General features: G+C 37.0%; 2 protein-coding genes across 2 annotated transcripts; one reads left to right on the top strand and one right to left on the bottom strand.

Annotated features, from left to right (window-relative positions):
- Nucleotides 1-800: 800 nt before the first annotated feature.
- Nucleotides 801-27220, bottom strand: BORA (BORA aurora kinase A activator). Its single transcript, XM_025441080.3, has 12 exons — nt 27047-27220; nt 25409-25576; nt 23626-23732; nt 20587-20632; nt 17563-17644; nt 13257-13322; nt 12341-12397; nt 11631-11857; nt 10940-11072; nt 8178-8791; nt 2148-2264; nt 801-1111 (listed from the first exon to the last, which is right to left on the bottom strand). The coding sequence occupies exons 1-12, from the start codon at nt 27182-27184 to the stop codon at nt 1085-1087; spliced, it is 1782 nt and encodes a 593-aa protein (XP_025296865.1). The 5' UTR covers nt 27185-27220; the 3' UTR covers nt 801-1084.
- Nucleotides 27221-27290: 70 nt separating this feature from the next.
- On the top strand, nt 27291-44664 carry MZT1 (mitotic spindle organizing protein 1; the record flags this gene model as incomplete). Its single annotated transcript, XM_025441010.3, has 3 exons — nt 27291-27714; nt 35410-35555; nt 42900-44664. Coding segments are annotated over 3 exons (594 nt in total), but the record flags the coding sequence as incomplete, so codon positions are not given.
- Between the last annotated feature and the right edge of the window lie 16284 nt (nt 44665-60948).

Raw genomic sequence — 60948 nt, 5'->3', positions numbered from 1 at the left:
TCTCACTGGTTTCAGAGGTAGAAGTCAACTCATCAGTCTTATATAATACCCAGCCCTCCTTAATGCCCATCACCCAGTTACCCCATTTCCACAGACCTCTCCCCTCCAGTGATCCTCAATTTGTTTCCCATGATTAAGGGTCTCTTATGGTTTGTCTCCCCCTCTGATTTCATATTATTTCTCCCTCTCTCCCCCTATGATCCTGTTTTGTTTCTTAAATTCCACATTATGAAGTGGGCTTAGCATTTACATTTTTAAAAGTAGTGAACAGTAATGATTGGAACCAAGAATTTCTACACAGAAATAAACAAATCAAGAATGAAAAATTCTGGAAACCTGCTTAAATCTCCTTCCTACCTCTTTTTTTTTTTTTTTTTTTTTTTAATTTTTATTTATTTATGATAGTCACACAGAGAGAGAGAGAGAGGCAGAGACACAGGCAGAGGGAGAAGCAGGCTCCATGCACCGAGAGCCCGATGTGGGATTCGATCCTGGGTCTCCAGGATCGCGCCCTGGGCCAAAGGCAGGCGCCAAACCGCTGCGCCACCCAGGGATCCCTCCTTCCTACCTCTTTAAGTTTTATAGCGAATTCAGATTGATTTTTCACAAAGGTTATATATGTAAATTCATCTGTATATTCATGTATCTTTACATAAAATAGTATGCTTAATATTCACATGTTCTTAAGACTACTGCTAAATTCAGTGCTGTTGGTAAGGTTTACTAATAAGCAGGTCACTGACCCTCTGGGACAGGAGCAAAGTCCTTGCTCTCAAACTTTTTATTGTTAAACACATCAATCAAGGTAAGTACAAAAATATTTATTAATGAAAAATACAGTTGTACTTCAATGAGTTGAAAGTTCCAGGAGCTTTTCTGTTGTTCCCATGTCATTAAATTAAGCCCTTGATTTTTCACATTAAGGGGGGAAAGAAAGCTAATAAGCATGTTGGTTGAAGCAACTTTCTCCCAATCACGATCATATTATTGATCCTGTGTGTAAAAAATATGTGAGGAGCCACTGAGCGATGGTCTTTGGTTCGGAGAGGTATGGGCTTCTGCCTTGAGGATTGGCTGTTTTCATTCAACACCTCTGTGTTACATGTTCTTCCTGTGGGGGGAAAAATATTTGCTGCTTGAACAGGACCATTCAAGGGTACAACTACTATGTTTTAAACCTGAATGCAAATTTCCTTATGAATTCTAATAGGACAGTGAAAATAGGGCTTTCTGTGATCAATATTCTGACCAAAAAGTCCTTTTCCTGGACCCTAATGCTTGCTTGCTTTGAAATGAACAGCTGTAATTCCCCGGCAAAATGGAGGAGAGGGAAATTAAGGTGGCCTCCATATTCTGTCTTAAAATTCACTTGGAGAGAGCTATGTTCATTTGCACACTTGCTGGTATTTATTGTGTTTATGAATAAATGGCATATCAAAATCAAAGATTCTCCTGATTAGTTTCTAAAATTATGATGGGTTTTCAATATGCATACATAGTTATAATCATTCTATCTAAAAGGTTCAATAAATGCCCTAATCAAAAGTACGCTCAGTTAGTAAGGTCTATGTTATTCATAGTCTTGAAGGCTTATGGATTTTAAGAAAAGAGCCCTTACACCTTTGAGAGTTGTTATTTGGATGTGTAGTCTCTCACTTGTACCATTTTCCTAATCAAAACTCTTCTTTATGTTTAACTTTGAAACAATGTTAGAGGCAAAAAAATGTCTTCCCTCTCTATTCCCTGTTTTAAGGAAAGGAGTTCAGTTACCAATTCCAAAGTAGGACTGGCTCTCCCTCTCCAACCTCTTCTCATAACCTCTCCCATAGCTAGAGTTACGTAGGAAAATGAAGTGTTTTGATTTAAAAACTACCTTCTGCTGTTAGATGAACTGAAAACAGGCATAAACATGGTAACAAAATTTTAAGCAAAATGGGTGGAAAAATACTAAATGTCACATCTATATAATTTTTAAGATTTTAGTAATCTTTACACCCAAGGTGGGGCTCAAACTCACAACCCCAAGATGAAAAGTCACAGGCTCCACCAACTGAGCCAGCTAGGTGCCCCTGAAAAAATTCATGTTTAGTAAATACTTATAACCTAACTTATAACCATATCATGTCGTCTCCTTGTTTTTTCCATACCTTTGTATTAAAAACTTGAGATTTACTCTCAACCTCTAAGGTTTGTGCATCACTATCTGCTCCAACTGTATCCATAATATTGCTTCCACAATTCTGTGTATTATAGCCACTATCCATCTGATGGGAAAAAGGAAAAGAGAAAAACAAGGATATAACACTGCATACTAGATTAATTCACTTATCCATAAAATTTGAGGAACTTGTATGTTTAAATAAGTTAGAAATATTTATATAAAATATATTTCTAAAATATAAGATACAATTTATATAATTATAAATATAAAATACTTAAGTGAATCACTATATACTACCATTCACAGGTGAACAATACATGTATTATTTAATACCACACTGAATGAAATTTAAAATATAGAAACATAAAAGGTAGTTAGTTCTACATAGAACTGGTTGTTCTTCAAAGTTGTCACTGTACTGCAGCATTCCCTTTGGTAAAATACATCTTGTAGTTTCCTTAGAATCTGAGAACAAGCCACTATGACCTTGCTTTCCTGTTTGTGATCACACCCAGAAGATAAAAGTGAGGATTACAATCAACTTCACCTTCCAGTTCGAGCTTTACCAAGCTTGTCTCCAAATACCTTGGTTTTATCTCTAAATAGGATTTACCTAAAAGGCATGCTATCTTTAAGACTATTCAAAATAATTCACATTTTTTAAAAGGCCAGTTACATTATACACCATTATTGAAATTCAAATCTTAGCTTCATAATAATACTACATATACATAATGGCTCTAGATGTTAGTTCAAATTTTCATTTTAATGAATTGTAGCATTCTCGATGTACTGTTGCAGCCCCAAGTTGAAAAAGGGATTCTAGAAACTTCAGTTTTTGTACATACATGATAAATATTTATTGAATGCCTAAAAAAGTCCCACGGCCTATATGGCACTCTACATAGTACCATTCCTACTTTCTCCTTAAAATAACCCTATAAACCTCACAGATGAAGAAGCTAAGAAAGGTCAACTTTCACAGCATCAGAATGAGGCAATGAAGAGCTGAGTCTCCCAAGCCCCTGTCCACTACACACACTGCATCAATCTTACAGTGCTGAGCACCAAATAACACCAAACCCCATGAGGGGTTCACCCTGTACTTTGAAACTCTTTCTGCAAATTAGAATCAGAGGGAAGGAAAAGACTGTACACTTTTGTCTCCATCACAAAGTGCATTCTAGAAAACAAACAAAAAAACACAACAAAGTGCATTCTACCATAATCTTAAGAAAAACATTTCTAGTTTTCAAGGATGAATGCCTATGTATTCAACTACTGGGAGTCATGTTCTATTTGAACAAAACCCTGTGACACATAAAAAAGAATCTTCCTTTATATTCCAGAGGGAAACACCTGGCTCTACTACCATTTGACAGCTATTTGATCAAAACTGTTAATTATCCTATTGCTTCCAGAGAATCTGCCAATTACTCTTCCTTTTATCACCAGTGCCAAACAACTGGTTTATACAACTCAATAGTAATGCATAACTGAGTATTTCAAGAGAAGAGTTAATACATAAAGAGTAAGACAGACACAGGAAGAGAAGATTGTTTTCCCTAGGAAGAGAAGAATCAATTGGCAGACCCTTAAGATGGCAGCTGACTGCACTGGCTCTCATCTAGACCACTACTAATGGTGATGCCCACCATGGACCAACCAGACAATATACATCATCTCCTAACTCCCCACAGGCATCAAAGCAGGCATCAGCAAAACCAAAACCAAAACCAACCCCCCCCTCCCCCCCACAAAACAACAAAACCAAAACCAGGCATCAGCAACATCTTATAGCTAAGAAGAATAAGGTGCTTAAAAAAAAAAAAAGTCCTACCCTACTCACTGTGAAGTGGACCTTGCCTTAAGATCCACAGCCTATAAATGACAGAACTAATTCAAATTCAGTTCTGAATGCAATGTAGACTTCCAGTTGGACTATGCTGCCTATAAATGATGTTTCTACTGCCAATCAGCCTACACACCATTCCTATACTTTTTTCCCACATAAACCAGATGTGGTATTTCAGAAACATTCCAGATTCAGGTTCGCAACTGGCAAGCAGAGTGGCTTACAGTGCTTTCCCTGCAATTAGGCCTCGGCACTTTCGCCCTTCCCTCACTGCTTTCATCTTCCTTATACTCTGCCCCTTTTGCTTGCTACCTGTCACAGAAGACTTTGTCGCCCATTACCTAAGGGAGTGTCTAGGCACTTTAAGTATACTCACATGAACTCAACTCACGATTCAACTATTATTCTACAATCTTTTTATTGTCCCCATTTTAAATAAGAGGGAACAAGCTCAAAGCTCTCCCTTCCTGAAATTGATAAAACTAACTGAGCTAGGAAATAAACTGAAACCCACCATTTTGCTTTCCCAAATCCAAGCTCCTTAAAGCTATGCTAGCCCCCAGCTACAAATATATGCACCCACGTCCATCCTAGCCCCAACTCCCTGGCCCCCTACGAAAGTGGAAGGGTTACCTGTAGCTAATCCTCCTACCAGAGCTCTAGATTCTATCCCATCTCCGTTCCTTCATGTATAAAACTCATCACTATTTTACAGATTATATTCATTACACCAAGAGGATTAGATTCTAAGTGTAAAACACTTGCCCTGGGTTCTGGTGCTTGAAAAGGATATATAATCAATACCTATTAATAATTGTCCTGCCCAATTTCTAGTTTTCTTTGTTCTTTTTATTCTTCTTCCTCTCCATTTAAATATGCTAGTTTCTCCCATCTAAAGTAAAAACAAAGTTAAAAAGGAAACTTTGAAAAGATCTTAAACTTTAATATTCTTTTCTAGCTGCAATAACCCTTCTGTTCACAATTAAAGTTCTTCAAAGAGTTATCTGCACAGTTTTTTCCACTACTTCACCTCCTTTACCTTCCTTTCATTCACTTTTCACCACTCCACCTGAGCCTGTTCACTCACCAAATTACTTCCATTTTTAATTCAATAGCCACTTTTCAAGCCCTTTGTCCCTTGCTCTTATTTTCACAGTACTAACCATTCTTTCTTTAAGATGTTCCATGACACTATGCTTTCCTCACCTCCCTCTCTCCTCTCTGGCTGGTCCTTCTCAGTTTCCTTTGGGGGCTCTGCTTCCTTTACCAAACCCTCAAAGTTTCATCAGGATTCCAAACATTGATTGGCTCACTGTTCTCACTTTATACAGTCCTGGTTGAACTTACATATACATTCACTCTGTTTTCATTTCACAAATATTTAACAAGTAGCTATTACATGCTCTGGGATAAACCAAAACATACATGATTGCTCGATAAACAGTCTGGAAAGAATGCAAAGTGTACGTGGAATTATGAAAGGATATAATGAGATCTGGCTTGGCTAGTGTGATCAGGGAGGGCTCCTTTGAGGATATGATCATTAAGCTGTGAGCTAAAAAACTAATAGTTAACTAGGTAAAGTGGGAGAGAGAGGAATTCTAAGTAGTATGTGGAAAGGCTCTTTTGACAAGAAGGAACATGGTTACTTAAAACTGGAAAGCTAATGTGACTGAAACAAAGAGAATGAAGGGAAACAAAACAAAGCTGATGAATATAAGGCAAAGGCCAGACCACTGGATACTTTGCCAGCCATGCTACAAATTTTTAAATTAATACCAAAAGCAAAAACAAAACAACCCTCTCAAGCCCCTCAAAACCTTATAAAGATGTGCAAACAAAAAATAATAGAAGGGTTATTGTGTAACGCTGGGAAACTTCCAAAAATTAGAACAAAAAATAAAAAATATCTTGGAAAGATTTTTAAAAATTGGAGAATTAAAAGGAAATTCCAGAAAGAAATGTAAGATAGGAAAAATCTATTATTCAAAAAAAGATCCAAGAATGAAGGACATGAGTTTACAAATTGTAAGGCTCTGCTGAGTGTCCAGTACTATGGATGAAAAGATACCCACACCAAAGAATCACTGAAATTTCTTAACACTGAAAACAAAAGACAAAGAATGTCCAGGTGTAGGTAAAAGAGAGATCAAGTATTAAAATGGTTTTAGATCTCTCACCAGCAAGAATGGAATAAAATCAATGAAACAATGCCTTCAAAGTCTGAAGGACAATTATTTCCAAAATCTCATGTGAGAGAATGAAGGATACATCAGACCTACAGTACCTACAAAATGAACTTTCACAAAGCCACCAGGAAATATGTTCTGATAAAGTGAGAGGTAAACCAGGAAAGAGAAGAATGGAATGTAGAAAACATACGAGAGGTGAAGGGAGACAGAAGACAGGAGAGGTGAAGGGAATCCCCAGTCTGATGAAGGGATATTCTAGGTTGCCAGCATGTACCACACAGGAAGCCAACCAGTCTACAATAAAGCAAGCAAAAGGGCCCTGGGAAAATATGGCTGTCTACAAATGTTTAGAAGCTACCTTTGTGGTAGGAAAATAAGAATGTCTGAAGACATTTTTAAACAATAAAATGCTCTGAAAAAGTTAAACATTATGATACGGCCCGAAGGGTCAAACTAAGACTGACTGGTAGATCTCACAGACAGAACCATATTTTAGCTCAATATAAGGAAGAGGCTTGTAATGATAAGAGAAGCCCTAAAATGGACTAGAATATCCCTGCAGGCACTCAAGTATAGAGTGGATGACAATTTAGTAGTGTTACAGGTTTCCAATGGGATGATTAAAGTTTATTTCAGTGAAAGCATTTTGATTCTTCTTATAAATGCTCTGGGGAAAAAAAAAGAGGCAGTGAGGAAAAGGGAGAGAAAAGAAGTTAACAATACCTTGAAGGCTAAACTAACCTGTAAGTGCTTTTTCACTTAGGAATCAAATTTAGAAGCTAACACATATAAAAATGATTCTAGTGAATTTTTTCTGAGCAATGATCCTGAGAAGTCAGGAAAGACAACAGAGACATAAAAATATGAGCAGATGATTATATTTATTTGGGGTCATTTAGAATCCCTCTGAGTTTTAAATTTTAGCATTCCAAAACTGACAGCACTAAAACATTATACGGTGGTGGGAGAATAAAATGAATGACTACATACAGTGTTGGAAAAGCCCCTGGCATATTGAAACACTGTGTACATGTTAGTTATCACTGAGTCACTACAAACTCTGATTAAAGAATGTGAACTCTAAAGCCATACTGCCAGAATTCAAATCGTGGCACCACTACTCGCTACCAATAGAGGTAATTTATTTACTTAACCTCTCTGATCCTCAGTTACCCCATCAGGTGAACTGTTATCTCCATGTTCCAATCTCACAAGAGTCAATAAATTAACACATGTAAAGTACTCAGAATAATGCCTGGAAAACGGTAAGAACTACTTAAGTGTTATTAGATGTTACTATGAAATGGCAGGTAAGAATTGCCTTCCTATTTTAAAGTTGTTTCAAAATTCTCAGCCCCAACTATAGCAAGTAATGGAACAAATACCCTTCTAAAAGTAAATGCTGGCTCTAAAGTTTGTCAAATGGATCATGTTTCTCCGCTGTCAGATACTGCAAAATTGGAAATGTGTGGTTACATGAAAAATGTTGCTTATAAATCATTTTTTAAAAGTACAAAAAAGCATATACATAAAACTGCTCTAAACTCTATGTTTTTTTCCTCCCCAAATCATATAAAGGAAAAACAAAAACTACTGAAATTTTAAAAGACAAATACTATACCAGGAACTGAATTTCTTTGGTGCTCGGTCCACATGTGAGAGATGAATCCTTAGAAGTAGCCTGACCCTAGCATTCTATAAAAACAGAGCAGCTTGATTTCTTGTCTTCTCTCATCTTTCCTTACTCCTTATTTGAAGTATCACTTAATGTAAATATTATATATGCACCACCAGTCCCAATTAAAAGAAATTCTAATCCTCTTAGTATCACCATGTATGAATGTTTTTTAAAAATGTTATATAAATTATATGATACTACAGTTCTCACATTTAACCCATTTTCTTTCTTAGTATAATCTCAAAAAAAGAATAAGAGAGAAAAGGACTCTAGAATATTAAAATAGCTTACCTGAATGTTACTGCTTTCACAAGGAATGACACTGCTTTCTGCAAGAGGTGACATGCATATATGAGAGTTTTCAATACTGAAGGCAATCCCACTCACAAAATCAGTCATGGGCAAACTCCCATTATCAACCGGCTCCTTAATCCAAGTGTTCTCCTCTGCTATTTCTATAGGATCAACCATATCCACAGTGTTGTTCTCCTTCTCACTTTCAACATCCTGCAACAGTGCTAATTCTTTCTCAGAAGTGCTGGACTGATTCTGTGTAATCGACATGGCAGTCACTACTAAATGTGTGCCATGTGGAGAAGCGTCACTATTCAACTGCTGCAGGTGTAGTCCACCAGTGTCCATGGCTGGTGACGAGGCATCTGTAGGAGGAAGATTCGCCTGATCTTCTTCATCTTCACTGTGAGCCTCGAGAGCAAAAGGTATCCGAATCAGTGAGGTCCGGTACGGAGTACCACCCGTACACATCTCAAGTCTCATAGGAGACCAGTTCTTAATTGGTGAGCAGCCATCTATATAAGGACTTCTGATACATGGATTAGTAATTCCATTAGAATTTGTTGTTCCAGACGAATTATCAGGAGAATGAAAAGTAAACTTCCTTTGTTCTAAAAGAAAGGGAAAAACTGCATCATAAAAACATGCAAATGGAAAAGACATTACAAAATGGTAATCATGCTTTAATGCCAGAAAAATTGGATTTCTAGAACATTCTATTTATTGAAGTGAAATTTTGGTGTTAAAAACAAAGCACAAATGAATTTGTCTCAATAAGTAGGGTATAAGAGTCTTCAAAAAGAAGTCCTCTGGCACTTTCTTTTATTTAAACAAAATAATCTAATCCCTGAGAATTATTTCCTCGTAAACATACTGCTACTATTAGTATTCATATACAAAGAAGATATTGAACAAATCAGCCCAGAGCTACAAATTAATAGCTGTAGCTGATAAATGAAGGTGGTAAAAACACTGCAAAATACTATAAGCAATGTTAAAAAGCAAGCATAAAATTGTAAAATGATATTTGCAATAATGAAGAGCTTAACAATGATAAAATGATAAAAGTGCTTTAAAATGTAATATTTTTATAACTTCACTGGCTTAATAAAAACAAAAGTTTAAAAAAATGGGCAAAAGGCCATAAACAATCCCCCCAAAGGCAAATAAATATATGAAGTGGTCAGCCACACAAATAATAAAGAATATGGAGGACAAAGCAATAAGCATTTGTTTAACAAAAAGTTAAGTACGAACTAAGAATCCCTCCCCAAAGTAAAGGGCCAATAAATATTCAGGAAGAGTTCAACACCATCACAATCAAAGATACAAAAATTAAAGCAGTAAGAGACACATTTCTGTAACATAAGTTAAGAAACAGTAATATCAGTGTTTCTAAATGGGAGAAAGTTTTTTTACATACTATTGATGAAAATTCAATTGGTACAACTTTTTATGAAGAAAATTTGACAAAATTCATCAAGCTCCTTAAAAACAATCAGGGCAAAAAAAAACACAAAAAACAAAAAACAGGGCAGCCCGGGTGGCTCAACGGTTTAACGCCTGCCTTCGGCCCAGGGCCTGATCCTAGAGCCCCAGGATTGAATCCCACATCGGGCTCCCTGCATGAAGCCTGCTTCTCCCTCTGCCTGCGTCTCTGCCTCTCTCTCTCTCTGTCTCTCATGAATAAATAAGTAAAAAAAAAAAAAAAAAAAAAAAAACAATTACCCCTTTTGACCAAATAATTCCACCTCTGAGAATTTAACCTGAAGATATAAATACATACAACACAATGTTTACACAAAAATAGTTTTTTGATAAAGAAAAATTAGAAAAATCTAAATGTTCATCAGTAGTTGAAAACAAACAATACATCCATGATCAATGACTCAAAAATCATTGTTTCATACAGTAATAAATGATTTGAATGACCTACAAAAATATTCTAATACGATACTTGGTAAAAAAAAAAAGCAGACCACAGAACCATAGTGTGTGTGTGTATCTATCTCCACACAAAGAATATACACATTTATGCAAAAGTACATAAACATACATAAAGATTAACAAAAATAGCTTTGAGTTTTCCAATTTATTATGAATAGCTTTTTATTGTAATTTTTTCAAAAGGACCTATAATTTTTTTCAGAGAAATTAACTCACTACAAAGAGGTAAATTTCCCCACACCATATTTACCTTACAAGTCTTACTCAAACAAATATATCTTTACAAAATACAAATATGAGATTACCAAAGTCTGAACCTGCAGATCAGAAGGCACACAGAAACCAACTTAACTCTAAGGTTAATCTTTTTCTGATTTCCTTTATAGGAATCCTTGATATAAATACTGCTAATCAGATGATCTGTGTTTAACACTAGCATAGAACTTTGTCGAGAATCCAGGTATTGTTCCTTTTGTAAAAAGGCCAGCTTTTAAATTTAAGAAGGTTAGTAGTCAGCGCTCTATAGTTTTTTTTGTTTTTGTTTTTTAAGATTTTATTTATTTATTCATGAGAGACACAGAGAGAGAGAGACAGGCAGAGACACAGGCAGAGGGCGAAGGAGGCTCCCTGACTCACAGGGAGCCCAATGTGGGACTCGATCCTGGGAACTGAGCCAAAGGCAGACGCTCAACTGCTGAGCCACCCAGGCATCCCAGAGCTCTATAGTTAGAACAACCTAAAAAATAACTTCTTTAATAACAAATGTTGGTAAACATAAAAATTGAAATTAGGTATTTTCTTATGAAACATACCCGGGAGTGGAGTCTTTCCTATTTGAAATGCGATCGGTGAGAAAGTGGGTGAAGAAAGAGGTGAAGGGCTGGTTATACTTCCCAAGCTGTATTTTTTTGCACTGCCCTGAATAGGGCTGGAAGAAAACTGCCCCTGTGATAAAAATAAATAAAATTACATGGTTCTCTTTCTCTATTTCTTATACCATATGCTATTTATCTTCATCTTCAAAACACGTTTACAAAGTAGATCATATAAACTTTGGTCATTCACCAAAAGGTAAGGCATCTTGTGACAAAAGCAATTAAGAAGACTGTTAGAAAAATTTTGAAATAGAATTATGTTAGTCAAAGTAAAATATAAATGCAGTGTTTATACTAACCATCCTATATCATACTAGCAACTGTTAATGAACAACTTTAAATTACTCCATGAATGTCAATTCTATTGTCATATATGGAAAACCTTACATAGAGTTCAGTAAATAACTTACATTGAAATTCCTTGAGACTCAGGATTAATCTGGTCATCCCCTATACCTCTAAATACAGAAATGAAATCTGACCAAAATATTCCTGACTAATGACAAAATGTGAACTAGTCTAATTCTCACAAAAATATAAAACCCAAAGGCAACCATTCCTTGAGCACAAAATGGACATTGTGGTCCATCTACAGCAAACTATAGCACATGTTCAGTATGCTTCTTACCGAACTTGGTGTCTGCACAGCGCTCCTACACCGTACAGGAGATAAGTCTATCGAATAAAAAACCTCAAGTGAGGCTTGAGCACCACTGCAAGGACTTCTGGGAGAAGCTGGAGGTAAGGAGTCAGAAATACTTCCATTGCCATCTAAAAATAGTTTTCTTCTGAGGGATGAAGAACTCAGGTTTCCAGGAGACTGATCTGAAAATTCATCAGCTCTAAAATAATCACCTATATTTAATATTAACAGAATAAAAGGCAAGGCTTGTCATTTTGAAGAGCAATTGCGCTTCAATTACATGATTTTTTAAAAAACAGCATGTACTATATGTTTGAATTTTGTTCTTATTGAACAAATTTAATTGTTTGTTTTGCATATGTGACATTTGAAATCTGAAATTACTCCTTCTTTTTCAAGTACTTTATTATTAGTGTAGGTAAAACCAACATGATGTGCCTAAGAATAGTTTATGTCTAAAAATCATTTAGAATGTCAAACAACTCATTAGGAATGACAAACATTTTTTATCAGATAAAGGGCTAAAGCAAAATTCATTATGACAAAAAGCCAAATTAAAGAAAAAGGAGAAATTTCAAGACTGTTTCCCCACTTCTTTACAAACAGACATTGCCACCTATTTCCACTTACTTAAAGCCATCAAAACAAAACCTTCTATTTAAGTTATTAAAGGTTTAAACAAACATAATACTTACCTAATACATTTTCTAAATTAAAATCCACAGGAAGAGACAGCAATGTCTGACAAGCAGCTGGAAGCAAGCAGATAAATAAATACAAACATGGATAAATCAATGGAAGCATATTACATGCAATTTAGCATGTGCTTCCCAATCAACCATCTCCCCATGATGTTCCAGCCAAACTGAATTATTTCATTTATGCATTCTATTAAACAACATGCCACCTTTCTATAAGCAGTTTCCCACACCTTCCAGCACTGATATAAACCTGTTATCGGAAAGAGTTAACTCCTGGTTGTACTGCTGGCACTGGAATGAGAAAAGAAGCCAGTTTACAGCTGACTCCTGAACACGGATTTAAACTGCATAGGTTTACTTAAATGTGCATGTTTTCCAATAAATACAGTAGAGTACTATAAATGTAGTTTCTCTTCCTTAGGGCTTTTTTAACGTTTTCTTCTAACTTACTTCATTGTAAAATTACACTACAAATGACATACGAAATATATGTTGACTGACTATTAGTAAGGCTTCCAGTCAACAATAGGCTATTAGCAGTTGAACATTGTGGGAGCAAAAGCTATATGGATTTTTGAGTGCATAAGGGGTTCATACACATAGGCCCCATCTTATTCAAGGGTCAATTGTATTTGGGGATAGATTTCCTCATCATTCACAAAATTTCAGAAAAATGTTTTCCAAAACCAGAAATCGTCTCCCATACTTCAAATAAGAAAACAACACACACATACTAATGTTATTTCTAAAACATGATGGTATTAATCTATTCTAATTGTTTTTAAAATTAGCTCTCATATAGTTCATAATTAAACAATTTCAATTCCAGAGTAAAGTGTTATCACACAATTTAAAATCAAATGTAGCTTAATGTGGAACATTCTTCATTTCAAATTATATTCACACTCACCGTTGCTTTTCTCAGAATGGATGGTCAGCTTTCTACCAATTGGAGAGTCACTAGTTATGTTAATACCTGTAAAACATTTTAAATGTCAAATCTTACATTTTATATTCTTCATTTCCTTCAAGAGTGACCTTTCCCAGAGTAAAAAAGTAAGCAAAGTGAAAACTTTTATTCTACAACACTTTAAAAATAAAATCTGTATAGCTAATAATTTGGCATGTTTCTATTAGTTTTTTAATTCTGAAGGAGCACAAATAAAACTTGAAGGATTACCACAGCAGATGAGGTACCAAGTAATAGTTTTTGAGGAAAGTATGGTTACTCTGTATTATGTCAACTTCAAAAGATTGAAGATGTATGTTAGTCAACCTCAAAGTCCTCTGTTGCTTAATGTTTTGGCAAAATGGGTTATATAAATTGAATTAAAATGCCTGATAATTTCAACAAAATGTAAAATTTGATAAAACTATGTTGTTTCTTTTCATAACAGGAATCAAAAGTCAGGCTGCAAATATTTTTAAATCAAAAATGAATGACTACTAAGTTTCGGTAACTTGAAAGTTATGAGATGAAAAAACAAACACACAATGACAAAAATGACCAATATAAATAAAAGAAAAAGGGAAGGAGCAAAAAAAACCCCAGAAAAACAACAACAACAACAAAAAAAAACAAGAAAGCTTAAAAGAACATTACAGAAGACTGGTAACCTAACAAACCTAAATAAATAAATGAATGAATAGGTGGGTAGATGGGTAAATGAATTAAAGTCTCCTAATAAATACTGTCAGAATGCTGTCTTCTGACAGCTTTGAATTTGAATGCTGTCTTTGAATGCTGTCTTTGCTGTAAGCAGTGTGACCTATAAAGTAAATGTAGTCAAGGCACTTTGCTGCAGAAAACTCTATAATGTCCTTGGTCTTCAGGCTAGAGCCCAAACACCTCAGCGTCATAGAAAGCCCTTCAAAACCTTGTCTGTCTCTAGAACAGTTGTCCTCCAACTAAACACTATTTGAGCACCTTAAAAAAAACGAGCTTCTCCCTCATATTTAGGTATTTCTCATGCTATTCTGACTTTTCTCCCTTATTTGCTGAGTCTGGTTGATTAAGTTTCAGCTTAAATTGTCTTCCACCAGCATGCATTCCCTGACCTCCTTAGATCAGAAAAGCACCAACTACAGCATTATCATGCTTTTCAACTCTATTGTGAGTGATTCCTCAGTTGTTTCCTCCAGGAGGACTTCTTAAATAAGCTTAAGAACGCCATCAAATGAGAAAAAAAAACTGATGTATTTGATTACATCAGAGTAAGATTTCTTTGCAACCAAAGAAATCAAGAACAAAAACAGCATAAATATGACAGAATGGGAAATGGTATTTGAAATCTTTAGAACCAATATAACCTTGTTACACAAGGTGTCTTAGAAATTAACAAGAAAAAAAAAAAGACAGCAATCCAATATAAATATAACCAATATACTATAAATAAGTATTTCGCAAGAAAGGAAATTGCAAAGACCATTAGTATATGAAGAAATGAAAATTTCAAAAATCATTTAGAATGTCAAACAACTCATTAGGAATGACAAACATTTTTTTATCAGATAAAGGGCTAGTATCCAAAATCTATAAATAACTTATCAAACTCAACACTCAAAGAATAAATAATTCAGTCAAGAAGATATGGGCAAAAGACATGAACAGACATTTCTCCAAAGAAGACATGCAAATAGCCAATAGACACATGAAAAAAAATGTTCAACGTCACTTGGCATCAGGGAAATACATATTAAAATCACAGTAAGATACTACCTCACACCAGTCAGAAGTCAGAATGGCTAAAATTAACAAGTCAGGAAACAAAAGATGTTGGCAAGGAAGTGGAGAAAGCAAAACCCTCTTACACTGCTGGTGGGAATGCAAACTAGTGCAGCCACTCTGGAAAACAGTATGGGGGTTCCTCAGAAAATTAAAAATAGAACTAACCTATGATCCAGCAATTACGCTACTAGGTATTTACCCCAAAGATACAAATGTAGTGATCCGAAGTGGCACCTGCACCCCAGTGTTTATAGCAGCAATGTTCACAGCAGCCAAACTATAGAAAGAGCACAGATGTCCACTGACAGATGAATGGATAAAGATGTGTTATATATGCACAATGGAATATTTTCCAAAAGAATGAAATCTTGCTATGTACAATGGCGTGGATGGAACAAGAGGGTATTATGCTAAGTGAAATAAGTCAATCAGAGAAATAATTATCATAGGATTTCACTCAAGTGGAATTTAAGAAACAAAACAGAGGAACATAGGGGAAGGGAGGGAAAAATAAAACAAGACAAAATCAGAAAGGGAGACAATCCAGAAGAGACTCTTAATCATAGGAAACAAACAAGGGTTGGTGGAGGGGTGGAGGATGGGGACATGGGGTTAACTGGGTGATAGACATTAAGGAGGGCACATGATGTAATGAGCACTGGGTGTTATATACAACAGATGAATTACTCAACTCTACCTCTGAAACTAATAACACACTATATGTTAATAAATTAAGTGTAATTTAAATTAAATTTTAAAAAACAAAAGGCAAACATTTGAAACCTGGATAATGTCAAATGTTGGCAGGGATGTGGGGGCACAGGAATCAGTTGGTAGTTGTATAGACTGCGCATTCTGGAGAGCAGGCGGGCACTACATAGTCAAAACAGGTAAACACACAGCTCATATGCTAGGAATTCTCAGCCTGTGTATATATTTCAAAGAAATTCTCACTCAAGTCCATAAATTAAAACACATGAGGATATTCATTGAAGCACCTTGCTGCACAAGTATTAATAGTAAAAGTTAACAGTATAAGCCAATGTGAATAAACAAAACATTTTTGCCTCTGACCAACCAGTATAAAGACCACATAAAAGGTTGAGTCATCTGTTCAAAAATCCAACATGAAAGGAGTTAGGGGGAAAAAACTAGTGTCTATGAAAATGCTACCTTGGATAGAAATTTTAGCACTGGGATGGACATTAACAGGCAACTATGTAGTTTAACTCCTTTATTTTAGAAATGAAAAGCTGAGGTCTAAAGATCTCAGGATGCTTCTACAGGTTTATAGTAGCAGGGGGTCTCCAGCTCAGGTCTCTGTCCACTACTGCACCCTACCTTCAGTTTGTAATGGCTGAGAATACAGAATTCAACGTAGAACATCTAGTTGTGAATCAAGGTTCTACCACTTTTATCATCTTTGTAATCCTGAATGAGTGCTCTAACCTTTCTAAAAGTAGGTTTTCTCATCAAATGAGGCCAATAATAGTATCTACCTCAAGTGAGCTGTTGTACAGAATTACTGAAAGCACTTAGCACTGTATAGCACATGGGAAGTGCTCAATTCATTTTACCTATTATTGTGTTTTTTGATAATGAATGAAATAGTCTTTCTTACAATGAGAGCATAATTAATGTACGTTAAATAGAAGAATGGGCAATTTCACTGAAATGAGCATATATATATATATATATATACAAGTAATACTCAAACAGTGCTCATAACTCAAAGGACAGTGAGAGCAAATATAACCATTTCCTGGAGGCAGAAAAATATTTGAAAGATTACTGGTTTGTCCTTCAATTTCCTCATTAATTTTGCATATAATCATCTATATTACACTGCCCTAGGTCAAGTGTCCATATTTCTTCTATCTTTATAAGAAATCGGCAAATTAGCAAAAAAACAAAACAATTTAAGAGTTTCATTTTAAATATTAACCTTGAAAATTAGGCAGAAATCACTAACAGCTCAGTTCTTGATTTATATCAACCATTTTGGCATCAATGGATCCTCTATAACCATCATAACGGATATTCATAATGGTCATGAAGAAAAAGTTAAATTCAAGATAAAATGGCCATAAAAAGAATTCAGTATATTTTAGTCACATTTTAAACTGTAACCTCTAAGCATTTTTGCTGCTGACACACAATGTTACATTAGTTTTACATGTACAGCATAGTGATCTGACAACTCTATAAAACTCTATAGATTATGCTCTGTTCACAAGTGTAGCTACCATCTGTCACCATACAATACTATTACAGTATCACTGAATATATTCTCTATGTTTTGCCTTTTATTCTCGAGTTATTCATTCATTACTTGGAAGCTTGACCCTTAAAGGTATCCAGAAATCTAATAGCAAGCTACTTACCAAAGCAATAAGCTGACACTTCACTGTATATTGCTCTACATTCACTGAGCTTTATGATTCTATGATTTTTATAATTTTTATTCATAAGATTTTTATGCACTCACATTTACTGGAATGATATTCTGAAAGCTGTTTCCCTTCATGATCCGTCCAAGGAGAGGGTACAATGACATCTTTTGTGAAAAACTAGAAAAAATAAAGTTATACAATTAGGCATAATTTCCCCCCCCCAAATATAAATAAGTACCTATGTTATTTTCAAATAATCATCAAACGTGATAAAGACTTTAGTTACATTTAAAAATTTTAATACTTAAAAGCACAAATGACCAAAGGTAAAATAAATGTAACATATATATAAAGAGAAATGTTACTATTTCCACCACTTAAATTTAAAACTTGCAAATTAATCTAAAGGCATTAATCATAGAGAAATATTTTAAATTCCTCCCAATTGGGGGGGGGGGGCCAAGGGTGGAGATGACAAAAGGGAATATGAAGAAGGGAGAAATAAATGGAAATAAATATATACAAGTAAGCTCCTAGAATGGTATGCTGGAACTGGCTTATACTGGCTCTCAAGATCTAATTATTAAATTTTCAGGAATTTTGTGCATCAGTTGTTAAAACCAACGTTAAAACTTGTAAACTTACAATTAAATATATAAAAAATAAAGGTCACAAAAGCCCCAACTCTCTACTTGCTAATTATTTTACACTGACCAGTATCCATGCTCTTGAGATTAATCAGAATGGTGGAACTCCCACTGCACTTCTTTTACTTGGTAATGTCACATCAGTAACTTGAAACTGGTCATGGTCGGAGTATTCACATTACAGATAGCAGTAATCACTAAAAATCATACTCCTCCCTCAGAGGGCCAGCTGTCAAACATTTATCAGTATACCACTGGTCAGTATATTCAAATGGAGGTAAGAGCATTTGGATACATATTTTTCCTTTTTTCATTCCAGATATAAAGTCTAATACAGTGTTTTTTTCCCTTCCCTCTCTCTGTTTTGGAAGGAATTCAAAGCATTTTCTTTTTTTTCCCCTTACATAATCTCTACATCCAATATGGGGCTCAAATTCCTTAACTCTGAGATCAGGAGTCCTGAGCTCCACCGACTAAGCCAGCCAGCCAGGTACCTCCAAAACATTTTCTTTATATTTTGCTAAACATATGGTTAAGAACAATTTCTTTAACATGAGGAAAGATGTAAAAAAAAAAGGGGGGGGGGAGGGGAGCAGAGATTATGATATGTACAATTTCCAGAAAAAAAAATATGAAAGACCCACCCCCACCAACTAATGAAGCAATGTATTTAGTCCATTCAAAATTAAAGACCTATAGATCCAAATTAACAAGATGAAATTTTTAAAGTGATTAGAATAATACAAATTAAGAAGCTGAATAATAATCAGTATTGCAGATAGAAGAAAACAGTGGGTATGATAACATGACCAGGAGTAAAAACTGCTGTAACCTTTTGGGAGAGCCACATTGCAAAATTTACCAAAACTGAAAACACAAAGCCTCTGACTTCCTAAGTATGTTGCAATCACACAAAGATATATGCACAAGTGTGTTCACTGAAACATTATTTGTAATAGAAAAACATCAAATACAACGTAAGTATTAGTAGGGGCTCAGTTAGGTTACAATACATTAATACAAAGGAATACTATGCCATTACTAAGAATCAGTATGTGCTAAAAAAAAAACAAACAAACAAAACAAAACTAAGGAACATTATTAAGCAAAAAAAGATGCAAAACAGTATGAGAATGATGATACTATTTGTTAAAGGCCATTTGCATTATATACATAAAATTAATCTAAAAGTATAAAAGTCACATAGTTACTTTTAGGAAGTAAGATGGGAAACAAGAAGCTTTTTATTTTCACTTTATAATTTTCCTTTGAATTCTAAACTTTGTTTATACTATCTGCATATATTTATTCTCTCAAATATTTATACATTTGAAAATATTTGTTTCTGATACATTAACTTGTTTCTGATACACTGACCCTAATTTTCACTCTGATTTTATTTTCTTAAATTTTTTGCTGAATTTCCCTTTAAAATTGAGGCTTCTAAAGGGAAAGCACATTTTCTAAAATGTTGGGAAATGGGAAACAGTCTGAGAGTATTCAACTGTTGTGAAATCAAGTATAGATCAGAGTGAAAATTCTGAAGTTACTAGATAAATAAGCAGATAATATTTGGGAGGAGGAAAGCACATGCAAGAGTTTTTGAAGAAATATGCTATATCTGAAACACAAGGGGCCAATATCAACACTAGAAAAATAAGCGCGGGGGGTGGGGCACAGCATCACTTAATTTCTATACACACACCATAGCTAAAGTGTTCTGGGATTCAGAAGAGTTGAATATAGCTAAGGAATAGGGGTGGGTAGAGAGGGCTGGTAAGGGAAAAAGGAAAAACAGGTATTTTCATGACATAAAGACTTTCTGGGAAATAACTAGATAGATAACCCTGGTTTGCACTCTAGGAGGAGATCATCAAACAAATGAGCAAAAAGTGAAAAACTTGGTTTATTATTTTTATCTAAAAAAAAAAACCCTACATGTGTAATATACTTTCTTCTATGTTTTAGAAAGGTATTTTATTTCATGAAATATATTGTGTCTTGAAAACTCAAAGCATTAACAACAACAAAAGATGAAACTATTGCCAATGCCAATCTCGATTTTCAAGGTCTGAAAATATTCAACTTCCTCTATACAAACTCCAACTTGAAACAGAAGTTTGTGCTCATCAGTATCCTGAAGGCACAAGGAAGACAAACTGTTTGATAGGCCCTGAGAATGAAAAGATAAGTGAAGTACAATATTGGCCAACAGAAGAATTTAGTCAAGGGGAGAGAAGCACTAAACCAATCATTACAATATTGTAATAGCAGCACTATGACCGGCACTGGAATGGCTGAACAACACTGGTCTTATGGGAGTACAGAGGGGCACTTGACACGGCTAGGGACAGGTCAGGCTGGTAGGTTCTGGGATAGTAAAAGATTTAAAGGAAGTCATCCTAAAAGAGGTGACGTGCAGGCAGAATTGATGCTTAACTGGCTTTATGATCAGTAACAGTTTTAAGTTACCTCTTCAATGGCTTTTTGTCTTTTGTCTTCCACATCTTTATCTATTCTATACAGAGATAAAGAAGAAACATAACCATGCCATTACTTCAGCTGATTGAACATTTAAAATAATAAGCTTTCAAAGAAATAATTTCCTTCTGTTGAAAACTGGCAAATGTTAGGCTCATTAAAAAAACAACCACCTGTATCTTATTACATTTAGTAAATGACAGTATTTGGATATTTGGCATTGTGCTGTTAGGCTTACCTCCCTCCTTTCCATTCAGTTTGAATGGAATAGTATTTTCTGTTAAAGGGCTTACATTGATATCATTTTTAAATTACTATTAACAACATAAAGTAATTTGAATAAACTTTGTTCTTTAACTATCACAAGAGGCATTTCATTCCACAGAAATCTACTGTTCAAATTCTTTTTCTTCAATTATAGCAAGTTTATCATAGCCATAATTTTAGAATCAACTCTTACTCTGAAATAGAAGAAAAGAAACTATCATAGTTCTGAATTAAGGAACAAAAATATTAATTATGAAATAAAATATTGACAATATAGAATTCTGTGCAAATGAATTTTTTTATTTTGATACAATATGCAATTACAGCAACACAAGTTTATCAGCTACAAGATTTAACAAAATGTTGGGTCTCCAGCATGAGGCATAGACTTGCCAAGGACTAAGCAGCTAGCCTTAGAGGACCACTTTAATCTGTCCCAGGGAAGACTATTTGCTTTCTGTTAATAAGTTGGTAAACACTTCTTTTTACAACAATTTAAAAGAATGTCTCTCCGAGTTTTTCATATATATATTTTAGTAGCTTAACAAACCTCATATAAGAATATGTTTCACAAATTAAAATCAAGTGAATTTTTCAAGTAAAAGAATGATGAGAAAATAGACTACAGTGATAATCCACATATCTCAGCTTGAACAATAGCCATTTTGGGGGGCAAATAACTCAGTTCTCTTTATCTTATCATGCACATAAAGCAGGTCAAAATGACAGTGCATAGTAACAGCATATAATATTTAGTAAGCTCTGATTTAGTATTACCTCATTCAGAAATATTTTCTGCTGCATCAGATGGACTAAGAACCTGAAATATTTAGGGGATTGCTAGAAGCAGTGAAAATCAGTTTAGGCAAATATTTACCACCTGATCATGGAAGGTTCTAAGAAGTCATATAGGACAGAGTATCCTGACCATTATATTACAGAACACTGGCATGATGCATCTAGGTTACACGGATACCCTGAATGGATCCTGAGTAGAGGAGGGCCTTTTCAGGACTGTTCAACTTCTGTATGGACAGACTCATTTGCTTACACCCATCTGCCTTATTGTCATCATTTTTTATGAGTAGCAGAATGAAAGGGTGGGAAGCACTGAAACAGGGAACTCAGATTAGAAAGGAAGAGGCACTGGAAGCCACTGCTTGTTTCTAAGAATGAATCAATGTTTTCTTGAGACTGTACTCACCGTCCTTTGTAGAAGCCATAAACATTTATTGAATTACATTAGTAAATTATATTAAAATTACGGTCTTTCCCACTCTTTTCCTCTCTTTTGTATTACAAATCTACCTACTGAAATACACCAAGATTCTTTTTATAAATCTACCTAGAGAATACATCATTTATCAATAAGTATAGAAATGTTGTGCCACAACTTTGGTTAATTGTATTGTTGGTTCTGGATATTAGAAATAATAGTCTATACTTCTTCAGTATTCCTCAACACGCTCAATAACTACCTTTTAACTAAGATAACCTTTGTCCATGATTGAATATATCAAGAGGCAAATAATAAAGCAAATAGTTTGTGTGAAACAAACAAAAAAAATCAGTCTAATTTGATGTCACCCATTTGCTTTTAGATTCTGAAACTTTCACTTTCTCTTCAAAGATACTATTTATTTTTAAGTTAAAGTTCTTTTACGCTCTCTCTCCATTCTAGTCCCTTTTTATAACACTTCTAGATGGACATTAATTGTGAGTGAATGGTCATCAAGTTAAGAAGCAAGAGAGGAAGGGGTAGAAAATCTAGACAAATATTTGCAAAAGTATTGCAACATATATATGTTTTTCTGTGACTGAATTCTGAAGTTAAAGAGAAAACAATTATCCATTATTCTGGAAAGACAACACATGTACCTTGGGACTGAAAATTAAAAGGTGGTTACATCAGTATTCAATTGTTTCAAATATCTAAAAAATCAGACTATAAAACTGACATCAACAAGAATCCCCAAAACTATTAACACTGTTATTTATAATTACAGATTACAGTAATATGTAATCAAAAGCTAGGTGTGTTCCACCAAAGAAGTACATGTCGTCTCTATGTTGGACATCATCAAGCAGCACAGCACACCAGTCCAAGACACACCAGTGCTTAGAAACCTATATAAAATATCAACAAGTTAAGGCTGCTCTGATTAACAGATTGACTGCAATACAATGTAATTTAGATCCCTACGGGTCTTATATCAAAGCTGCATAATATCTAGAAAAGCTCTCTCTGTTGCAAATGGATACCATTTCATTTAATGTGTTTGAATTTGGTGAGGGGATTTTAGGCTTCCTCAAACCTCAAACACAAACAGAAATGAAAGAGCATTTTGCTTTACTCCAAACCACAAAAAGAAAAAAAACAAAAACAAAAACTCAATGGGAAAAGCCACAATCATACAGAAAGGTACAAATTGCAAAATGGTCTTCCTTCTACTAAGTGCTGGAAAGCACAGTTGTCCCATAAGTAGCAGAAGAAAGTTATCTCAAAAAACAAACAAACAAACAAACAAAACAGAAAAAAAACCACAGAAGATCCCTACTCAGGTTTAAAACTGTTAGCAAGGGAATCTTCTTTCTGGATACAGTTCTTTCTTTGAACTCACTCTTCATTTAGGTACAACAAATCTGTATCAGAATCTTTCCTCCCTGATATCTTTACATATAAATATATTCAACTTTTGGAATTTCCTAACTTTCTTCACTTAATAATGTTATTATATTTAGATACAAAAAAGGAAAACTTACCGAGAATGACTTAAGTATAAAGCTTGACGATGAATGTCTTCTGGGTCTATTTCTACAGGATTTATTACAGCTAGTTGATCAATAGACCACCTAAATTTCCCTGGAGTCTTAACAAAAGAAAGTGAACTTATGAGTAAAAGCAAACTAAAACACTTCATCAAAATGCTAACCAAAAAGCTAACCAAAATGTCAGCTTCAAAAATAATGTGAATGGTTATAATGCAAAAGTATTTTAAAGCTGTATTTTAAAATTTGGCTTTACCACTAAATTAAATGGCAAATGATAATCAAATCACACTAAATCAATTGGTCTGTATTTTAAAATATCTGAATCTTCCATCTGGGCGATTTTTAAAATTGCGTAATGATGGGGAAAATCACAGTAGAGTAATAAAGGTATAGAAATTCCAGAATTAATACTCATCAACAATGTAACATACCCCAGTAAAAGTAAAAATCTCTTATTAGAGTTATCAAAGGTCTTTACTTTCACTAATAATGAACTGAAATGAAGTCCTAACTACAGAAGTGCCTGCAAAAGATCATAAAATAGTTGATGCTTAAAATAATTAGGAAAAGTAATCATTGCTACTCTTCTGCATTCAACTATCCAACTGAACCAGAAACTTGCCCAAATCCTAATCTGTAATTTGGAATGCATTTTTGACAAAGTTAGGCTTAAAAACCCAATATCCTACACATTCTGGCTTTGAGGATTAAGTTGCAGCCAATCTATTATTTATTCTATATTAACAGGTAACTAAAATGGAATACAGTTGAATCAAAAATCATGAGGTCAGATTAACTCAATATAAACTGCCTAACTGTACAACTTAACTTGATCTTTGTTTAAGCTGACATGAAAATATAGCATAAACAGCCACTCACTTTGGAGTTTTTCTAGGTAATTTACTAGGTTAAAAGATCATACTTCAAAAGAACGCCAGGGTAGCAAGTAACAGTAAAAATAAGCTAAAGTAATAGCCTTTCCTAATCTCCAAAGGAGCACTTTCCCTTCCATAGCACCCTTAGCCACCTTAACCACTAACAGCACATATATTGTTTTGAAGTTGCTAGATTAGTTATTCTTTTCCTTTAGAGTAGATGTTGGCTTCTTTTTATACAATCTGCAAGCTAAAAATGATTGGAAAAATAAAAAATTATTTCATGACATGTGAAAATTACATGAAATTCAAACATTCATAAATAAAGCTTTATTGAAACACAGCCATGTTTGTTTACATATTACCTATGGCTGCTTTTGTGATACCAGGCAGAGGCTGACTAGTCTTAACAGCAACAAGATGACCTGTGAAGCCTGAAATATTTACTGTCTAGCCCTTGAGAGAAAAAGTTTGCTGATCCCTGCATTAGAATAGAAGCTCCTTGAGAGTTTGTGTTTAATGACCCTGACTTATTCTTTATGCTTCGTACTTTAACACACAGCAGCAATCAAATAGGTTTGCTCAATAAAGGAGATGACATAGCTTCTCTTTGAATGTGTTATTAGTAAATACATAATCAACCACAGTATCTAGCTATATCCAGTTGCAAGAAGCCAAGACATTATCTACTGAAAGAAAAAAAAAGAGAAATGTTGGCAAAAAACAAAACAAAAAAAAAACCTACCTAACTTATTATTAGCCCAGTCACTACAGTGAACATTACAATTAAGAAAGCAAATTCCCCATATACGTGCTCCATAATAAATTTCTCCCTTAAGTTGTAAAGAAAGATGTTTACATGTAAGATAATTTGTATATGTCAGACAAGAATAGCTTACTGGTAATTTCCTTGATTTAAAAACAGAAGGACTGGAGAGAGTTTGTTCATGGAGATTAGAATAATCACCAGGACTTTCAAAAGGATTCAGAACTGGGACCCTTCCTGGAGTTTCCGGTGTTATCTGCATTCCTGATTCTTTGACATCTCCCATAGCACAGAGAGAAAACTAAAAAAAAAAAAAAAAAAAAAAAAAGGCATTATGAACAATAAAACTGGCACATTCCACATTCATTTTGACAACTAAAATGTATTCAACAAACATTTTGCATAAAGAACTCAAAATCTAATGCTCTTGGGTTGTTTATAGTTTACAAAAGGCATCACATACATCTTCTAAAGTGATCCTCGAAATAACCTTGAGGACTAGAGAGGTACAGGATATGATTAGGGATATAAACTCAGAGAAGCTAAGTAGCACAAAAGTAGCAGTCAACCGCATATGAATGAGTTCAGGTCCGCTTTCGAAGCAACGAAGAGGCACAAGAGGCACAAAACTCTTTCCAACTAAAAGGCTATAGTTCCAACTAAAACCTATAGTTTCTTTATTCCTTATTTCAAGTCTCCAAACACTTAACATACTTCGGATATCCCAGCAATTGCCTATCAAACGACAGCTGCTAAGCCACAATTATTTGCAGCAGGCAGATATATACGAGACAAGGAAGCTTAAGCACGAGTGTCTTTCTTCCACTTTAGCCCCAAAGCACGGCTGATTAGGGCTAGGAGACTAACCGCCCTTTGGTTGCCTCTCCTCAAACATCCTCCTTGCGGTAAGACGTCCAGGGTAGAAGGCAAGACTGCATTACTTTCAGTCAAAGGGGGGTCGGCACGACTAGGGAGAAAGGATCCACTTCTGGAAGGCCGAAGCAGCTGGCTTCCTCGGGGGTGAAGAGCAGAGGTGGACACTCCAGCCAGTGTCACTCCCAGTCCTAAGCGATCACAGCTTGGCGCCCCCCCAGCCGCCCCCCCCACACCCTCTTCCGCACCTATTCCCTCGCTGCTCCCATTCCCCCCGGGGGACAGCGGGCAGGTGGGTCGGCAAGGGAGGAAAAGGGAGCTCTCCAACTCAAGACAGGAGGAAAGGCCAGGGGCTACAAAGAACGTACCTAGTGGTGCGTATAAAAAAGGAAGCCCCCCCAGTAGGCGACTCCAGGGCGCTCCCGGGGGGCCAGGCCAGCTCCCACGACAGGCATAGACTCTTTAACTCCCCGCTTCCGCGCTGTCTTAGGCCAACCAGCGCCCAGGCCCCGTGGGGGGACTGGCCAATCGCGTCGCGCCGCCGTCCGCGAACCAACCAATCGCATCGAGGCCGCGTAGCAAATTCGAACGGCAACTCCCCGCTTCGCATTCCGCGCAGAGTAACGAGGCTCCAAATTTAAATCAACGCAGCCTCACGCCGGCGACGAGCGCGAGGGGCGGAGCCTGCCCGGCGTGAGCGGGGGACGCGTGGTGTGATTGCCCGGGAGAGAGGCCGGCGCTCCAGTTCCGGGTCAGGCCCTTCTCCCGCCTCCCTCGGCCTCCGCCATGGCGAGCAGCAGCGGCCCCGGGGCGGCGGCGGCAGCGGCGGCGAACCTCAACGCGGTGAGGGAGACCATGGACGGTGAGTGCCCGTTTCTCCCCCTCGCCCCCCCCTTACCTTGTCTCCGTTTCCCCCAGCCAGGGCCCCCAGGCGGCGGGAAGCCAAGAAGGACTTGAGGTCCACTTCCGGCCCCGGACGGCATCTTCGAGGATCCTCCCAGGGGATCCGCCGAGGCCGTGGCGCCGAGGGTGCCATCCTTCGAGAGCGCTCTCTGGGCTCCGGCGTGCTGTGTCGCGCGCACGGCGTTCCAGCCGCCACGTCAGCCGGGCGCGCGCGCCCCGCGCCTCACGCACGCCACGCGCCTCACGCGCCTCCCGCGCCTCACGCGCGCCGCCCGCTCCGCACCCGCTCCCCGCGCGCCTCACGCTGCGGCGGGCTCCTGGCGGCCTTTCCCGCGGAGCCGGCTTCGGGCGCCGCCCCCCCCCCCCCCACCCGCGGCGGGGCGCCGTTTCCTCAGAGGCCCGAGCGGGAGGGAGCAGCCCTCGAGACTGCAAGCCCCGTGTGGAGAGCGGCCTTGTGCGTTTGGTCACCGCGATGTCCTTTGTCCCTGACGCTTGTTCACTGTGCGGCGAGCGGGCGAGGCGCCCCGCCCTCAGGAGCGCTCCGAGGCGTCGAGGAGCAGGTGCCGCCGGCGGCTGGGGCTGTGCGCCGCTTTACCTGTTTCCGCGGCACGTGGGTGGAACGCCCGCGCGCACGTGCTGGAAGACGACGGGCCCTGGAGTCAGGTTCTCTACCCTCGAATGAATGTCGGTTCTGACACTGTGCTCCCCTTCCGGGGGGGGGGGGGGGGACAAGCTATGTAGACGTTTTGAGCCCATTTCTTTCTTTTCTATAAAGTGAGTTCACCTCCTCCTAAAAGGTATTTGTGAATATTTAAGACCACAAAGCAAAGGCGTATCAGAGGCGATAAAGCAAAAAATAGTTACCATGACCTTTGGGTTGTATTACATGTACATCCCACTACTTGCGGACTCCTCCTTTGTCTCCATTTTATTGCATCCTCTTACGGGTTTGATGGATGTTGAATGTTGCCCCCCCCCTTTTTTTTTTTTTTGCATTTTTCCGGGGGGTTACTAACATGAGTCTTCATCTCTATTGAAACATAACTCTGGGGGATCCCTGGGTGGCTCAGCGATTTGGCGCCTGCCTTTGGCCCAGGGCGCGATCCTGGAGTCCCGGGATCAAGCCCCACATCGGGCTCCCTGCATGGAGCCTGCTTCTCCCTCTGCCTGTGTCTCTGCCTCTCTCTCTCTCTCTCTCTCTCTCTCTAATAAACAAATAAATAAATCTTTAAAAAAAAAAAGAAAGAAAGAAAGAAACTTTGCAGTTCTCAGTTGTGCCAGCCTTCCTGCTGAATCTCCCTGCCGGCTTCACTTACTGATACAGTCATCCTTAAAGGGCTTTCAGTAAGATTTCTGGCTTTTTCTGCACAGGTTGCTGCTTTCCTTTACATTCTTTTTTTTTTTAGGTTTTTAAAATTTATTTATACATGAAAGAGAGAGAGAGAGGCAGAGACACAGGCTGAGGGAGAAGCAGGCTCCAAGGAGGGAGCCCGACGCAGGACTCCATCCCGGGTCTCCAGGATCACGCCCCGGGCCGAAGGTGGCGCTAAACCGCTGAGCCACTGGGGTTGCTCTGCTTTCCTTTTCAAAGAACTATGTACATTAGAACATTTGCATCTAACTTTTTACTTACCAAGTATCTATTTTGCTGTTTCTCTGAAAAGAAAACAGACTTTATTCTTTAAAGGTTTTATTTATTTTAGAGGTGGAGGCAGAGAGAGAGGAACAAGGCTCTACTCCATCCCATGACCCTGAGATCAACCTTGAGCTGAAATCAGGAGTTGGATGCTCAACCCACTGAACTACCAGGCACCCCAGAATTTTATTAACATCGTATTCAGCCTATTTCCCATTCTTTCTCAGTGTACCACATTATAGGTTTCCCCAGCTATCTGGAAGCAGACTGGTCCCATGAAACGTTTCCTAAGCTGAAATTATGTAAAGTGAAGAGCCAATACGAATTGGAAATTTTTTTGAGCATTCTCAGACCCCAAAAAATAACCTTTCTTAGGGTTTTTTGATGCCCTAGGATACATCTTGTTAACAGATGCACAAAATAAATAGAGATAAAGCACAGATGCCCCCAGACACTAGTTTAAGGCTCTGGGAGCTTAATGGCAAGAGATTGAGTTTAGTTCCTGGGGAAGGAGCTTGGCAGTAACAAACACTAAATGCTGGGGTTATGTGCTGGCTCTAATGGCTTATCGTAAACAAACACTCAACACTATTTTCACTTTTTGCCTATTTTCATAAAAGCAAAAATTTATTGGATTTCTTTTGGTTAGCAAAAATAGCTACTAATGTATGGCTTCCATAAAAGCAAAGTGAAATAAGACAAACTTTCAAAAAGTGAGCGATGGTTATATTGTCTTACATCTTTGCTTGGAAGCCGGTGGGTCTTTTAAAGAATAGAGTATGAGGCCCCACTTCTGTCAATTTTCTTATGATGGCTATACCTAGGTTCCTCATTTATACGGCCGCAAAATCCTGTTTGAATGGAGAACTCCCAGTTTATCACTGGTGGAACTATTGATGTACAAATGAGAACTGACTATTGGTTGTGTCATCAATATTTTTACTGGGAGGAGTGTGTGTAAAATGAAGATTATTGAGAGTGAAAGAACAGGAAAAAGTGAAGAAATACAGATTTTTAAAAAAATAAAAATTGAGAGGCTCTATGACTTAGAGAACACTGCTCCTTCATATACAGTTAGTCCACAAACCTCAAGATAAAAAGGCCCCAGGTTGGCACTGAATCAACATTTGTTAAATGTGGCAGCTAGGGAATATCACGTCCATTAGAATTCTAAACTTACAGAAAATCCCTGGGGCCATAATTGGAGTCTAAGACAGTCACATAAAATATGAAGTTGAATTACTGCAAAATTAATGGAAAACTTTTCCATGTTGTTTAATAATTAAGACACAAAGGTAAACACACTAAAAACACACACTGTAAATAATTGATCATAAACTGAACTGGAAAAATCCTACATGTTCTCATTTTATTTTATTTATTTTTAAACTATTTTATATAATTATTAGAGCAAGGGCGCACACATACGCTCACAGCAGGATGGGGAACTAGAGGCTGGGGAGTCAGAGGCAGATGCAGACTCAGACTCCTCTGCTGAGCACTGAGCCCGCCTTGGGCTGGATCCCAGGACCCTGAGATCATAACCTGGGCCTAAGTTAGACACTTAACCAACTGAGCCACCCAGGCGTCTCCATGTTGTCATTTTATAATCCCACCTTCCTCCACATTCATTCCCAGAAACAAAATTTCAGCTTGCCTAAAGGGGCCAAACAGAACTACCCAAATAGGATTATCATTTGAAACTTTGTTAATGTGGGGTTTCATTGAACTTAAGTCTAGCCTTGAGTGCCAAAAGTTTTTGAGTCCAGTACCCTCTCTCAGGATTAGTATAGTTCTCATCATCTTACTACTTCCCTCCTATCACAACTAGAATCAACTAATTTATTTATTTATTTTAATAATAAATTTATTTTTTATTGTTCAATTTGCCAACATACAGAATAACACCCAGTGCTTATCCCGTCAAGTGCCCCCCTCAGTGCCCGCCACCCAGTTACCCCCACCCCCCGCCCTCCTCCCCTTACACACCCCTAGTTCATTTCCCAGAGTTAGGAGTCTTGCATGTTCTGTCTCCCTTTCTGATATTTCCTACCCATTTCTTCTCCCTTCCCCTCTATTCCCGTTCACTATTATTTATATTCCCCAAATGAATGAGAACATATAATGTTTGTCCTTCTCCGATTGACTCATTTCACTCAGCATAATACCCTCCAGTTCCATCCATGTCGAAGCAAATGGTGGGTATTTGTCATTTCTAATGGCTGGGTTAGAATCAACTAATTTAATCTAATGGATCTGCATGATTTCAGGGTTGTAGAACTCAGCTATAAACATTTTTATTTTTGTGAAGTGAAAGCATTTTGAAAATGATACTTCAGGAGCAGGTAGGCTTGTAGTTTATCTGTGTGGCTTACTCTGAAAGGAGCCCGACTGATACCCTGGCCCTGATTTAGTATAAGGTCTTGGGTCAATCCCTTCCTCTCATTTTTATATCCTCAACATTCTCTCCAGATTCCTTCTTAAAAATGTCAGTCTTCTATACTGCCTCTCTCTCTATTCTCCAGTGTACTCACTTACCTCTTTTGCTTTTCAATGTTTTGAAATTTTAGGTACTCTTTATTGATAGTTTTATACTTTGATTTTTATCTTAAATTTTAAAAATTTCCTTATGGCTTCAATTACTACTAATAATTATGCTTGTTATAAATGTGATTAAAAGGAACCTCTTCCTCACCAGAGGGTTTCAGTGTAGTGCTGCTTTAGTACATATCAGGTAGTAAGTTAGAAGGAGTTAAGAAAGTTCACAGTATACAAGGCATGTCAGTGAAACGGACGTATAGTCTCTCTGCTATCAGTCTAGTCAGTCACTGAAGAAAGAAACCTAGGAATCATTCTTGCTTTGTTTCACCTCCCCTCCCTTCTGTCCTTCACTAAGTCTTCCTTCCTTCGTCTCAGGTTTGACCACTTAATCTCTCTTCTAAGATGGCAGTAAGTTGACTCCTCCTCCACTGGTGTTCTGCCTCTTTCCAGGATCATTATATTATGCCGCAGGGGTCTTGTAAAAATGAAGATCTGATTGTCATACTTTCATTTTTATATTTTTTAGTAGCTTACCAAAGTTCTGAAATCTTCAAAGAGACTTAGTGAGTGTTCATGCCTTTCCTTTCTCATATTTTACACCTGTACTTTCCTTGCAATTACATTGCCTCCACATTTAGAACCTTTCAGATCTATGAATTTACCAAGTTCTCTTTAATGCAGGAATTTTTGCACAAGCTGTTTTTTTCACACTCACTCTCTTTGTACTTCTTAACTCTGTGTTAGGTTGATTTCTCTTCATCCTTGAAGTGTAAGCTTACTTGTCACTTCTTCAGGCAAGTCTTTCCTAAACACTTGTCTTTCACAACTATGTAAGATGCCCTTATAATTTGTTTTGGAGGTATGCTTTTCTTTATTTCCCTTTTGACTAGGATCAGTTATTACTTTAATATCTATTTCTCCTAGACAGTAATTCCATGAGTATTGGGACCATATCTGTCTTTTTTCACAATTGTATTTTCAACAGTAACATAGCACAAAATACATATAAGTATCAATTATGTAGTAGGCACCACAGAAGTACTTATTACAGATAGGTTATGAAGTTAGGAGGTAAAGATCAACATAGATTTTATAAGAAAGCTTAAAGGAAAGAAATAGTCCTGAGATAGACCTGAGAGAGAGTATGGAATTACATGGGGAGAAGAGAAAAGGCAGAGGAGAAAAGCATGAACTAAGGCATGAAATCAGAAATAAACAGCATTTATAGACCAGGGTCTGTCATGCAGAGAAAACTGGTGGGAATTTGTCAGGAACAGTTGATGATGGTGCTCATGTTGGTAATGTTGGAGAGTTGGAGTAGGGTCAGAGTACCTGCTTTCATTTTTCCTGGTGCATAACAAACCATCCCAAACTTCTTGGCGCAAAACAACAAGTACTTGTCTCTCAGATCTATATGGTGGCCTGGCTTATCTGGGTAATTCTCATTGAAGGTCTCTAATGCATTGCAGTTAGTGCTGAATCTAGAGTCATCCCAAAGCTTTCTCACTCACATATCTTCTAGTTGACACATGTTAGCTGGGCCTGCAGCAGGGGCTGTTGTCTCCAGCATGTGGGTTTCTTCTCACTTGGTGGGTAGGGTGCAAGAGAGAGTGCTTCAAGAGATTGCCAGGAGGAAGCCATATTACCTTCTTAAGCCTAGCATCAGAAGTCATGCAGTGTCACTATTGGGAGATACAGCCTGTGAGCCCTGAGCCTGCTTGAACAGTCTTGCTCTATAGGCTGAGAAGGCAAGGCCTTCCTCCTGCAGTTTCTCGAGAGTGTATTTACCGTGAACAACTTGAGGGATGAGGTAACATCTACTTCCAGATAAATAACAAGTTTGCTAACTTGCTTACTATTAAAGTAGGGATTTCCTAAGCTCACTGTTCTTCAGCTGTGAATATAGTCTGTCAATATAATGTACTCTTTTACTATGTCAAAGGCAGAAAGCTGCCTGGTCATTTCAGTGTTTGATGAAAAAGAATTCATAAGAATCAACACTTTTCTTCTTATTTTAAAGTCTTAGCGAAAGAAAACAGTACGTTGTTAACACGCCAAGGAATAGTTATATGAAATTAACATCATCCTTAACATTAGTGTTAAAAGCATTTCTTTCACTTATTTATTTATTTTTTAACCACTGATACGAAAGTTTTAGCAAATAATGCAGGATAAAAAAAGAAAAAGACTGTTAGGTAGGACATGAAACTATTATTTGTAGGTAAAATTATCTAATTGGAAAACAGAAGAGAATTAACTAAAAGACATCAGTAGGATTTGTTAAGATGGCTGGCTACAAAATAAAAATAAGTATATTCTAGAATATCTGCATTAATCACTTAGAATATACCAAAGCAAGGTAGAATGCATTTATGAAAACAAAACTAAAAATTAAAGAAATTGGTGATTCACTATCAAAATTGATGATGATTGAGCACTTGGCTAAAACTTTCTGCTCCAAGCATATAAAAATAACAGGAAATACTAAAATGCAATTATCAGTACAGCCATGTTCAAAACCAAGAAAGCAAAAATCTCCTGCTTAGAAAGAGAAAGGTTTTCCCCAAAGAGAGGAGCAGATGGGAACCACAGCAGGAGACTGGGAATGAAACCTGACAAAGCATGCTGCGCTGCTTGGGTGAAGCTGGGGCCCAGAAATGTGCCATCTGCCATGGCCAGGGATTGGGAAGTACCATCCACGTGTCCTGTGTGCCTGGTTGAAGCTGGAGGCCAGAAATGTGCCATCTGCCATGGCCAGGGATTGGGAAGTACCATCCATGTGTCCTGTGGGTCTGGAGCCAGTGTGCTTCCACCAGGTCTGATCCAGAGGGCTGAGACCAGTGTGAGACTACCTATCCCAAGAATGCTTCACCAATTTAGGACATCAAGAAAAATCTGTGGAAGATGAATTTCCAGCCAGAAATCTACTTAGCTACTAAGTAGCTAAGGTAGATACAAAACATAAGCAACACACACAAAAATTGAAAAGAGAGAAGGTATTAGTAATAGCTCTTTTTGAGCACGAGATGCCAATGGACACAGCATTCTGAGTGTGTCTTGTAGTACTCACACTGATCCTATAAAGTAAGTACTTACTATTCCTATTTCACAAAATTGTAAAATAAAGGCACAGAAAGGTTACTTTGCCTATTACGTAATGAAGGTGAAATTTGAACTCAAGTACTTTGTTCTAGAGAGCAGACTCTTAACTCTTATTTCAGGGAGATAAAGTTAAATCCTGTCTTCCACCTGAACTCCAGGGAGTTAAATCTTCAAGTGTTTATAGGCAGATGGGAAACAAACTTTGAAGTGCTAGAAGGGAATCTTGGTATATAATTATATAATCTTTGCATGGGGAATAACTTTCTAAGTATACGGCCAAGGGAAAATAATACAGGCAGCCATATATAATATGTTGACCATTGACTTAACAAATTCTAAACATGCTCTGGGGAATAACCACCATAAAACAAAATGTAATGGAGCCAGTGTATTTACATTCTGTGCTTCTCTTTGCTAGTGTTTCTTATGTCAATTACTTTTATAAACTGCAATAAAATGAAGTACTATAAAAAAAAGTTAAAAAAATAAGCTTTCATTTTTTACTATTAGATTTCAACAGACATGATTACTCTGTCAAATTGTAGAAGTTTCTAAGCACTTCAAGCCTTAAATATGTACATCACTGAGCATTGCACTTTTAGGAATTTATCCTAATGAAATAAAATGTAGTTAGTATGTACAGATGTTTATCGCAGGATTATTTCAGTGGGGAAAACATGAGACCCTTAACTCCTAAATAGTAACTCCTAAATAGTAGAGTAGTTAAGTAATATAAGATGTTTTCATAAAATGGAATGTTGTAAGACTAAATTATATTGTAAAAGCATACTAAAAATGGGGAAATGTTCATAATACTCCTCATTATGATGCATATATTTAAGATATTAAATGAGTTGTAGAATATAAATCAAAGTGTAAAAAGCAGTTATGTGGAGGGAGGGTATAAGTGTATTTCTGATGCTAGGCTAAGAGAACAAGACAGTATTACATGATAATTTCAAAATCTAGGGATACTGTGCTAGTTTTTGGTACTTGGAATATTATATGAATTAAAAACAATACTGTCTGCGTATTTTTAAATGTAATTTTTTTTAAAATATCCTCTATATCTTTTTCAGTTCTGTTGGAAATTTCAAGAATTCTGAATACTGGCTTAGATATGGAAACTTTGTCTATTTGTGTACGGCTTTGTGAACAAGGAATTAACCCAGAAGCTTTATCGTCGGTTATTAAGGAACTTCGCAAGGCCACTGAAGCACTAAAGGTTAGAGATTTGTATGTTTATTCTAAGGAAAGATGCTTTATAGAAAATGGTGAGTGGAATTTATGTGGAAGAACCTGCTTAAATGTGATTAAATTAGTTTCTGTCACCATCAGAAATTCTGAAAACCAGAGTCTTAGTAACGTATGTTCAGTTACAAGCACTGCTCCTATCATGGACTACATTGTCTCTTCACAGAAGTCTCCAGCTGTGTTTAGAATTTTCCTCGTGTTGTAAGTAAAATTGTGTCTGTGCCCAAAAAGATACGTACCTGTGAATGTGACCTTATTTGGAAATTGTGTATCAGCAGGTATAATCAAATTAAGATGAGATAGTGGATTAATGACTGATGTCCTTATAAGACAAGGGAAATTTGGACAGAGATACACCAGGAGAGTACCATGTGGACACACAGACACAGACATTGCCTTGTGACAGTGAAGGCAGAGATTGCAATGGTAGCCGAGGATTGTTGGCAGCCATCAGAAGCTAGGAAGAAGCCAGGGGGAGGATCTTCTGCTAGAGCCTTCTGACATCTTGATTTTGGATTTTTCGCCTTTAGAACTGTGAGAAAATAAATTTCTGTTTCAGTCCATTCAGTTTATGGTACCTGGTTGTGGCAGCCCTAGAAGTCTAATACAGATTTCACTATTAGAAAATGGGGTGCTGTTGTAACAAATACCTGCAAGTCAGGAAGTGGCTTTGGAATTAGGTAATGGGTAGAATTGGAAAATTTTACACACTTGATAGAAGGCCTAGTTTTCCTTGAAGAAAGTGTTGGTAGAACTTTGAACATTAAAGGAAGTTCTGCTAGGGGCTCAGAAAGGAGAAAAGAGCTGTAGAGAAAGCTTTAATTGTCTTAGCGAATACATGTATCATGTTAAGCAGAATGTTGCTAGAAATAATGGACGTTAAAGGGGCTTCTGGTGAGATCTAATGAGGAACATAATGAACACCAGAGAGACGATTGTCCTTGCTGTAAAGTGACAATACCTGGCTGAATTATATTTTACTATTGGAAGAAAAATAAAACTTGTAAGTGATGAACTTGGATATTTAGTTGAAATTTCCTAACAAAGTATGAAAAGTAGCAAAGATTTCTCCTTGCTACTTAAATAAAAATGTAAGAGGAATGAGAAATCGAGGAAGGAACTGGTTAAGAAAAAAGGAACCAGCAATTGATCTGGAAAATTCTCAGCCTTACCCAAAGAGCATACTCTGGAGAGAAAGCCCAGAGTGGTGGCTCTGGTGAGATGAAGTATATGATTCATAGATGTTGTCAACCATCTCTAACCCCAATAAAAGGGTCCCAGACAAAATGAAGGAAGGGTGGGATTCTGTACTTCTGGATTCTGCAGGAAGGAAACTGGCCAGTAGGGCTACCTGGCTGTGAAGAAGTGTCTCTCCTTCAAGAAGAGGGAAGAAGGACACATAGTAGCTCTGAGATCTAAGACGAAGGGACTGCAGAGGCCAGTTGGCTGCACTGCTACCAGCGGCCCAGAGGACTATCTTTTTTTCAAATTCATACTCGCCATTTCTTAATTGCTCGCATTAGGAACAGGAAAGGTGTATTCCCTCTTGCTTCCAGACACTGATTTAAGATCTTGGATGATTTTATTTCCTTGTTTATGTAACTAACTCATCACAGATGCTGATACTCAAGTTAATCCTTCTGAAAACTTGTCCAAGGACAGACAACTTTTCTCTAGCCTTTTTTCTTTTCTTTGAGAAAGCAATACTATATAATACATATAATCTATCTAAAATTAAGTCAGTCTCCAGTAAGTTCCAGTGCTTTGGGTTGTTTTTGAGATTTTTTAAACTTTCTCATTAAATCTAACACAGAAAGGTAAAACAAACACATTTACACAGCAAAAATTTGTCATAAAGAGAATATCTGTACAGTTCTCATGCCAGAGCCCTAAAGTTCCTTTGAGCTCCCCTATCACCTAGGCTGTCCTGCTCCCCCCTTTCAATAACTACTGTTCTGATTTTTATGGTTGGAGCTTTCTTACTTTTAACAGTTTTACTGACTAAACATGGGTCTTTAAACACTGCAGTTTAATTTTGTAAAAGTTTTGAATTTGATGTAAACCAGGATCATAGAGGTCTTTATTGGGTTCTTCATTTCACATTATTTTTGAGAGTGGTGTTTTTTTTTTTTTTTTTAATATAGTTGACACATTAATGTTTCATTAGTTTCAGGTGTATAACTTAATGACTTGACAGGTTTGTATATTATGCTATCTGTTCACCCACAAGTGTAGCTGCCACTTGTCTGGTGATATCACTATTACAGTATTATTGACTGTGTTCCTTATGCTGTGCCTTTTATTCCTGTGACTTACTCATTCCATAACTGGAACCTATTTTTCCCTCTCACCTTCACCCAATTTGTTCAAACTCCTCTCTCTCCTCTTTGCAACCATTAGTTTCTTCTCTTTTTATAGATCTGATTTCCTCTTTATTTTGGGAGTTTGTGTGTGTGGGGGGGGGGGGGGGTGTTTGGATTCCATTTACGAGTAGAAGTGTGAGGATGTGAGGTTTATGTTTTTGTTTTTGTTTTTTTAATTTTACTTATTTATTCATGAGAGACAGAGAGAGGCAGAGATGCAGGCAGAGGGAGAAACAGGCTCCATGTAGGGAGCCCGATGTGGGACTTGATCCCAGGACTCCAGGATCAACACCCTGGGCTCAAGGCGCTGCTAAACCAATGAGCCACCTGGGCTGCCCTGTTTTTTGTTTTTTGCTTTTCTTCCAAGATTTATTTATTTGAGAGGGAGAGTACATCCAAGCACACACATGAGCAGGGGGAGGTTCAGAGAAAGAGGAAGAGAGAGAATGTTAAGCAGACTCTATGAGGATCTCTGTTTTCAAAACCCTGAGATCTTGACCTGAGCCCAAACCAAGAGTCTGATGCTTACCCAGCTGAGCCACCTGGGCACCGCAGAGGTTTTTTTTTTTTTTTTTTTATGTTGTGTGTAGCTGTAATACAGTTCCTTTCACTGGAATAATCAATCATGCTTTGTTGCACAAATACACTACTGTTATCCTTTCTACTGTGAATGGATATTCAGGTACCACCAGGGTGGGACTATTAGAAATATGCTGCTGTGATCATAGTTGTTAATGACTCATGATGCATATATGCATGCATTTTTGTTAGTAAAGTTGCTTGGTTTTAGGTTATGTTTATCTTCAACTGGAATAGATAATGCCAGAGTTTTCTAAAGTATTTGTGTCAATTTCTGTTTCCACCAGCAGCATCGAGTTTCTCTACCTTTCTCCACATCTTTGCCAATATTTATTGTGTTTTTAATTTTAGTCATTTTGGTAATTGTGTATGAGTTTATTATGTGCGTTTTTGTTTTGTTTGCATTTCTCCTAGTACCAATGAGGTGGAATGTGTTTTTACATGTTCTTTTGGTCATTTTTCCTTTTGTATTAGTAGTCTTAAATATTCTGAATGTGAACCTTTTTTAAATGTTAAACTCTCAATCATGCTTTCATACGACAGAAAAATAACTAAATATAATAAGAATATTACTTGCCTTTTATCAGTCTTTTTGCACTAACAGCTTTCTTTGCATTATTTCTTTAATGGTCACAGCAGTGATATGTACTGCTACTATGGTTAGTAGTTTACTGCTAAGGAAACTGAAGCTTATGGTGGCCAGCTTCTCCCAAGGACTTACTGAGACGTAGTTGAGCTGAGATTTAAACTTGGACTCTGGCTTCAGGTTTTTAACTGTAAGTTTTTACCTATAATACGTTCTAAAAAATATCTGAGCCTGCTTTTTAAAAAAAATGAAATGTGATTAGAACTAAGTTAATGGATTGTGGCATGGGAACATTCCCTGGCTTTGTATTCTCTCAGAACTCTGTTGTTAAAAATAAAATGTAGTATCAGTCTTTGGTCGGTAAATTTCTGAAATTCTAATGGAAGAGAATTTATTTAATAAACATCTTCCACAACTGCATGAATTTTTGTTATATTGGAATTTGACAGAGAATAGGGAGGCAGAAGAGCATGAAGTTTTCATATTGTAATGCAGTTTGAGTACCATAAAGGAACCAGAGACAACCTAGTTAGCAGCAAGAGAAACTGAGAGAAGTATTTTGGCATAGCACTTACTTAGACAAAATAAAACGCACAAAGCATTAGGATAGGAGTTTGAGAATTACCTACTTAACATAGCATTTTTGCTTTCAACATGCTGGTTATTGCATAGTGATAATAGTGGGCCATAGTGAGATATAGGAGGGAAAATAAATAATTAAGATAAAATTAAAAAGCATTGCCTATTTGAATGGAAGAATGGTCTCACACAAAGCCTCTTTAAACACACTGCTCTATAAACAACAACCAGTATGCCAGTTTCTCATTAAAACCAGGCAGGGAGGAGAATCCTGAAAAGTTTCTAGCAAAGAGGAAAAATGTTAATTAGAACTTTTTTTTCTTTAAAGGGATTTTTGAAATCTGTACATAATTTTTATTAAAAAATGCTCAATTTTAAAATATTTAAATACCAAAATACAAAGAAGGTTATAAATCGTTCAGAACCACCCAAGGGATAACCAGCGATACTTGGTGAACATCATTCTAGATGATACCATGCTACTTTAAAAATAAAAATATTACATTTAACTTTATGGATTAAAGAATAACCTTTCATAGGTTCCTTCTCTTTAAATTATAAAATCTGCTTATTCTCTATTGCCTGCTGTTATTGGGTTGGTATTGGGAGCTGCGTTGTGAGCTTTCCTTGACCATCTTTTACAGACTTAATAAAGCATATATGGTTTTCTCCTTTTTGGTTGGTTGCTGGTAATTAATTTCATGTTTTTTGTGTTTCTTTCAGTACTAAAAATAGGGTAAGAAAAAACTGTACCTGTTGTGTTCTTCTGCCTTTACTTAGAAAGCTTACTGATTAGAATTTCATTATATGTACTTCTATTTTAGAATGTGTAAAATATAAATCAGGGACATCCTGAAATGTTGCAAGGAGCTGTGGGGTCTGAAACATCCAGTTTTTCCTTTAGTTAACAATGTAGAAAATTGCAACAATTTTTCATTACTTGTTTTGTCTTTCTCACAGATTGTATATTGATACTGTTTATTTATTATTTTTTTTAATTTTTATTTATTTATGATAGTCACAGAGAGAGAGAGAGAGGCAGAGACACAGGCAGAGGGAGAAGCAGGCTCCATGCACCGGGAACCCGATGTGGGATTCGATCCCGGGTCTCCGGGATCGCGCCCTGGGCCAAAGGCAGGCACCAAACCGCTGCGCCACCCAGGGATCCCTATTGATACTGTTTAAATCAATTAGTAATCAAGTAGCTGGTTGTGTGTCACAGGATTAGGTCAACTTCTTAGCATCAGTAGATATGTTATTTGTATGTGTCTCCCACAGGCTAAGTAGGACTGTTAATTAAGGTGCAGTTGTTAAAAGACATTTTTATGAATGATTCTTCCATCAAACACTGCATTTTCATATTGTCTCCTCTAGGCTAATACTGAAGTATAAGCAACATTTACATATTGTGATTTCAGGAATTCTGGTCAAAAACCTCCTTTCCTGTGTCTTCTACTCTAAGGCTAGGGTACCTCAAATTGTACTTTTATTGGTGCATTTCATACTAATAATCCTTGCCCTTTCTCTTATATGATTACTAACACCTTAGAGTGAAAGATGTGTCTCCTCACTGTAGGAGCATTTTGTACAGCACAAGGACACTGGAGCTGTAGAATTTGGAGTTGGGAGAGAAGTAAGGAAGGAGGAAATAAGCTTACACAGGAAAGCAAAGTGTGGGAGACAAGACTGCCGAAGTTGATTTTTCACAGGAGCAATGTTTCGGACGTTTGGAAGGCTCTAATGGCAATTTGGTAACTGGAGTTTAGGATGCCAGTGCTGTCCTTCCAAAAAGAAAGTAGTGCTGCATTCATATTAATAGGAATGCTTTACAAGGTTGATGGCTTGCATATTATAATTAGTTCAGGTGAAAATACTTCTTTAATGTCTGCATCTTGGAGGAGAATCTCTACAATTAGTATGATAATGGAATGGGACTAGACAAATTTCATTAGTTAAGGTACTTTAATTTTTTCAAAACTCTAAAATTGTTTACATTATTTCAAGTTGTCTTTGAAGTAGATGATTCTGAGAATGGGGTTAGGAAGAAGACAGAATGCCTAAAGGTATGCAGCTAGAGCTAATATAAGAACTTTTAAGGGGGTAAAAAAAAAATGAGAACCCTTCTAGAACAAAGGATATTTTTTTTCAAACTAAATTCTAATCCTTATGAATAATAAAGCCAAAGAAGCGAAAGGCTAACTAGAATAGCCAACTATATGGACAAACATGGTAGGTTCTGCTAATGGCAAAGAGTGTTTCAGATTGAGTTAACTACAATTTTCCCAGCATGTTAAGGGATTTTCATGAAAGGTCTCTGAACTTAGACTAAACTTAAAAGTAAGTTTTAATTAAGAAGTGGAAATATAAATGAATTAAAAGTTTACCGTGTATTTCTGAAATTAAATTTATTTAAAGTCATCATTTTCATATTTAGCTTTGAGAAAGTACTTGTTTAAAACCTTATCTTTTAGAAATATGTATCAAGGGCACCTGGGTGGCTCTGTTAAACGTCTCTTGATTTCTGCTCAGGTCATGATCTCAAGCGTTGTGAGATGGAGATCCCCATTAGGCTCCACACTAAGCTAAGCCAGGAGTCTGCTGCTTTCCCTCTGCTCCTCCCTGAGCACGCATGCATGCTTGCTCTTTCTCTCTAAAATAAATCTTTAAAAAGAAAAAAAGTCTCAAATCATTTATTGATGAATTATTTGGTGTCTACAAATTTCTGCAAAATAATCAGGGAAAGTATATGGTGATATAGGTGAAGAGGATTAGACATGTGTTCATTATTCCCTTTTGCCCCTTTTTTCCTCTGTCTTCTGACAGAAAGATCTTTTTCATTATTAATCCCCTTTTTACACTATAATGAAACATGCATAAACAGACAAACCAACAAAGACTGGATAAGGTGGATACAGTGTGTGGAGAAGGTCCACTTGGGTCTGTTTTTCAAGTAGCGATGTATTTTTACATTAACTGTATTATTTAAGATGATGTGACAAATTTTCCACTGTCAGCCTAGCAGTCAGTTCAAAAGGTAGGTCTAATGTACTGCAAAGAGTGAAAAGCACTGCATTATCCTGATGAAAGTGGTTCGATGTTTGTGGAGGAGGAATTGTTTGTTAATGACAGTGCAGTATTGACAAATATATCTCCATGGTATCTCTTTTTTCATGGATTTATTATAATGAAACTTACTTTCTTGTTCTAGGCTGCTGAAAATACGACAAGCTGACTTTCTGGAGAAATCCTGATGAGATATGTCAAGCTCTTCAAGAGGATTTGAAGATTGCATTGTAGTCAAGAATGTACAATGAAATTACTGCATGCAGCAGTGTAGAAACATTTTCCTTTTTAAAAGAATTATAAAACCATAGCTTTATAAATCAGTGGAAAATGGCTTACAGAGAGAACTATCAGATGTGTTTACATCACATCTTACTTTTTTTTTAACAGCTCTAATGCATTGGCATTGCTGTATTCATATTTATGTATTCCTTATTTATAGCTCTGATAGCTTTAATTTTCTAAGCAGTCTGTCTATCAGATGTGCACATCTGCTGTGCCTGGTTGAAGTATAGTGGAACCCATCAGAAGTAATGTAGTAGTTATGACTTGTTGACATTTCCATTATAAAATTTAATTTTGAATTGTTTATGCAAAATAACCATAGATTTGTGTTGTATTGGGCTAAAAGTTGACAGAATTTCAGCCACCATTTATGAATTTTGATTTAGACTTACAACATATCAGAATCTGTTATAAGAGCACAGAAATTTGAAATGATTTGTTCTAATCTGCTCTTCTTTAACACAGAATATTTAGTTTTTTAAACATAAAAGTTTCTCTGTCACTTAGCAGTACGAACCAGATTGTTTTTGCATTAATTAAAAAATAAAACTTAGAAACTTAGATTTAAAAGTGGTAGTGCTTAGTATTGTCATTTGAATGAATCATTTAAATTTAATGAAAATATTGACCATATTTTTCTGAGTTTTATACTCTACATATGACAACCTAAAAAAAAAAAAACACATAATGAAACATTTCTGACATGCAAAATTCTTTGAAGTTTATTACATAAAAATAGTTTGAGTGCTTATCTAATAAATCCCTAAATAGGAAATCTCTTTCAACAAATACGATATTTTCTGAAGGAATAAATTTCCAGCCATTAAACAAAAGCTAAATAATCAAGTGTTCTGTATCAAGAATTATAAGTATTCCTTTCTAAGGTCACTTTGTCATTATTTTTTCCCTGAAAGTTTTAACTAATCAAAGTGGTGGTTCCAAGTAAATTTTAGAAAATGTAGGATAGTGTTAATTCTGTTTTTGTAGCAGAATCTTATTGGAATATTTTTCCCAAGGCCGATAGGATTTTAATCTGATTTTATTTTAGATTTTGTTAGCTTCCATTTAAATGATAGTATAAGCATTTACTCTTTAGCAGCATTTTTTTGTTCTTCAGACAAAGTAACACTAATATTCAAGTGACAACCTTCTGCACTATTATAAAAATCTAGTTTTAATTATTTTGACTGTAAGCACCTAGAATCTTTACCAAGGACACTAGAAAGGTGTATTATTGGCAGACTTGGTTGGGAAACAATAACGACTTGTGATAAGTCATTTATTTGATAGTAAACACTGCAGATCCTGCATGTTGTCACTCATAAAATCATAAAGACAACATTTTTGTCAAGCTCCAAAATCGGTATATACTCTTAGGTCACAAGAGTTAATAGTTTTATTTATGGTTTTGTAGATTAAGTTATTTATGTTTGATACAGAGCAGGAAAATATATTGAGAAGGTCTATGGTTACAGAGAACTTCTTTAAGTGTTACATTTAAATGTAAACATATATTTTTAATGCATACTTAAGTACTATTTAACAAAATCAAAACAAATTGTAATGATACAATTGGCAGTGTTATGCATGTTGTCAGTGACAGAAATAAAACCATTTTGGTGATACCGGCATGTACTTTTGATTTAATATATCCTTTGTGAACACAACTTTTGTTTCTGTAAATATTCTATAAATATTTAGATAAATATTTAGAATGAAGATTATTTAAAGGCTCTATGATTTCCAGCATAAAATTAAGCTTGAGATATAAATTGCAATACATTTCTCCTGGTAGTGAGAGTAGATAGCTCTATTAACATTGCTCCAGACTTGAAAACAAGGTCGGCATTTCAAATAGGTGTCAGATCGTATTTCTCATTACTTCAAGTAAGAGATTCCTTACATAGTGGAACATTACAAAGTTTTATACATACTCCATACTTAAAAGTTTTCTAATAACTCAATCAAGTATCAAGTTTTAAACATGTTTAAATCAAACATAAAAACTCAGTTCCTCACACTGGCCACATTTTTTTGTAAAATATACACAACATATATTTTACCGTTTTAACCATTTTTAAATTGTACAGGTGATAACAATAAGAACATTCACACTGTTCTGCCATCACCACTATCTAGAACTTTTTCGTCATCCAAACAAACTACCCATTAAGCAGTAACTTCCCTACTTTTCTACTTTCAACCCATTTTTCGAGGTAAATATCTTTCTACTTTCTGTTTCCATGAATTTGACTATTCTGAGTACCTCCTATAAGTAGAATCATGCAGTATTGTCCTTTAGTGCCTCTTTTTTGCTGAGTATTATGTCTTCAAGATTCATCCATGTTATATACTGTGTAACAAAATTTCATTCCTTTTTAGAACTGAATAATGTTCCATAATACGCATTTGCCACATTTTGTTTACCCATTCACCCAATGAATATTTGGGTTATTTCTGTCTTGGCTATTGTGAGTAATGCTGCTTTTTAATATTGGTGTATAAATATCTGTTCGAGTGCCTGCTTTTAATTCCTTTTGGTATATATCCAGAAGTAGAATTGCTATCGTGTGGTTACTTTATAATTAAGTTTTTGAGGAACTGCCATGTAGTTTTACACAGTGACTGCCATTTTACATTCCCATCACCAGTGCGCAAGGGTTCCGGTTTTTTACATCCTTGCCAATCTTCTGTTTTTGCTTATATAATAGTCACTCTAGGTGTGAAGTGGTAACTAATTGTTTTAATTTTCATTTCCTTAATTGTTATTTTGACTATATTTACTTACTAGCTATTGTATATCTTTTGAGAGTGTCCAATCCTTTGCCCAATTTTGAGTTGTTTTTGTTGTAGAGTGGTGGAGTTCTTGATACGTTTTGGGATATTAATTGCTTATCAGATACATGATTTGCAATATTTTTTCCTGTTTTATGAATTGTTTTTTCACTCTCTTGACTGTTCTTTGCAAAGATTTTAAAATTTTGATGAAGTCTAATTTAGTTTTTTTTTTTTTTCTTCTGGTGCCTGTGGTTTTGCTCTCCTGCCAGAGGTGCCCCGGAATGCTGAGTTGACAGGTGGTAGGCCCCAGCACAGTGAGAGCCCTGCAGTTCTCACAGCCTCACCCTGAGGAAAGCACAGGAACCAGAAGACCACACTGCTTAAGTACCTGGGTTCTGCAGTCAGATTCACCTGGTTTCCTGTTCTGACTTAACGATTTGGGGCAAATTACTCCTCTGACTTCCAGTGTCCTTCTCTGAATACTTGGGAAATTCATCCCTGCCTCACTGACTGTGTGGCAAATATTTTGCCCAGGACCTGAAACACATTAAATGCTTATTTTTTGCACACACATTCCATTGGGTCAAGAGTGAAGGGCTATTTAAGAATTATGCATAAAACGAGGATAGTGGAGCAAACTCCGTGTCCATGAACAAATTTCTGATTTCGATATACTTTGCACTTGGACTCTTTACCTCCTGTGATCTATAGGAGTTTCATTAGGAGCTACTTTTAACACCTTTCCCAAAGGTAGAGCCAAAATCCTTTAAGACATCATAAATGACAGTTTGACTCTCTTTGTTAGGAAACTGTTCATGGGCTGATTCTCTTTTCCCAAAATCCATATGTTGAAGCCCTAACTCCCAATATTTTGGGTGTGACTATATTTGGAGAGCCTTTAAAGAGGTGATTATATTAAAATGAGTCCTTTAGGGTGAGTCCTAATCCAGACCCACTGCTGTCATTGTAAGAGGAAATCTGGACGTGCAGACCTGGGGGATGCACAAGCATGGAAGAACTGAAGAGGGAGCAGAAGGGGAGATCTGCAAGCCAAGGAGGAAGGCCTCAGAAGTAAAACCTCCAAAGACCTCAGTCTTGGATTTCTGACCTCTGGAACTGTGAAAGAAGAGATCTTTTGATTAAGCCACCCAGTCTGTGGTACTTCATTATAGCAGCTCTAGCAAACTAATATATCAGAATAAATATTTACAAAGTACTTACAGACAAAACATAGTTCTCAGTAACTCCTGTAGACCGAGTAACTAATGGGAAGATGAAATAAACAAGTGTTTTATTTTTAAAGAACTAGATGGGGGGCAGCCCGGGTGGCTCAGCGGTTTAGCACCGCCTGCAGCCCAGGGTGTGATCCTGGAGACCCGAGACCGAGTCCCACGTCGGGCTCCTTGCCTGCTTCTCCCTCTGCCTATGTCTCTGCCTCTCTGTCTCTCATGAATGAATAAATAAAATCTTAAAAAAAAAAAAAAAAAAAAAAACTAGATGGGCTGCTGTAACTCCTCATTGGTAAAGAGGTTCTGTTCTCAGGCCTACTCAGAACTTTACTGAAAACAGCCCAGAGATCAGGCAGTTATTTGGAAAGCCAGAAATCTGAAAGAAGAAAGATTTTGGTTGATGTTCTGAAATAATGTATTTCAGATTTCTTATTTTTGAGATACTTGGATCTATAGTTCTAGATACTGTCCCATTGAAGGTTACCATTTAAATTAGTAGAAATCTTTGGGAAAAATCTGTGTCTTATTTGGCAGAAATGTGTATCCTGCTTAGCACTGAAACCCATATAAGTAATGGAAATTGGTTGAATCATTTATATGCAAGCAGCTTCAGCAGTCAGATGTGAATTGTATCACTGAGAAATCAAAATGGTAGTCCATTGTGGATTAAGACCTCACAGAAGGAAATGGATTAATATAAAAGTACTTTGATACTCACCAATGGCAAGAGTGTTTTTATATTTTTACGTAAATTCCATAAAATACAATTTTTACAGAACAAAAAATGGATTTATTTTTACAAAATCTTTAATCACATGAGTCAAACATTTTTAATGCAAGCAAATTGATTTCTGTGCCTATGTAAAAACTGAGCTGTCCGTTACTTTTATAGAAATTACTGTCAAGAGGGAATCCTTGATAGAAACTAAATGGAGAAAGGATTTGTAAGTGAGGACTAAAAAGAAGGCATTCAGTCTAGAAAAAGACTTGTTTGCACGTTTTTGCTGGTAAACCAGTAAGTATTCGTTCTTGCATTGGCTTGGTAGTATCAAAATCCATTTTAGTTATTTGTGGGTTCTCCAGAGAGCCCTGAGTCCTTCCATCAGCACCCCTGCCTTGCCGAGATCAGGCCCACAGGGTTACCTTCAAGATGTTGTCTCACTGTGTGGAATTTTGTAAATTCTATAGGGAATTTTAATTTAATTTTAATTTTAATTTTTTTTAATTGTAATTTACTAAAATTTCTAACACTTCTACAAAGAGGAGAAAACTAGCATGAAAAGAAGCTAATGCATTGTGTAGGTGCAGAAAGGACATCAGGAAATCACAGTAGATTATTCTGGCTGAAATGGAAAGTTTTGTATGAGGAAGAGAGAAGGAGAGGGCTTGAAAAGGCAGGCTCAGGCCAGATTATGAACATCCTTGAACAAATTTGACTTTTATTCCATAGACAGCAAAGAAAGGAAGAGACCTGGTTTAGCTCTGTTCTAGGACTTGCTTTGCAAGTGAATTAAGAGCAGGATGGATTGGAGTAGGAAGAAACTAGAAGCAGAGACTTGGAGGCTACTAGAGTAACCCAAACCTAAGTGCTCAATCAGGATAGATTGGAGAGACATTACAAAAGAAAACACATGGGATTTAATGGCAAGTTATGGGGAACATAGAGAAGAAAGTAGGGTGACTGAGTTTTTAACCAGGATACCAAAGATTAGGTATCAGTAAATGGAAAAATAAGAAAGGGAATCTAGGGGTGCCTGGGTGGCTCAGTTGGTTAAGGGTCCAACTCTTGATTTCAGCTCAGGTCTGAGGGGTTGTGAGTTCAAGTCCCGAGTTGGTCTGGGCATGGAGCCTACTTTAAGAATCTGGTTTTACTCAAAAAGTGAGTTTTATTTTATTTTAGAAATATTATATTGAGCATATATTAAATCCCACCCTTGCCTACCCTCCGAATTTCCCTTACTGACTCCATTTTTTTCTCACAGCAGTTAAACTTTAATACAACTTACTTCTATTTATTGACTATTGGTCTATCTCCCTCTACCTGAAAAATCTGCACAAGGCAAGGGATATTTTTTGGTTTTGTTCATTTATGTTTTTCAAGTATCTTGAACAGTGCTTGGCACATTATAAGTGCTCAAAATTATGTATTAGGTGAATGCATGCATGGGCAGAGTTGACATCCAAGAGAATTTCTACCGTGTAATTGAAAAATAATAACTAACATTGAAAACTTCTATGTGCATGACATTGTTTTGAGTGCTTTACTTATATCACATTGCTTACAGCTACCTTAAGGAATAGATAGCATCATCCCATTGCAGATAAGGAGACTAAAGCACAGAGTGGTAATGAAATAGATTTATCAGGCAAGTGGTAGAGCCAGGATTCAAACCTAGGTAAATTGGCTGTAGTGCCCCTTGCTCTACATCACCAATTCATGGGATGAAGGGGCAAAATGGGAGAAGGGACTGAAAGAGCTTGGAATCAGTTGCCCAAAAGTAGTAGTTGACACTCTGGAAGTAGATGTTGAGAGTATAATAAAAGACTAATGATAGGGGCAGCTGGGTGGCTCATGTCCTTTGGCTCATGATCCTGGGGTCCTGGGATCGAGTTCCACATCGGGCTCCCCGCATGGAGCCTGCTTCTCCCTCTGCGTATGTCTCTGCCTCTCTCTCTGTCTCTCATGAATAAATAATAAATAAAAATATCTTTAAAAAAATTAATGATAGATGCTTACCCTGCCTAGAATTGCCCCATTCTTTTCCTAACCATGCTACCGCTGATGTTGCTGAACTGGTGAATTTTTGTGGCATCTTGCAGATCTATGTTGTTGTCTTTTAATTAGGACAAAATGAATAACAGATTAAAGCCATTCACTTTCCAGAAATACTGTATTTAGGAAACCCAGTACTAGCAAAAAATAAATCTTGTTTTATGAAATTCAGTGTTGGGCTCCTATACACCAAGTTGAAGTGTTTTAAGTGTTACAGGAAAGATGATACATCTGACAGCTCTAAATAGCAGCCACAGGAAATGTATCTATTGACCAGTAACACCATGTCCTTTAGCGCAGAATACTGGGGCATCTTGTGGGTCTCCCATAGCTGAATGGAAATACAGGCATGTTATATCAGAAACCGTCCACATTATCACCTCTAGCTACTAAAAGCAATAAATTGCCAGATACATACTTGGTGAGTTACATCAAAAGCCTTTAAAAAGATTATTCTGACAAATGAGGGTCGATGGAAGGTGGGGGGGAGATGAGATAAATGGATGATGGGTGTTAAGGAGGGCACTTGTTATGATGAGTACCAGGTGTTGTATGTATGTAAGTGATGAATCACAAAATAAAATTTAAAAAAATGATTGTTCTGATAATTATGCTTTCAAGGAGTAATGTTGGGAAACTGTTTAATTTGTTAAATATTTCGAGTCTATCTGCTCTCCCTCCAACAAACACCCTTTTTATTTTAACAGCTACACTTTATACTTGAATTTGCTGACTGCTATGCATGGAAATATCTAAATAGACTAATATAAATTTCATAAAAAACAATGACTGCTCTGAAAGGAAACAGAATTTGTGGTTTCTTTCCTTAATTCTAATTTGTATTTACTAGTCATAAGATATCTGATGTACCACCAGGAAAGCATGGAGAACGACAATGGAAATTGACCTGCTGGTGGGAAGATCATGGTATGTTTTAAGAGGTAGATGATCATAATTCAGCAATTCAGGAAACTCGTAAGTCAAGAACACTTAACTGTGCCTCTCTAGGTGTCTGTTTCTTCAATTGTATCATGTGAGTTTTGGCCTAGAATCCCCAGATCTGTGCCCCCAAAGTTTACATTTCCTGTGACATCTTCATGATTTTTACCGCATGTATATGCCACCATACTATTATTTATAATCCTCTTTCTTTAAATAGACTTACTTAAAATCCAAATACACTTACTTTTAAAATAAAAACTATAAGGCTACTAGCATGGAAACAGCATCATTTGCCATAGCTAGAAAGTATCTATAAAAAAAATTACAATGAAAAATAAACATAGGCTTACAACATTGCTAAATACTGTCTTTAGGATTGTGATTCTGAGACCTGCTCTTTCTTTCACAGATAAGGTGAACAAGTGTTAGCAACATAGAACTGGGTTATCAGAAGGATTATGAGAGCTTGGAAAAGGAATTAACTTCTTCACGATGGCATTTATTGCATTTCGAATGTAATTGACCCATGTACCACCCTCTTTGGTACCCATCTTACATTTTGGCAAGCCACTATCTTAAAACACCCCCAAGATTCCTTTTTGCTTTAATATTCATAAAGTGTAATAGAAAGATCAGGCTTTAGGAGCAGGCAGGCTTGATTTGTTGTCCCCTCTCCAAGTGTCAGTTATCTGTAGGATAAAGATAGGATATATCTCAGTGTTATGAAGATTAAGTGGAGATATGTAAAACCCATAGCATATCTGGCACATAGTAGAAACTTAATAAGTGTTAATCTTCACTTCAGGGATGCCTGGGTGGCTCAGCCGTTGAGTGTCTGCTTTTGGCTCAGGGTATGATCCCGGAGTACCAATCGAGTCCCGCATCTGACTCCCTGTGGAGAGCCTGCCTCACCCTCTGCCTGTGTTTCTGCTTCTCTCTGTGTCTTTCATGAATAAATAAACCTAAAAAAAAACCACTTCACTTAATATTTTGTATTAATTGGACTTATCTAACCACTTAATTTCAGGAATGGCCCATTAATTCTGAAAAGACTTTAATTCAAAATGCACCTTTTTCTCACCAATGGAATCAGACCTCATGCTTTCATAAATTCTAATTTTATATACTCTTTTTTGAAACATAGGCAAAATATGTTTAAATATAAGCATATACTATGTTTATGTTGACCTTAGAAGAACAAAAGAGCCAGTTATTTTATCAGTAAAACGAGGTTTTTTTTGGCAATAACAGGAATTGCAATTCAGGACAAGCAAACTATGGTGAATTATAGGCAAGCCTGGAGAACAGGGGAGAGGAGTATACATTTTTAGGGGAAAGAAGGAACTTGGGAGGGACTCTCGGGGCTTCTCCTTGGTTGAACCGGCAATTTCTTACCGGCTATACTTGTTGCTGGACAGGGAGAAATTCTTCCCTTCCTCCTGATGCAGGGTAAGTTTCCTGTTTGGGAATGCAAGGTATGCTTCCTATGGCAAGTGGTAGTGTGTGAAAGCTCCTCCTTTTGGACTTCCTGACTCCATTTTAAATTGTTTTCTCTCAAGATTTTATTTTTAAGTAATATCTAGACACAATGTGGGGCTCGAACTCACAACCCCGGCATCAAGAGGCCGTTTGCATTCTCTATCAACTCAGCCAGGTAGGCTCCCCTTAAGTGATGTTTTCTCTGTTTATTTTCACATTTCTACAGGGAGGAAAATCAAGACATCCTACCAACAAAAACAAAAGATTAATATGTAGCTAGATTTTACTGTAAAGACTTGCATAGCTGATTAGTGAAAGGGGCCCATGGGGATGAGAATGTTTTGAGGGAAGAAGCAGGATTATGAATAATTTCAAAATCTCTCTTTTCCACATAAAAAGAGCTCATGGTTCCCACTTGCTTCTGATAAACCCAATGGGGATATCAGTGATCTTTGTTCCTACTGAACACGGAGAACCGGAGAACCGTCTTGTAAAATCAGAGCGAACAGCTGGCTAAAGGAAACATTCCTGGGAAGTCCCCTCCTAGAACGCGGTGGAGGAGGAGGAGGGACACCCAGGGAGGGAGAGTGCTGGAAGGTTTAATCTGGGCCCTGCACGTAGGCCATCCCAGCTCTCATCTGGCTTCACCTAATATAGGCAGAAGGGACTTTATCAATTAGGGCCATGTTCAGAGAGAAAGAGAGAGAGAAAAGCATTTTGCATGGCACTAAGACAAAAGCGCTTTGGTTTCACAAAGATGACACTATCTGCTGTGCTGTTCTCAGGCTGAAAGGCTGCTCGGCAAGGACCCTGGGGGCCCTGCAGTCTCAGGAAAAACTGGTGTGGGCCTGACCTTTCAAGACAGCAGCCACTAGCATGACTCAGATACGAAGAAGGCTGTCGTGATGGATTGTTATGACTCCCGCACTGTCACTTTCATCAGTTCAGAAAGGTTTGAGAACCTATGTTGGGATTTAGCAGTAAATCTGGTTAACAAGGGAGCCCCTAAGGAAAACAACGTGTGGCGGAGAAAAGATGTTTCTCCCCTGGGATTTCTCCAGTCTTTCCTTCTCTCATTTGCAGTATTGTGTGCTGTCTTTCTTGTTTCTCTTGCAAACTCAGGTCGGCACAAAGGAATCCATACTAAGTAAGATGTTGCTGATAATGTGTCCTCCCTCCCTGGGGAAAGCCAAGATCTAGAAGTATGATCTAACCTGAAGGAATGTAGCCAGCTAGACAGCACAGGGCAGCAGAGGAGCGAGGATGATTGGCATCTGGAGAGTTTTGAAGGTCCTTGGCTCCCTTTGACTGCTGGACCCAGCATTCCCCTCAGCAATCTGCTATAAGGCCAGCTCTTTAGTACTGGCAGAGGCCCTCTTCACCACCTGTGAGTAATAAAAACTGAAGATGGAGCACTAGCTCCCTTTGGCTCTGCTTTCATGCCTTGTCCTCAGTTTCTCATTTCCAATGTAATTTACTTCTCCTCCCGGTTAACTCTCCAACACTCAGCTCTCAAACAGCATGAGCATTTTTCACAATCCAGTGCAGTAGGTAGATCCTAAGCAAATAAGTGGAATCCAGTCTACACTGTACTGGAAGCAAGGTAGGAACCAAGTACCATTCCCACTAGTACCAATACCAACTGGAGCTGTCCTTTCATATACTATTCTAATGCATCAAACAGATTTCACAGCGTGGTTGAATTATCAAGCCCCACCCCCCAAGGAGGGATGGTTGTTAAAACTCTTGTATCTCTCAAAAATTATTGTATTTCTATTAAGTATTTGATACATAGAGTCTATAAAGAATAATTGTATATCCTCTCCACAGATAAAGACATTTTAACAACTTTCTTCTCTCCTAAACAAAGTCTATTTTAGGATTGTTCAATGAATCAATAATCATATCTTTCAACTGAAGCCCTTATTCACAGTATGTCTCAGATCCCCTCACTTTTCTCTACCTATATATAGTTAAATGTTGACACCAACTTATGAAAAATCAATCCCTTGTCCCTTGGGGCCATCTCACTCTCAAGAACATTCCTGCTCTCAATCCTTGAATTCTAGCACCTATCATTATACATAGCATGTAGTGAGTGCTCAATACATCTTTACCAAATGTATGACAGAACAATGGTACATTGGTGACAGTAATGTCCACATGAAATCTTTCTGTGACAGTTATTAGTATTCTTTTTCCAAAAAGATCCTGAGAAAGCCTATTGTTGAATGCTGTATGCCATCACTGAACCTGGACATGTCATTGCTCTTATTTTAGGTTTATGTTCCTTCTATGTCTCAAGAATTCCCTGGCTTCATGGTCAAATGGAATTACCATAAAACTTTAGGGCTATACCTTCTACAAGCTTATTTGGCAGAAGCAAGAAAATTCTGCTCTCCTCTATTTCACCCTTGAAACAGACTGTAAAGTTCAAGAGAGCAAGCATGATCTCTAATCTGGTGCCTGGAACATGAGTAGATGCTCAATAAAAAGTTTGCAAATGGAATAAGTGCTTCCATTTGATTCTTTCTTGATATCAGGGAAGGCTACAGACTCACATCCTATACATTCTGGGGGAAATGGAAAAGAACTAAGAGTTTGGTACCTGCTGTATGTCAGTCATCAGGTCATCAGGCTGGATAACATACATAGATTATTTCATACAATTTTTACAGCAACCTCATGATGAAGGTATTCCAATTTTACAGGTAAAGAAACTGAGGCCCAAAGGGATCTGTCATGAAATAAATATGTACATATGAAATTCTTCTCTCTTCTAGAATATCCGTTCTCTTCCTATTGCTTGATCAAATCACACCCAACCGTCAAGAATGTTGAAGTACATTCTCCACGGGTGTCTTGTGTTTTTGTCCATCTTCTGAGTAAAGGCACTGACAACTTTTGGTCTGGGCTATTTTTTTTAATATATAGCATACAGCCTTGAATAGAGAGAGCATCTCCCTCTGAGAGAAGATGAATTTGTTTTCTGACCAGGTTAATAAAGATAATGTTTCCTTCCAGGGTAGATTGAAGAGGTTTGCTAACAGCCCCTTTAGAAGATTGGGGTTTCCTTATCTCAGGGTTCCTCAGCTGTGATACAAACCCACAGAGTGTACCGTGCCCTCCTGGACTACTTTGTGTTGGCCCTATGGGCTTTGGAGGACCAGTTCACCAGGGTGGATACAAAGTTCCTATGGCCTGCTATCCTGTGAGTGAGGAGGTCCATTATCTCTGACCTAGAAGTTTTGTGTTCTCTTCAAGTACCTATGAAAATGCGACAGACTAACTTTCAGCTTGCAAATAGGGTAAAATTTTAGCTTTTTCACAGTTCTTGACAAAGACCTTTTTCCTTTGGGAAGCCTTTTCTAACTATACCAGCTTCTAGTGATATCTCTAAGACACATTTGGCAGGAAACTCAACATGCTGAGGAATGTATTCATGAACATTTTATTACCTCACACTTGATTATCCTCTCCTAGAGGACAGAAACAGCCACTTATACCTCCTGATAAGTATTTAGCATTTTTCTTGGACACAGAAATTGGCTCTCATTTCATTAATTGTAATTCATTAAAATGTATTGAATGTCTATTAAGTGTAGGACATTATGGTCAGAATGTTTAGGCAATTATTTCCCTAACTGGCATAAATGCCTTGAAGATGGACATAATATCTAATAGTTCTTTATCCACGATAATTCTTTCTGCCTCTCATTCTCATTCAACAAATATTTATTGCATGTCTGTAATTGCAGGTGGTATGTTAGTTGCTGAGTATGCAAATGGATAAGAGAAGTCTACCTACAGTGAACTCATGGAAACACATACATGCAATACAAAAAGAGAGTCCAGGGACAGAAAAAAAAGTATAGATCAATATGGGAACAGGGATAAGAGCCGCTCAAAAGGACTTACATTGTAGGGGGGGTGGCAGTTGGCTTTCCATTTCTTGGTATTTTCAGCAGAATTTAGTTCTCATAGATACTGAAACAAAGTGGGTTTGTTTTTTTTTTACATTGTAGAGCCCCCTTTAGTGCTCACAGCCCACCAATGAGGAGCCTGGGCAATGGTTGAGGGACGCAGGAACAACGAGCTCTCAAGGGTACAGTAGGAAAGGCCCACGGAGAAGAGCTCACCATCAGTACATCACCATGGGCTGAAACAAAGCATCTATGTGGGGACTGATAATTGAAAATAAAAATCTTGGTTAAATCCCTGCTCTGAAGCTTGTGTATATGCTCCATAATAGCCCATCTAAGATTGGCTGGCCTATATTAAAAATGATTGGCAGTAGGCTCAAGCTCCAGTTCCACCTATTTAAAAAGATATACTCAACAAGTGTGTTTAAGTAAATGAACATATATTTAACACCTGGAATATTACTAAGGACTAGAAACATGCACAAGGCATGTTCCCTGCCCTCAAGATGTTCATAATCAAGTGAGACAGATACAGAGAAGCATAATCTAAAACTGCAGGAGAGCAGAAGCTTTGAATAGAAACTAGGGGTTACCGTCAACAGGCTGTGGGAGTTTATTCTGCTGGGGACCAAGGAAGTTTCTTGCAAGAATGGCATTTAAGCTGGTGTTTATAAAGGGTGAAAAGAATTTCCATAGGCAGAAAACAGAGATTCTGGCATCCCAGAAAAAAGCTCAAGCAAATGCACATTCTTTGAAAATAAAGAAAGAAATGAACTAATTAATTAATAAAAGGAGAGTTCAGGGAATGGTTAGTAGAACAGCAACTGGAATGTAGGTGTGGCACAAAACTGAAGGTCAGAAAGTAATCCATTTAGAGCCTTCCACAAATATTTATTAAGTACCTGCTGAGGCAAATATAGTATGCTTAAAAAGAAATGAAGACTTAGCTCACAACCTAATGAGGAGATAGTTTAATCTAAAATTGTACATACTGAGGTGCCTGGGTGGCTCAGCTGGTTAAGCATCTGCCTCTGGCTCAGGTCAAGATCCCAGAGTCCTAGGATCGAGTCCAAGTGGGCTCCCCACTTGGTGGGGAGTCTGCTTCTCTCTCTTTCCCTCCACCCCTCTTCATGCTTATTCTCTCTCTCCTGCTTGCTCTCTCTTTCAAATAAATAAATACGTAAAATATTTTTTTAAATTTTAAAAATAACAAGTGCCAACAAAACACTGAACAGAGAGGATCTTGAATGTAATCCTTAGTCACTTGGGTGTTATTCCTTAGGAGGAGAATGCAGTGAATGATTCTATCTGACCCATGAGGAGGAGGTTAGGTCTTGGCAACTGTGTGAAGGAGGGTAGAGAAGGGGGAGATATGGGAGTCAGGGACAACAGTATGGAAGTTTGTATAATCATCCAGGGGGAAAAACAGGAAGGGTCTATTCCAGATGAAGATGAAAAGAGACCAAAGACAGAAGACTCATGGTTAACAGAATCCACAGAACTTGACCAAGAGAAGTTTATGAAAATGGGCCCAAAACCTTCTATTCTGGGAGATAGAGTGGATGATGTTGGTAATAAATGTGAACACTCATCAGATAAAACATCCAGAACTGATAAGATCTCAAAGGTTAATTAGCCAATCGCCATCATATTTTTTTTCCATATAACTTTTTACTTGGCCATAATTTTAGACTTAGTATCATATATTTTTAAAGCAGTAGAGGTAAACAGATGTGAAAAACACATCTTACCAGTGTTTTTTCAGCTTCAGGACTATTAGTGGATCATGAAGTCAATTTAAATGTTATAAAATTAAAAAAAAGTGAAATAGAATAAAGGAGAACAGAATGTAAAATATAGTGATCACATAGAAAGGTTATTACTTTGTGGAACTTTGGCTTCTGTTTTATGTACACAGACTAGGTTGTAATGCCAAGTACATTTCTCAGTGTGTGTTGTAGTTTAAAAAGTTTGAAAGCCACTGATCTAGACAGTGCCCAACAAATCATCTCTCCCAACCTTCCATCCTCCAGTTTATAGGTTTTGAGTATTGGCTGGAACAGAGGCATATAGGGGCTTGAGACATTTTTTGTCCCTTTGACAGTCCAATTATGTAAAACAATGGTGCTAGTATTTTGGTTAGAGCCAATGGCCTCCATCATTTTTATAGAAAGCCAGATTCACCCTCTACATTACTGTCTATAGCTCCTTTGGCATCATGGAGAGTGTTCAGGATTACCTACAGCTGATTCACTTGCAGATCAAATCAGAAACAGAGAGAGAATACATTATTTTGCTTTCTTTTCTTGAGATTTCAAATAAACCTTTGCTAAGTATTTTAAGACAATAGAATTAAAAATGTAAATTGTGAATCCTCATAGATTTCATTTTTCCACTAGATGGCAGAAAAAGCACTTGTAATGGACACTACTTTGTTGTCTACTTAATCAGTTCTGCAGACTTTTTAATAAAGGGAAGTATATTTCATTTCAGTTTGAACTATAGAATATGATTATAAGACATTTGGTTATTTTTAACTAATTTAATCATATTAAGCTTAAAATTAAAGAGAAACTTTGAATTAGTTTGTGTTTATGTATGTACATATATGCCTACATGTCTCAATTAAAACATACATGATGGAATTTTATTGGCCTTGGAATACGGCCATGCTCTTTTAATACAAAAATTTTTTTTTAAAAGTAGCATTTAGAAACAATTTTAAATTAATGCAGAAACATTTTTCATGTTACACATGGGCATAATTAGGTGTACAGTTGAGATATACTTAACTATGATATATTGCAAATAATGATAATAATAGAAGTAAAAAGATTGATGGTACAGCCACGGTTATGAACCTAAAATATAATTTTTTTTATAAAGAGAATAAAAACTATGTAAGCTAAGGAAATATAATAGAACAGTTAAGCATGGTGTGTCCTTTTTTTTCTGTGTTAATTCTAATATGAATTTTTTTCTTTACTCTGAATTGATGTGTCAGGTGGCCATTTATCAACAATAAGTCTTCAGGGGCATTTGTAATTAGACCACTTTACTATACACTTGAGAAGAGTTTCACAGACACTTGCTCTGGTACATTTACCATCAAAGAGAAAATTATTTTATGAATCTACAAAATACAAAATGGCTAATAGAGGAGGTATACCAAAGAGAATATTTTAGGAAATACAGACATAATTTGATAAAGTGCTATCAAACTATCAGATAAAAAGTAGTTCATAGAGGCTGAGTATTTTGCCCCGATTTCAGTCACTACTTTTGCTACTATTTATCTTACATCTGGCCTTGGAAAAGAGGAGAAAAAAGAAATGATAGAAAAGAAGAGGTGATAAAAAGAGTAAAGTCCAATCATTCATTCAGCTCAAGGACTTCTGCTGAGTATATGTTCTGGTTCAGGGGCTGGGTGAGAATGGTGATGTGGCTTCTTCTATCAAAACAAGAGCATATGAGAGACAGTAGGGAAGATGTTAAGGGAGCCAACAGGAAGTAGTACAAGAATTGCTGAGATTGAGTAATAGTTGCCATGGTGGTGTTACCTTACCTCAGCTCTCTCCCCTCTAAGCTTTGCCAACTACCTCTTCCTCAACAAAACAAAAACAAAAGGGAGATCCAGGAGTCTGCCAGCAATGCCCACAGTCCCCAGGAACCTAGGGAGGGGCCTCTGGCAGCAGGAGAGGAATGGAGGTGGGAACCACAGTGGGCCCGAGGCGGCATGCTGTCTGTACAAAGTAAGTTATAGCCAGTCCCAGAGTCTCTAGCTGAGAAAATCCTGTGCTGTGTGTGAGTGTGTGTGTGTGTGTCAAAGATACCTGATCTTGTTTTGAGTCAAGGTGAATAAATGACTTTGGGGAATAAGCAACTCACATGGTGCAGTAAGCTAATTTCTAGGACAATGGAATATTAGAGTAAATGATTTTCCTTGCTATATGTTGAGTAGAAGTCTATTTTTCTGTTTGTTTCTTTGTAAAGGCAACTATGGGTAAAATAAAATAAAATAAATAAAATAAAATAAAATAGAATAAAATAAAATAAAATAAAATAAAATAGAGCTACCTTACGACCCAGCAATTGCACTACTGGGTATTTACTCTAAAGATACTGATGTAATGAAATGCCAGGACACCTGCACCCCAGTGTTCATAGCAGCAATGTCCACAATAGCCAAACTGTGGAAGGAGCCTCGGTGTCCTTCAGTAGATGAATGGATAAAGAAGATGTGGTCTATGTATACAATGGAATATTACTCAGTCATTAGAAATGACAAATACCCACCATTTGCTTTGACGCAGATGGAACTGGAGGGTATTATGCTGAGTGAAATAAGTCAATCGGAGAAGGAGAATCACCATATGGTTTCACTCATACGTGAAATATAAGAAATAGTGAAAGGGATTATAAGGGAAAGGAGGGGAGCTGAGTGGGAAAAATTAGAGAGGGAGACAAATAATGACAGATTCCTAACTCTGGGAAACAAACAAAGCGTTGCAGAAGGGGAGGTGGGTGGGAGGATGGGGTAACTGGGTGATGGGCACTGAGAGGGGCACTTGATGGGATGAGCACTGGGTGTTGGCAAATTGAATTTAAATAATAAAAAAAATAAAATAAATGAAACCTAACTTAAAAAACTTTATAAACACACCCACACACAATAAATAAATAAAATAAAAGGGAACATGATTTGGGGTTCCTTTTTTTAAATAAAAAAACCTTACATTAGATTTGCAGGAGACTTCCCTTACAAAACCAAACTTTAGAAAGTCC

This window comes from Canis lupus, chromosome 22, assembly GCF_003254725.2.
Source record: "Canis lupus dingo isolate Sandy chromosome 22, ASM325472v2, whole genome shotgun sequence".
Lineage (NCBI taxonomy): Eukaryota > Metazoa > Chordata > Mammalia > Carnivora > Canidae > Canis > Canis lupus.
The sequence above is the reverse complement of the archived record's forward strand: the minus strand, read 5'-3'. Positions and strand labels throughout refer to the sequence as shown.

Coding starts and splice junctions, on each gene's coding strand:
- BORA (XM_025441080.3), bottom strand. CDS start 27,184: ATGGCACCCTCGGCGCCACGGCCTCGGCGGATCCCCTGGGAGGATCCT. Junction 8,792..10,939: donor AGGAAAGACTCCACTCCCGG/GTATGTTTCATA, acceptor CCTTTCTTTTAG/AACAAAGGAAGTTTACTTTT. Junction 1,112..2,147: donor CTCAAGTTTTTAATACAAAG/GTATGGAAAAAA, acceptor TTCCCCCCACAG/GAAGAACATGTAACACAGAG.